Source organism: Colius striatus, chromosome 3 (assembly GCF_028858725.1).
Source record: "Colius striatus isolate bColStr4 chromosome 3, bColStr4.1.hap1, whole genome shotgun sequence".
Classification (NCBI taxonomy): domain Eukaryota; kingdom Metazoa; phylum Chordata; class Aves; order Coliiformes; family Coliidae; genus Colius; species Colius striatus.
In genome coordinates, this window is record NC_084761.1 from 85,794,072 (window position 1) to 85,855,739 (window position 61,668).

Below are 61,668 nucleotides of genomic sequence, written 5' to 3' on the forward strand. Positions count from 1 at the left end.
TTGAGGACAGCTGTTACAATGACCTTGATTTTTGCAACACAAGACAGTGGTTTAAGTGGAACAGGAGTCAAATACAAAGTTGTGAGAGGTTTCAAGAACCATAGGAATGCTATAATTCTGGGTACCGCAACTCGTAATTGAAAGTAGCGATATTTACAAGACAAACTAGGTAAAAGTTAAGCTAATAAAATGGTAAAATAGATGATTTCAGCTCTGTAGCTGAATCCTGCATAGCTAGACATGAAGGCACATCAGCGTGTTTCAGCAACAAAACTTTGAGATGTGTTAGATTAGATTTAGATTAGATTAGATTAGATTAGATTAGAAATGTATGTATTGTTTGTTCACATGGACAAACTCAAAACTACTGAATTATGTTGACAGATTAATCTTGCATCTGGTCATTATAAGAATGCTATGAGTACTGTATTTCTTTGTGAGTGTGTTCATTGAATAGGTAACAGTTTCTAAAATGGAAATTTGCTTGTAATAGTAATGATTTATTAGGCTAATTAGATTATATGTGTGGTGCATAAAAATCCTGTGCTTTCTTAGATAAAATTGTGTGGTTCTCACTAAGGCAAAAATCCCACTGACTGCAGAATGGAAGTGCTTATCTGATATAACACCTGTTATGGATAGCTTTTCTTTATGTATAATTAAATGTATGGATATTCAGTAAAATTCAGAGTTTCGTAAGGTAAATGGAAGGAGAAAATGCAGGTTTGACTTACCAAATCAAGTTTGTAGCCCTTCTAGCTGTATGTAGATTAAAGTTCAAAACACAAATGATTACATGATTATGCTTTTCCTTTTAGAGGGCAAACTGAGTGTTTTGCTTGAAAACAGTGATTATGAGAAATATGTCACATTTTCACTTCATGTCCATTCTTTACATATTGTATGTCATCTGTCTAGCAAAGTTTTGCAGATACTTTGTAGTTTCAGGAAGAGCAAAAAGAATGGAATGTAGGCTGTGGATAAAGAATTATGTATTTTATCAGTAAACCGTTAAAAATGTGGGCTCATCCTAAGGGTACAAACTAGCTGGTAGAAACTAATAAGGGTAAGGGCTGGACTTGTTCTGATGTGCAGTGTTTTTAAGCAGTTCTAAACCTGTTAGGTAACTAATGACCTTATCAGTGCCCTTTGAAATGGGTGGGAAAAAACTTGGAATAAGTATTAATAAAATAATAGCTATTTTGTGTATATAACCTAATTCATACAGTGTTATAGCATGTTTTACTCAGTAGATTTACATCAGTTTAACTGGTATAATGATGAACACTAAAAGTACATAATACTAAGGTTTTTCAACTTTCATTATCATAATTTTTTGTTATATTGGATTTTAATTTTAGGTATTGAAATATAATGGAGAATTTTACTTAATCTGTGCATTCTGCAAATAGAAGAAAAATAGCACTGGCTCTTTATTTGCCATGTAACTTGATATGTTGATACCCAGGGTTGTATGATCTACCTGGAGATGTTATCTTTTCAGTAAAGGAGCTGCTAATAGTCATTTATCAGGGGAAAAAAAAACCCCAAAACTATATTTTACTGAATATCCTATCGTCTGTTTTGTAGATGAGTGAGGTTCTAAGAACAAAGGAAGCAAGAGTTCTGGTTATTCATTTTACTATGCTTTGCATTTTGAGTAAATTCTGCCTGAAAGATACAGGAATTGAACAGTTTTTTAGTCTGTTGGGTATTTTTCTCTGCAGAATTTCATGAGCCATGTCATAGTGATTGTTTTCCCAGCCTTGGAACATATCTTATATAAGGGTCAACCATATCATAGTTCTTAGTGACTACAGTGATTATTTTGAAGTTAACAGCTCGTGGGAGCCTCTGAGCTCTGCTTTCTTAGTAATGAAATAGAGGTTTCTTTGTTTTATTTCCTTTGAGTGAAATGGTTACCTCAGCCTTCACTTTAATGCTAGTGATTCAAATAAGAAACAAAGGAAATCTTCACGCATTTTCTTTGCAAAAGCTATTCATAGGAAATATCATTGATTTAAATGTAGCAATTAAATAAACATATATGCTTGAAGAGGTTAAGATCTGTTGGTGGTGCTGAACTAAAGACTCTTGTTTACCTACAGAGTAGGTATTGTGCAAAGGGCTGAAATAAGAGCTTCCCTCCCTGAGTCACTATTGACCTTAACCTAGACCACTCATGTTCAGTGTTTGTAGAGCTGAGATGTTTTCTGTGATCTTTTCACAGAGCTACTCTGATTCAGAAATTATTAATCTGGTAAAGAGTAGATAGCAATCAGGAGCTGAACTGAGACTGTTACAAAATGAACTACATAACCAATAAAGCATCAAAGCAACGGGCCTGTTATGGGTAATTAATTCTTCAAGTAAAAATTTAAGAATCCCTGCAGAAATGTTCGGAAGTATGTTAAAATTTGTTACTTGATCTATGATAAGCTTAGGTAAGAGATTGTGAAATTAAGTTGTGAATTTGAAGATTCTGTGAAGGAAATGTACAAAAGGTAGAGTTTGCAGCAATGTTTTTATTAAATTGTGTTCCTTGACTTGCATAATGTGAATTCTTCCCATGTTTTCAGAAAGTGACTTCAACAACTTTGCAGTATTTTGTGTAGATAAGAGTGCTTTGTAATTTATTTGAATGTTTGTAAATATTCAGATTTTGCAGAGATAAATGAAAGCTGAATTTTGTAGTCTAGTGAGGTATTTTAAAAATAATTATCATGTTGCTTGCTGAGTATTTGCTATTTATTGAATATTTGTGTTTAAGTTGATTACAGGTAATTCTTAATGACACACACACAAATGGCAGCTTTTTATGTTCCTTGACTGGGTACATATAAATTTTAGAATTAGACTTCCCAGGTAAATTCTCACTTTTAGAAAGTCAAATTAGTTTTCTAGTATTCTAGCAAGTATTCACAACTTTTTCCCCAATACAGGAGTCACTAGCTAAATGAGCCCAAATGTTGTCTGCTCCCACAAGACCTGGTTGGAGTTTTCTTCATTGCTTATCTAAGCAGGGCTGGCTCCTCTCTCCCTATGTTCATTCTGAGCTGAAGGCAGCTGGCTACAGTGTATGGGTATTTCTTATTTTGAAGAATCTTGTGTAATATACTCTGTGCTTTCTGTTCATGAGCTAAGAAGTTGTAAAGTGAGTAGTAACCTGCTGCTCATCATCCTCTATCAAGAGTAAAACAATTGGATAAGTAGAGATTCTCAGTCCTTTCTGGCTGTTGTTCTTGAAGTAAAGCATTGCAAGTCCTCTCTTAAGACTGAGAAAGGAAATGCATTGTCTCAGTCATCTAGGTAAGAAAAAAGCCTTCAATTAATGCTACGATTCTCTTGCTTTCATCTAGCATTCTTTTAATTATTTTAAATTCAATACAATGGGAAAAAATCACCAAAGGACTTCAAAGCACTTGGTATGAATAACTTAATGCAGACCTGAAAAGCAACTGAAGGTTAAAACTCAATCGACTCTGAATGCGGTACATACACAAACTATTGAACTCAAGTTGAATTCTCATGCGAGTATTCAATTACAGTGCAGCCCCAAACTTACCCTTTAGGAAGGAAACAATACATATAATAGTGTGTTTGATACCAAGAATGCACTATATGTAAGCATGAAGCATTTGAGCTTCATGAAGGAAATGAAAGCCGAAAAGACAAAGGCAGTTAAAAAGGTGAAGAGGGCACCTAAGAAAGCAGAAGAAGAACATACCACATAATGTCATCTTATTTATCTAGGAATGTTATTCTTCACCTTGAAAGTTGTCTGCAAATTACAAAAAAAGGAAAAAAGTAGCTGGTCCAAAATATTAATCTGAAGTATCTTTTTCATGAAAGAACATTTCAACACCCTCAATTGTCCTGGTTAAAAATGTTAAGTTGCTTCAATGTTTGACTCTTGCCTTTTGCCATTATTGGCATTAAAAATGAGAAGACTGTTCATTCCAGCTTGGATCTTCAAACATGTAAACAAAAACCGTGAAATAAATTGGGATAAACAATTCCTATAGAAGTTGCTAAGTAAATCTTCCTACTCTCTCTCCTATATAATATCTTGAGTTTAGTTTCACTTGAGTACGTGTACTTTCTTCGGGAGTAAAATGGGTCTCAAAATGTTTTCCTAAGACTACAGTTTAATGATACAAAGCACTTGGCAGCAGCAGTCCAGCTGTAATTGTTTTTGACTACTCAATCCCCAGTAGTGGTATATAATACCTCCTAGTTTGAGGATTTGATCTAGTTTTAAAAGCCTGCAAAAATACAAGGGGGCATGGAGAGATGAAAACAAATGGCCAGATGCAGGAGAGTGGGAGACAGAACACTTGGGAATTACTGGAACTGTTTTCTTTATGGAGGAAAATGTCTGTGCAACCATTGGCATGTTCCAGTATGGCAGGAATGTAATACTGTGGGCATTTAGGAATATCTTAATGGGTGTTTGTGTGTGGTGAGTAATGAAGATCACAGATGTAATTCACACAGGAAAGACTGTGTATCAGTTGTGGGAATGGGCATTCAAGTTTATTATCCATCAAACATTTGTTCCACAAGGGTACTGGTCTCTTTAGGTGTGACACTTTATTTCTGTATTGATAGAGGTTAGCATTTTCTGAGGCTGTGTTAGTGTACTGTTGGTTTGGAGATGGTCTAGTGTCGCTATTGCCTGTGATTTGACTGTTGTAAGGAGGCAGGGACAAAGCTTCTTGGGCACGTTGAACATTACTGCTACAAGATTGGAAAGTACAGATAATTTTCATAATGTGTTCAGTGCGGGAACATCTCACTGATGATAATGTGGAGTTCAGGTCATGCTCTTTGCCTGGATAACTTTTCTGTGGAGTCTTGAAAAAAAAAAAAACCCCAACAAATCAAAGCTCTTACTTCATTCGGGTTTATAACATATTACCATCATCCTTCACAGTCCATTACCACTTATGTATCTTGTAGGGTCTGTTTTTTATATATTTTGATCTGGTATTGTAGTTGGACAACAGAGCTAGAGGGGATGCTGAGAGAGTGCCCTACTGTCAGAAAAGAAGACAGAAAGCTGATGGCTGGTATGAAAATAAAATTCAGCAATACCTGAGTTTGAAATTTTAGCTAGTGTTACTGTTTTGGCTAATCTGTTAATATGAAAAGGTCTTTAAGACATAGACTGAGTTCATATTTTTTTCTTCTCATAGAAAATTTATCTAATGCTAATCTCTGAAACCACTTCTGTTCTGAAAGTTCACCAAAAAGAGATGACTTTCCAAAGGTAGCTGAGACAGAATTGTACCACCAAGAAGAGAAGAGGAAACATATTTCATGGTGTGAGACAAGGAAATTGTAGGAACAAACAGTCCATAAAATATCTTAAAGTAAATGAATAATGGGGAAAAATTAAGAGGTAGCAACCACAGGTTTTGAGCCATCCGCAATGCAGGTGAAATGTTGATGTTATTTTTCAGTTTATCATTTAAATAAGATGTAGTGACCTGAATACTTTCAGATGGATTTCCTGCAGCCTGAGTGGAAGACCTCAGTATGTTTAAAAGTATGCTTTTTCTAATAAAACAAATGCATGTGAGAGTTGAGCTTGACTTTGTAATTAGGCCCCAGTTAGGATTTTGATGATAATTTATTAGTAACACATTCCAGCTAAAAGTTTGAGAAGAGTTGTTTGATGGTAGGCATAGAGAAATACAATTTCTGGTTTTCTGTTACTTTCAAGACATTTTGGGAACCACAAAACTACTTGTGTAGGAGGTCAGTTCTTTTCCTTCTGCTGTAACTCAGATATGGAATTGAGCAGCAAGGCCAGTTTCTGTACAGATGATCTCATGAGAAGGGCATAACACAGTTGCAGAAGACTGGACAATCTTAAGTCTGCTTGAATAGATATTTAAAGGAAAAATAAAAAAAGATATTTAAGATATTTTTGAGAAAGGACTAAGCTGTGTGATCTGCAGTCTTGCAGAAAAAACGTTCAATCTAAGTGAAAAGCTTGAAGGCTTTTCAGCCCTTACTCTGTGAGAGCATAAAAGCATGAGGATTCAGGTGCAGAAGGAATTATATCTCAACAAGTGCAAAGAAAAACACTAGGTTACAGGTGGAAAAGGAATTGTATCTTAACAAGTGCAAAGAAAAGTTACTACTAAAACTTCCTCCAATCCAAGTGAAATTTAGAATTCAATATAAAATAACATTTCCTGTAAAAGTACTAATGGGAAACATGATATACTGCTTTCCTTGGTTGACAGAGCAGAAAAGAAACTTAGAGAACTTATTCCTGTTTTTTTTCTTAAAAGCTAAATTGAGAGGAGAAAGGGATAATATATTGACTGAGATATCTTTTAACCTGTGAATACAGCTCGACATATAGAACAATATGCCTTCTTTTGCTTATCTCACACAAAAAGTTTAATATTTGCTCTCTTATTTCCTTCATAAGGGTGAGTGTTACAGCTTTGAAAGTTTCTGAATGAAATCATCTATTGGGTCTCTGTCTCCTGTGGTCATCAGCTATGAGCCACTGCTCATGTCGGGGTCTGGCTACATTGTACGGATGCAATCGGATTATAGCACCAGGTGGGAGGATCGGTTTTCCGTGGGAGAAAGAAGAATGAAGTCCTCTGATGCACTGGGACAGTGGAGGGCTGAGCACAACAAATGAGTAGCTGTCCTTTGAAGCTTTTTTCTTTCAGTGATTAACCTCCCTCCTTATGCTTTACTTCTCAAGAAAGCCACTATGTTTAAACAGTTTTCCAATTTACAATACTACTTCTTTCCCCCTCTGACCCTCAATTTCCAAGAGAGTATTTTAGAAAGGAAAACTTTAGCCTGAAGGCATATTTTGTTATGGAGATACGTTACGCTGTTTAGAAAATCAACAAAACAAACACATTCTGGAACATATTTTAGTGCTATGTTCCTACTATCTAATGGATTCTCATCAATTTATTGTGACTGCTTACATTAACAATGACTGTTAAACATATCATCATTTGTGGAAAAGAACCTTAAAAAAATAACTTCTGCACAATTTTGTGGATTTGTATTAAATGCTAAGTGAAGCTTTAGGGAAGCATTCTCTTGCATTATTTTTTCAGTGCCCTGACCCGTTTTACTGTAGTTGCAATACTGAGTGAATACAGGAAAAGTGTAAACTGTTAACAGTAATTTTATCCACTTCTTTATCTCAGTTTGAAACAGAACTAGTGTAAAATGTTTACACAGTATTGAATAGTATGGCTTTTTTCATACTGTAACACTTCAGTGCCCAGCTCTTGCTAGTAAAATCAGAGTATTTACATGCTCACTTATTGAGTTCTATCTGTACAAACCATATTAAAATATTAGCTTTAATGGTATAAATTCATGCAGCTAAACTGGGATATGCACAAAAATAGAGTTGACATTTGAGCTACCATATCTCCTTTTTTAAGTTAGGTGATTTTACTGTAGCTTTTCTGCCTCTGCAAGTTTGGAGGGGCTCCTTCTCTTCAGAAGCTAGAGTGGCAGCTGCAAGATAGTAAAGTCCTTTCTGAATATTACTGTTGCTTGATTACAAATGAGAAAAACACACCAAAAGGTGCATACCCATCAGCCATATGATTCTGCCACACTGCAGTATCAACATTAAGCAATGCCTGCTTTGTGCTGAAAGAATGGGGTGGTGGGCAGAGGTGGTGGGGGTGGAAATAATAGTAGGAAAGATGACAATTCTCTAAAAATAACCTTGTCTAAAGAACCTGAAGAGATGCTGATGGCCTTCGGGGTTTTGGGGTTGTTTTTCTGTTTGCTTGGTGTTCAAATACTTAATGCATGTCTCTCTTTAATGACCTGCAAAATACTAGTATTATCTGAACTGCACAGCAAGTTCCTGTACCAAAATGAAGGTTATCGGATTTGGAAAGATGTCAGAAGAAAAAGTAGAAATTATGTAATCCAGCGATTTTGAGGGTCTGCAATGGCTCACCGGTTTCTGGTTTGCTCTTGGGTTTGTGGGTTTTTCTTAATTATTATATGACTGCAATGTGAGATAAATTTTGCAGAATCTCCCAATGTATATAACTGAACTCATTACTCAGATGTGGTTTTGATGGCTTTGTGACCAAATGCTACAAGAAATGAACTCACTGGTTTGTTATATACTGACACAAACCCAGTTCATTGGGCATGCTGTTAAAAGAAAGTCATAGAATCATAGACTGGTAGGGTTGGAAGGGACCTTTAGAGATCATCTAGTCCAACCCCCCTGCAGAAGTCCAATCATAGAATACCACAACTCTTCTGTCAGAAAAATTATTAAAATAACCAGCTTCTTAGTACTGTCATGACATTCTTTTAAATATTTTGTACTTTACATATATTTTTGAAGAGGAGATCTGTAGTGTCTTTGGTAAATGCACCCACAACTTTCCTGTATGTGCATAACCCTAATCGATCTTACTGCTGAGAACATAGCTCAAGGGTGACAAACTTTCTGGTTCATCGTGTGCCAGTTGTCAAATGTATTTAAAATGTCAGTTGTGGATCTTGTCAGCTGAATTTCCATGGACACTAAACATGGCATCAATGGCAACAGCATGCAGAAGTTGATTTAGATGATCACAGATGGCAAAAGGGAAGGATGGCGGTCATGCTATCAGTATGTGCACAATACCCAAAACTATCACCATTTCTGTAGGCAGATCTTCCTTCTTTGAATACATGTATGGATAGAGGGAGGGATGGATGCCAATACTGTCATTTACTCTTGAATGTGACAGACCACAAAGTGACTCATATGACAGCTTCAGAGTTTTTCAATCAAATGAATCATCTCTTACCTGCTGGACAGCAGCTCTTTGGAGAGGGATGTGGGAGTTCTGGTTGACAGCAAATTAAATATGAACCAGCAATGTGCCATTGTGGCCAAGAAGGCCTGTGGCATTCTGTGGTGTATCAAGAAGAATGTGGCCAGCAGGTCAAGAGAGGTTCTCCTCCCCTTCTACTCTGCCCTGGTGAGGCCTCATCTGGAGTCCTGTGTCCAGTTCTGGGCTCCTCAGCTCAACAGGGACAGGGAACTTCTGGAGAGAGTCCAGTGCAGGGCCACCAAAGATGATCAGGGGACTGGAGCATCTTTCTTATGAGGAAAGCCTGTGGGAACTGGGGCTGTTTAGAGAAGAGGAGACTGAGGGGGGATCTCATTAATATTTACAAATATCTTAAGTGGTGGATGTCAAGAAGTTGGGGCATCCGTTTTCTCTGTTGTATCTAGTGACAGGGGTAATGGAAAGAAGCTGGAACACAAAAAGTTCCATTTAGAGATAAGGAAAAACAATTTCACTGTGATGGTGAAGGGAGGCCTAGCACAGACTGCCCAGGGAAGGTGTGGAGTCTCCTCTGGAGGATTTCAAGAGCCACCTTGGTAAGTTCCTGTGTGACCTGATCTAGGTGGACCTGCTTCTGCAGGGGGTTGGACTAGATGATTTGTAAAGGTCCCTTCTACTATTCTGTGATTCAGTGATCTGACCTGGACGCTGGGAACAGATAATAATGCTTAATGAGCATATTAATTAAACTACAAGCAGGTGTTCAGCAATTTTTCACATTATCACTGTGGGTTGTACTTTGCTGTTATACTGTCTGGAATAATAAGTTTTAAACATGATATGCTCTCTGAATGCAATCGGGTGAAATTATGCTGTTGTGCTCTTGCGTTTGGTAAATCAGATTGTACATCCTCCCCCTGAAAAACAAAAGGGCATGCAAGGTACATAACTTAATTACACAAGATCCATGGTATTTAAAAAAAGCCCATAGTGGTACGTATGTTGCTTAATCACTGAATAAAAATTAGGTAGGTCTTGCTGATTTTCTGTCTTCATGAAATACTATGAATGATCTGCAAGGGATTATGTCTCCCTCTGAAGTGATTACCACTAAATTTGTTAGTTTTAAAGGATAAGGTAACTTCGGTCTGATCAAGACATCATTAGTTGCAAGGAGTAAATTAAAGGTCAAATCTATTGTGAGTGGAAAAGCCAATTCAGCCCTCTGAGGAATCCATTGTCTAATGAAAAAGCACAGAGGTCATTTGGTTGTTGTGTTGGCTTTTTTTTTTACCAGAGCACTGCATGTCAGTGATGTGACTATGCAGGGACTTCAACAGCACTTAAGTCATCTGTAATTGAAGGCATAGACTCATCCACCATCCTGCACTACTTCCAGGAACATTCTACCTACGTAAGGGTGGGAGCATATTGCTTCCCTCACCCTTTCTTTCTGCCCACAGACTAGGAAAAGGTAATACTACAGTCATAATGTACAATGAGGTTAATCTGCTGTAATTGCAATAGGACTTCTTGGCAATAGATGCCACTAGTGACCGTCAATAAAGATTTGGTCCACGTCTGCCAAATCATTAGGGAAAAAAAAAAATGAATGGCAGCTGGTGCTGCTTTGCCCTTTACACAGAGAAGGGAAGAGTAACGTGAAAGAGTCACCTCGCATAGACACAACTGTGGCAATGCACAGGGGAAGTCAGGTGTTCCAACCATTAAGAATCACAACAGTTACTGCAGGAAAAATGCCAAGGTCTAATCCTACTCAGCCAGCTCATCTGCACATTGAGTTGATATAGTATTCCTTATTTTCAGCTTTAGACTGAAGTGTGGCATTTCTGAACATTTAGTCTGCTGCTTCACGTTATTCAGTTCATCAATGAAGTAAGCTTTCAGCATCAGACACCAGAAATGTACAATGACAGGAACCAAGTATCTGGTTATCTGTTGCACTGAGTAATACTGAATGCATTGAACTGTTGTACAACTATCACAAGAACTGAGAATATCAGCAGAAGTTCAGAAAATGTTTCCACACGTGTCAAACGTGCTGTGGTCAACAACAAGGCAAGATGAAAAGAGAATGGCATAATTTGGAATTAATTATAAACAACAAAAAAGAAAACCTCTAATAATTACTGTAAAAACCCTAATAAGGATCTTAATGTAACACTATTTGTTGTGAAAACTCACAGTGAGTAAATTGATTAACAGCATTGGATTAATTTCAATTTCACTAAGAAGGACTTATTCTTTTATGTGACCTTTCCTATATTAAAAAAAAAATTAAAAAAAGAAATCTAAGCTTTTGAACAGTTTTCAAACAACTTCTCAAAGTTTCTCCTTTCTATTTATCTCCAAAACCATTTTCATAAATTAACAACACTTATTAAAGAGATCTTAAATTTATTAGGTATTTTTATTGCAACTTTTATAATAAACAAGACAAATATGTACTTAGAAAAACAGGACCCAGTGTATCAGTTACTTTTTCATATTTTTATTTTTAATGTATACGATATTTATAAAAATTCAGATATTTTCATTATGGAGTTTTATAAAAGTGTATCTGCTTGAAATCATAATGCAATCTTCCAAAACACCAAACCATCCACTCCTAGAAATTTTCACTAGCTTTCTACCAGCTTACTTCATGGTAGGAAACTCCCTATCTAGAAGTATGTTGCAATTGATTAAAACCCTAGAAACCTCAAGTAGATTTCTCCAGGCAACTCTGCCTCTTACATAGAATCGTAAAACCACAGAATGGTAGAGGTTCAAAGGGACCTTGAGAGATCATCTAGTCCAACTCCCCTGCAGAAGCAGGTCCACCTAGATCAGGTCATACATGTAAGATTTCTAGCCTGCCTATGTTGTTTTCGGTGACTGCTTCTTCAATTTTTTTTGTAATTTGTGGATTTATTATACAATCATAAAGTGGCAAGATTTATTATCTTTAAGGTGGTGTTTTCAAGTAATTTATGTCACTAGTCAATTTTTGGTCCATGTGAGTGCTTACACTGAAGTCAGTTGCATAACTAATTAAAGCATTCAGTAGCTATGCATACACAGTCCTTAGACTTTCACCAAATGTGCAATATTACAGACAAACTCAACAAATACTTTAATATGCATTTTACAACACAGAATTAACAGGTTATTAAAGCCTGCATATACTAGCTACAGTACATAAAGGGACTATCAGTCATACCACTTTGAATTTTAGCGTAACAAAACATTTATTCCATAGTGTGTTGTTATGAAAATCCTATTTGCTTTTACAATAGTTTCTGAAAAAAGTCACACAACCCAAGTCCAATAAACATTCACTTCTATAAATTATACCCATTTCACAATTTCAATACAGTAGGCAGCAATTCTTTTCAATGCCTCTTAAACTTGTATCAAAAAATAGATATTTTCCATAAAATTGAAAAATAAAATATCTGAAAATGTTCTGTGATAAAAATAGAAAAAGAGGAATTCAGTCTTAAAAGTTAAATTCTGCTCTCACATCTGCAATTTAAATTGAGACCAACACATAATATTTGTGAGCTGACAGAAGAATTTGACTCAGTCCACATGAATTAAAAAAACAAAGTATGCAAACCTTATTTCAGGAGTTTAACTTTGTCCTTTAAAACTTTAAATTTGGGATTGTTATTCACTTTCTTATTAAATGTGACTAGAATATCCTCTTCTGATTTGTGATGTTCACCAGCTACCGCGTAATACTGAGCTATAACCTGCACAAAGACACAGGAATGGTTTTGAGTTAGTAAAGCTGATCCCACTTTAAGCAATAACATACTAATGTTACTGTATTAGAAGTAGCACATAATCTATTATGCTGTTATTCCTTGGCAGAATTAGCACTCTGAATTTCTTCTGTAGTCCAGAAAGCAATAAAGAACATGTCCTTCATGTGACATTGTCAACTGATACTCTGTTAATGTAATTTTTTTTTGCTTATGTGGGGCAGCAGTTTATGAATGTAAGCATTACAGAAAGAAATTCAGAAGAGTAAAGGAGATTAAAAAAAACCCATACATTGTACAGTACCTTTTTTCTTAGTTTCTTAATTGAGATTTCATTGTCTGGAGCCTGTTTCAGAACAGCTTTGATGGTTCCCTTCCAGTTGAATTTACCTAGAAAATAATAGGGTGTACCACATCATTACTAAAATTTACTATCTCCAGGTCATCTTCAATAGCAGGAACCAGTCTTCCATCTCCTGACTTAAGAACCAGTTTAGCTACTGTAGGAGTTGGTACTTACTGACCCTACAACAGCTAGGTGTCTTAAGCATAGTCAGGCTGTCTGTTTCAAAAGACCATAATAGGACAGATGTGAAGAACCAACGTCCTACTTGAAACAACTAGGGTCAGGATTGCTTTTACTTCTATGTTTCAGCTATTAAGCAGTAACTCCTACATGAGACAGGAAGAGCTGGCAAGCTCCTGCCTTCTCACCCTTGGAGCATAGGTACCCACTTCAGAGGCCATTAATTGGTACTTTCCAAATAAACAGTCCTATGTTCAAGTACAGATATTCCCCAACAGTGATAGTGTGTTGGATAATGGATATAACTAGGTTTATCTAAGCATAAACTAAAGTCCAACACAGCTAAAGTCCAATTTAGCATTCACTAAGCAAAAATGGGGATGTAAGAGATGCAAAGAGATGGACAAGAGTTGTTACTCTTTTTCCTCTGTGTAGGCTGAAGTACATGGCAGCAGGGAAGAGACCCACTGGGATGAAACAAACATGCCAAACTCCTCACTGCCCAGGGAAAACAAGTGTGGCCAAAGGTTGCCAGCTCAGAAGGAACAAATGAGAGAAGTAATGCAGTATCACATGTTAAGTGTAGCACAAGCTACTTATTCTGGAACAGATATCTATACTGAATGTACATACGTATCTGTATACTGAGGCACAATTTATTTCAAGGCTTGCTGCAAAAGCATCATATTTGTATTCCTCTTTAGGTCTTTGGCAGAATAGTTCTGTAACTATCTGAACTCTCCCTTTAAGAATACCTTTGTCTGTTTCCACATTTTCTTCATTGCCATCAGTGTGTTCTGTTTCGATGTCTTCTGAAATGCTTTCAGTTTTCATTCTCTTTGTTCTGATGTGAGGTTCCTCTAGAGATAGAATCAGATAAACATACACAAAAAAATTACAAAACTAGAATAGAGACGTTCTCACATAACCCAAAGCTTCTCTTCTTGTAACATGAGTTTATATTTGCTAAGACATTCAGAGTTTTTAAAAGGACTGTGCAACTGCAGCATTAAAAAACAACCTAATTTGCATATGGAACTGACTGCTTGAAGAATTCTGCTTAGGTATATTATTGAGCTTTAAGGCATTGAGAAAAAGCATCTTGAAAACAAAAAAGAATATAAGCCTTAGGATGGATACCTTCTGCGTGTTTATGTTTGCGTTTCTTTACATTTGTTTCCTCTTCAGTTCCACTCTGATGGCCATTTTCATCTATTTCAAATTCATTCTCCAAGCTCTCCTTTCCTTTTTTGGACTTTTTACTCTTTTTCACTTCTGGCTGGGTTTCTAATTTCAAGTCTTTTTTCTCCTTCTTTGTGTTCTTTTGTCTCTCTTCTTTTCTTTCTCTCTTATTCTTTTTCTTCTCGGTTTTATCATCTGTAATTCCATTTTCTTCTGCCACTGTTTTTTCTCCACTTTCTGCAGACTGCTTCTCTTCCTTCTGTTGTGGTTTGTCTTGTTCGTTTTCATTTGGCATCTTTTGTTGAAAGACAGATTATTACAATTTTCACATGCTTTTTTGACATCACAACTTTTCTCTATTAGATAATTCATGAAGAGCACTAATATCCTGAATTCAGCTAAATCGTTTAACATGTGGTGGCACCAGTTACTTGACAAAGAACACTAAACAGGGTGACTGATCCCTCTTTTAAATTAATAACCTAAGTGTTAATTGCCAGAATATCACAAAAGAAATGTTACCTTACAACAGATATAATTTCCATTTGAAATAATTGTCCATGTAGTGTTTCAACACATTTGCTAAATGTAATTGAGAGACAACTCTTTGATTTACATATACAAAACTACAGTAGGTTGCAGCAAGACATAGAACCTCTTCCCAAACTATAACTGCATGATGTCAACAAAGGCACTGATGATGGTTTCACTGTACTAGCCTCATCTGAAAATATGTTTTTCTTTTAATATATCTGGACTTACAATAATTTTCTTGTAGAAGAATTAATACATTAATGAACATTTTTATATTTAATTTAAACTGATTTTAAGAATTACAAGCGAAATACTTGCTGGGTGTCAGGAGGTTGGGACATCCCTTTTTTCTATAGTAGCTAGCAACAGGACAAGGGGTAATGGGATGAAGCTGGAACACAAAAAGTTCCACTTCAATATAATGAAAAAACTATTTCACTGTGAGGGTGAGGGAGCCCTGGCACAGGCTGCCCAGAGGGGTTGCGGGGTCTCCTTCCTTGGAGGTTTTCAAGACCCACCTGGACATGTTCCTATGCGACCTGATCTAGGTGAACCTGCTTCTGCAGGAGGATTGGACTAGATGATCTCTAAAGATCCCTTCTAACTCTACCATTCTATGATTCTATGATGAATGTATCTATCTATAAAGAGAATACATAGTTTTACAAACAACTTAATACCAACAAAAGAGCAATTTCGATTCAATTTGAATTCCACCTAAGAACTTGCTTTGAGTACACACTTCAAAGAATGTATACACACATACAAGCTGACAAAATAGGTAAACTAGGTGCTGTTTATGTCCCACTCCAATACACCTATATTTGAGGCCAATAAATTTCTGAAAAAAGGTGTTATTCTTTAGTGTGTGTGTGTGTTAAAAGACTGGAACTAAAGGTAGTGTTTTTCCCTCTCCCCATGTACTAATAGCGTAGAATAATAGAATGGTAAAGCATTCTGCTAAAGCAGGTCCACCTAGATCAGGTCATACACGCACGCATCCAGGTAGGTTCTGAAAACCTCCAGAGGAGACTACACACTCTCCCTGGGCAGCTTGTGCCAGGGCTCTCTAACCCTTACAGTAAAGCAGCTTTTCCTGATGTTTAAGTGGAACTTTTGTGCTCCAGCTTATGTCCATTACCCCTTGGTCTTGTCATTTGAGACAACATAAAAAGTGCTACCCCATCCTCTTAACATATCCCTGTATTTTCCAAATACTTCTCAGTTTTAATGAGATCCCCCCGCCAGTCTTCTCTTCTCAGGGCTAGAGTCCCAGATCCCACAGGCTTGCTTCATAAAGAAGATGCTCCAGTCCTCTGATCATCTTGGTGGCCCTCCGCTGGACTCTCTCCAGAAGTTCTCTGTCCCTCTTGAGCTGGGGAGCCCAGAACTGGACATAGGACCCCCCATGAGGCCTCACCAGAACAGAGTAGAGGGGGAACAGAACCTCCCTCAACCTGCTGGCCACACTCTTCTTGATGCTCCCAGAAAGCCATTGGCCTTCTTGGCCACATGGGCACATTGCTGGCTCATGGTTAGTTTGCTTTTCAGCAGAAGTCTCTCTGTAGAGCTAAGAATCAAGTTAAATTAGCTTTCCGGTTAGCGTGTCACTTTGTTTTAATCACAATCTGCCCAATATGGATAACTACTTCTGCAACAGGATGTTCCACAAATTAGCAATTTAGTCTAGGATAATTATAACACAATCCAGTGTAACAATAGGAGACAGTGTTTCTGCTAACATCCACAAAGTGAGTCTGAAATTTTTTCCTTCCAGCATCTCTGACTGCATTCCTTTTATACAATGTTGTACCTCTAACTGAAGTTACCTTTCTGGTTGCTTCAGAGAAAATATCCCACACCTGGTCTTGCAAAGTGCTGTCATTAATTTTCAAACTGTTCTTCATCCAATTCTGTGCAGGAAGAAAAAAAACCAAACCAACAACTGAAAAGGTGCATTTTTTTCTTGACTACCATATATTACAAAGCAGTAAATTTCTATATGCTCCCACTATCAGCAACTGATAAGTTTCAGACATGTAGAATTCTAAGTAAAACCTGATGTAAAGGTTTTTGCATTTCAGTGGAAATCCTAGGAAAGCTGCATTAGTAAATTGAGATGTTTTTGCAGTTCACTGTTTTATCTTCCACTGCAACATATCTCATCAAAAAGAAAGAGGCTTCTTGACAGTATCACTTTCCTTGCCTGCAACATTAATTTTGTATTAAAGTATTCTAACCTTCAGCTCACTAGAAGCAATTTCATTGCAGCTCTATTAGATTCTACTTGAGTACTTTGGAAGCAATCATGATCTCTTAGCCACATAATCTGAGACATAGAACAGAAGGGAAAAAAAAAAACAGCCCAGTTTATGAGTAATTCCTTACTGGTACCACATGAAGCATTTGGAATTTGCTTTTTGCTGTGGTGCAAAGTTTAGTGAAGCAGGCAGTGTGGGAGATTCTGTCAGAATACTAAGCACCAGAAAAACTCTCAAAACAGTATCTTGCCTTTATTAGGAAAAAAACAAAGCCACAGAAACAAAAGTCCTTTAAAAGTATGTCTAAGAATATAGAGACTCAACAGAAATTTCAAATTGAAAAATAGAAAGGTATTAAAAAATACTCACCCCAGGATTAAGCTCAAATGCTAAGTCTATTTTAATTAGTTTATTAAGCCAGAGAGTCCATTTAAACAATGAGAAGTATTTTACAAACACTGCCTATTTGTAACTCAGCTATTACACCATCTATTTACCAATACCCAAATAAGCATTTTGTCCCATCTTTATTAAAAGAGAGTGGCACTAGCTAAGAAAGCCTATTTTTAAGATCACTGCATAGATTTCTACAAATATCTATTAAAATGTACCTGAAACTTCACTTTCTTTCTTGGAATATTATCAAAAGCACGCATTTGCTCCAGAATGCTCCGCACTTTAGGGCTTATGTTTGGCTTCTTCATTATTTCATGAATTTTCTGAATTAAGAAGAACAGAATTAAATCAGCAAAGAAGCATCATGATCAAATGATACATGCAAGTCAGAAATACATTGGACACACATCATCCAGAGTCCACAGACTGTGTAGCCTACTCAATATGCATGGGGAAACCATGAACCTTTGGTTTTACCATAGATCACACGACACATCAGAGTTACCTATATAACTATATATATCTTTGGAGTCAGCAGAGGCAAGCAGGACTGCTCACCAATGCTTTCTGATGTACAAGTTACAACCCGTAATAAAAACACATAGAAGTAAAGTATCACATAGGGGATGCTTGCATGTAAAAAGGGCCTGAAATAAGAAAAGCAATTGTCAATTGATAGGTTTTTTTGTGAACTTTTGGAGTTAGTTGTGAAATTCAGGCTAACTTAGAGGCTGCAGTTTGACATACATTTCTTCTGGCCACAGTGCCAGCCTCAACAACCATTAATCCCTGTGCTCAGCCACATCCCTATGCTATGGGTACTAGTACCAGAGAACAGAGGAGGTCAGGCCAAGGCCTTATGGCAGTTACTTGAACAGCACTGCTGCTTGTGGGGAAAAAAAAGGCTCTGAGCTTCACATCATTTAAAGATGTGAAGAGCATTCCTTTACTTCCGAAAATCTGTTTACTGGAAGGTCTTGTGGATGCTTTACAACTTCCAGAAAAGGATGCCCTGTAACAAACCCTCACTCTTCTGTAGCATAGAAAGTACCTACTATTGACGATGGTTAAAAATTTTCCTAAATCACAGCATTCCCATCATATTGCCTTTGAACAATGTACACAATGTTTAATCTCAACAATGACATGCATCTGTTTACTTCAGTGGTATTATTCACGTGCCTTGAGTATGCATGTAGCTTAGTACTTCATCAGACTGTGTTCTATATAAGACAGAAATCAGCAAATCTGTGGGTAAAGGTCATCTAACTAATTATATCTAATGGAGTTTTAAAAACATGTTTGAGAGTTCCTTCCTAAAACCTTTAAACTACCTGAAGGGTAAGAAAGAAAGGGTAGGAGACATCTCCCTTTGCTCTGAGGCCTCTGCTGTTCGATGTTGTTACAAACTATCTGAAAAACAGGCAGAAAAATGTTCCCGATCATATGAAACTATTCAGGGTGAGGACTGTGAAGAATTCCAGAAATATCAAGAGAATGAAGGACTAGGTAATACAAAAGTGAATTAAATTCAACACAAATTCATGTAAAGCAGCATGCAGAGGACACACCTAAATGGCAAGCTTTAACATGATCGCTGGAGTTTAGACACAAGATCTTGGGGTTAAAATAGCCAATTCCATGGAAATGCCAGCATGATGATCAGCAGCAGTCAAAAAAGTAGATAAACTAACAAAAATCAGTAAGAAAGGAGGGAAGATTTCAGAAGACCAAAGATATAATTTACACAGGAAGAACAACTAAGCAGGGTAAGACATTTCAGCCTGGAACAGAGATGATGAGATGTGGAGGGCTGCCTGACAGAGGTGGCACAACAGAGCATGGACAATGATCAGTGCCTCTTTGTATGCAAGAACCTGGGAACATTACATCAAACTATTGGGGAACAAACTAGTTGAAAACAAATGAAAGGTGTGTTTTTTTACCAGGGTAAGCAATAGACCTACCAAGGAATTGCCAAAACAAAGCCATGTATATCAGGAAAAATAGATCTGTGGTTTGATCCAGTACAGGCTCTCTTGTGTCTTTAACAATTATAAACAAAAGTTATTTAGCGTATCTGTATATAGTACAAACCTTACCTGAATCCACTCCTGTTGCTTAGCATCTCCTTTGTTAGTTTTGGCTTCAAAATCTTTTCCACCATATTTCTGGTCTTCGCTTACACATTTTACGTGTTCCTTATAATCGTCACCCCTGAACACAGGACATATTTAAGTGTAGTTCACTGAAGTAACAGATGACAGCATCTACCAGTTAAAGCTTAACATTTTCAGTGCTTCTATGAGTGAAGTTTGACATGCTTCAAGTACATGCCTGTAAGACTGCTGACATTTCTGTCACTCTACATCCTTCAGTGAGAATTTCTGACTTGCAAAATCAGACCCGAGTTCTCAGCATAGTGCTGCTTTTCTTAATGACTCTAACATGCATATTTGTACATGTAAAGTGTGCACAGCTATTAATGCATATCTTGCACTGACACAACTTAAAATTAGAAAACCAGGTGGAAAATGGTTGCAAAAACCTGATTCCTAAATATGGATATATAAATGTGGTAGTGTAGTTCTGACCAATATGCAAGGGCCCATAAAAATGAATGAATAACATAGATCTTCATCTTTTGTCAGTGAAGTATTGAGAGATATAACCATTATTTGAACACAAACTTATTTTCTTATGCAAATTCATATATTTATGAGTTCAGAGAAGTGAAACCAAATTCAGAACTGTTATTTTACTGTCAATCTCCCTGTCTCTGCAGTAGCAGCATAAGTAACTGTTGATGATGATCAGAAGCTGAAAACACTGTCACTTATAGCTGTAAAAGAAGAAACTGCAACTCTGTATACCATTTGGTGTACTTGTCCGTGTGGTTCAAACTTGCATTATGAAGCTTGATTATGTAAAAATAGGTATAATTTTTCAATACAAACTTTAATTATTCAGAAATTGCTAAATTCAACTCTCAATATGCCACAGGAAAATCCCCTGCAGAGCAAGGCCATTTCCCATCCTTCACCTACCAGAAATCCTTGCCACAATCCATGCAAGAAAGGCACTGACAGTTTCTGCAGATGTTCACATGTTTTTCAACTTGTGCTTTCTTCACAGATTCTCCACAGGCGTTGCACGTGAAAACTACCATGTTGCTGAGTGGCCAGCAGCCTCTATGAAGTGGGTATAGTCTTTTTTCCTCCACACACAAATACGGCCCTAGAAATACATTTACAGCTTGAATATAGCACTTGGATGGCCACAGAGATACAAGGCAAGGTGCATCCACCAACAGAAAGCCCAAGCAGTTTGATTTTGCATTCGCTACAGTTGGGAAGGAAAAACCCATTTCGCCTGACACCTCCAGCACAAGGGCAATCAGAAACAGACCCCTTCACCATCCCACGCCGACACGCTTCGCAGGCAGCCACGACACCGCCCGCTCCTCTGGCCCGCTCCCCTCCGCTTCCCGCCACGACACGGCCCGCTCCCCTCCGCTTCTCGCCAGGACACCCCCCGCTCCTCTGTCGGACTCCTCACCACTTCCCGCCGGCAACCTCCCCACCCTCGCTCCTCCATCCCGTCCGTTCCCCTCCGCTTCCCGCCAGGACCCCGCCGCGGTTCCGTCCCGCTCCGTTCCCCGCAACAGACGTGTCTCGGCGGGCCCAAGCGAACGGCGCCGCTGTGTGGAGCTCGGCCAAGCCGCCTCGCTCCGCTCCTCGGCGCCACCCCTCCCAGGCCCCGCACCTCAGCCGCCGTCCCGTCCCTTCTTGTCCCGCGTGGCACGTGCCGCCCCGCCGCCCCGTCCCTCCCCGGCACCGCCGCTCTGCGCCTGCGCGCCCACCACCCCGCAGCGGAAGCGGAAGGAGCGGCGGCGGAAGCGCTGCCGGAGGCCGGTGGTGGGGCCTGGGCTGCCGCCGGGCGGCCGCGCGGGGATGGAGCTGGGACGCGGCTGGAGCCGGTAAGCTCTGAGCTGAGCGGGGACGGCTCCTTCCCCACAGCCGCTTTACCCGCCTCTGCCAGGCCGCGCAGCGTTTCCCCCGCCGAGGGCTGGGGCCGTGTCTTCCTCCGCCGCGGCGGGTGGGTGCTGGGCCCGCCCTCAGCGCCGTCCGCCTGCGGCGGTGGCTGCTCGCACTCCGCTCCCGCCCCGCTCCTGAGGCGCCCCGCGCCTTCCCGCCGTGCCCGCGCTCAGGGCACAGCCCACCTTCCCCCCTGTGCCCCGTCTGCTGTGGGAAACCCAGTCTCTGTCCCCCTTGCCTGTGCCACACCTGAAGCCTGGGCAAGCCCGAGGAGAACTTGAAGTGGTAGCTTAAGCGTAAATAGCGACTGCTGTTGTTGGAGTTTCTCTTCTTCCAGAGCAACTCAGTGGCACCTGATGGCTGAGACCCTGAATTCACAGGTTATTCAAGTACTTGCAGGGTCCTGTGGTGGGAGGCGTACGCCAAAAAAAGCGATGATCTGGTAAACAGATGTGGTTTCTTTATTTTAAAACTTGGTAAAAGACATCGTAAGAAAAATCGGGGAAAAAGTACAATATAACAGCCCACTCTAATACAGGAAAAGGCAGCGAATCGTAGAGTAACAGAATAGATTAAAATGTGGAGCCTTTAGTAGTCGCGAGAATTGAGAATGGGGGCAACCACTTCTTGTGTTTAACCAGAGGTGCGTTTTTTTGCTTCATTCTTTAGTTAGAAGACTAGAAGTTCTACTTATCCTAATGGTTGGGATTTTCCTTTCCTGTTTACAAGTGTGCAGGGGAGGAGTTTCATCTTTAGTCCATGAATGAAAGTATAGAATGGAGTGTAAATGTGCTGTATGAGAATGTTACTTGTCTCTCCTTCAACTTGTTCAAAGAAGTGGTTTTTAAAAGAGCCTTTACATTGTATTAAACAAAAAAATTGCTGTACTATGGGAAGTATGGGAAGTGTGCTTAGCTACAAGAGCAACAAATGTGACATAAATAATGCTGCTACAGTGTTCTCCTTTTTCAGTTTAAACGCTGAAAGAACAGTTTTTCCTCTACAATTGCTATTGATTTTGTAGGTGTGATATGTTTTTGCCTTAGAATCGAATTCTTGTCAAAGTTGTAGTTATGGAGTTTAATTTATTGGCATTGCCATTAGCACAGTTTTTTCAGCAGCTCTTTGTTATAAGCAGAACTTCATTAAAATCAGTATTTCCTACTTATATTGCTGTATTTCTGCTGGTGACCGATACTGTGCCTCATCTTCAATCAGCCAAATGTCATAGACCACATTGCAGATGTAAACTGAAGTCTGTTTCCTTGGGGAGCTAAAACAAAATGTAAACATGTTCTTAATATTCTAGATTCATTTTGCAATTTAAGATTTAAAATTGATCTGAGAATTTTATTTCGTTGTAGGTAATTTAAATGGTTCTCTAGCATGGACACTGTTGCTAGCCATAGTTGTCATCTTCTCCAGCAGCTACATGAACAGCGCATTCAGGGTCTTCTCTGTGACTGTATGCTGGTGGTAAAAGGTGTCTGCTTCAAAGCACACAAAAATGTATTAGCTGCTTTCAGTCAATATTTCAGGTATGTCCTAGAACTTTCTTCCCTTTTTAAAGTTAAATAAATGCTATTGGTGAGGTTTTTCTCTGAAGTTGGTATTTTTTTTCCTGATAGTTGCAGACTTAAGTAAGTATGGGGAGTGTAAGGAGAGAAGTTAAATTGTTTATCCAGATGGACATCCTTATTTGTTTTCCAGATATACATAGTTAACCACTACACTGTTTGAGTTTGCCATTTTTTTGATCCTCACTTGCATACAGTGCCTCATTTAATGGATTCTAACATGGACTTGCATTCAGTATTTCACTATAAAAGATGCTTACAATGGGCATAGTAGAGTACACGAACAGAGCCAGATAAGAGGTATAATTGATTAGTCAATTCACAGTATCCTTTTTCAGTTAATTAGAAATTAAATATGTTAATACATCTCTTTTTAGAACAGATTCTCAGAGACGCAACATCCGTGTTTTAAAGTGTACGGGTGGCCTATAAAGCCAACTGATTTCTTTCTTCTCTGTATAACCTTCATTGATCCCCCAAATTTTGTGGGATGATGGATCTTTCTTATGAGGAAAGGCTGTTGGGTCTGGGGCTGTTCAGCTTGGAGAAGAGAAGACTGAGGGGTGACCTCGTTACAAGAATTTGAAAGGTGCATGTCAAGAGGATGGGGCAAGACTTTTTTTCTGTAGTGTCCAGTGATAGGAGTCAGAGTAGCAGACAAAAGCTGGAACACAAAAGTTTCCACTTAAGGAAAAACTTCTTTGCTGTGAGGCTGAGGGAGCCCTGGCACAGGCTGCCCAGGGAGGATGTAGAGTCTCCTTCTCTGGAGATTTTCAAAACCAACCTGGACCTGTATGACCTGATCTAAGTGGACCTGCTTTAGCAGGGGAGTTGGACTGGGTGATCTTTAGAGGTCCCTTCCAACCCCTACCATTCTGTTATTCTGTGATCTCCCAACTTAGTGTTTTACATTAGATACAAGTAAGCTGTTCAATCTGGCAGTTTTCAGACCTTGCTTCTTTAAACATCTCTCAATCTTGGCTACCAGTTCCTATGCAAGAAAATAATTTTTAGATTATGAACAAGGAAAAAAGATGAGAAGTTGTTTTCCCTTTTTCTTTTCTACTATAGAAGTGAAATTACATTGAAAGATTGAATCTTTAATGTAGTTAAAAAGAACTAGGCACTCAACTCTTGTCAAAATTCAATAGGATGCAAGTGACAATTTAGACTCTCAACCCAGATCTGTTACTTATAGTTCTTGTTTTAATATAAATAGTCTGGGCTGGATTTATTAAATAATTCAGATGTGGGCACTGCCTCCAGAATAACCTCTGCACTTCCAAAGTTGAAGGCAAGACTCATTTGCTTGAGAGCTCATTGATACTATGCACACCTTTAAACAAAACGTAATTTGAGAGTCAAACTAAGGAAGAGGATTCATGAGGTTCATGAGATTTCCTACTGTAGGAGAAGAGCTACATAGGAGTGACCTGACATATCATCCTTTACTGTGAGAATATGAGGTTAGAGACTGGAAGTTTTAATGGAAGGATGTGAAATTCCTGACTGAGGCAAAGTATAAGCCCGCTTAATCCAGAACTGGTTATGCACATGAAGAGCTACAGCTCTGATGCTAAGGATATTTTACATCAAATATTAAGTCTTGTGAATTCAGACACTTTAAGGATTCAATGACAACTCAGAGGGTATTGGTTGGACTCCTGGTTTAGGCTTATGTACCTGTGCTGTTCATTATTCTTTTGCTTGGTTCTCATCCAATACCAGTAAAAAGTCTTCTGTTTGCATGTGATTAAAAGTAATGCCATCCTCTTCTTTACCATCTTGCCATCTGCTTATGGAGAAAGAACTAACACGAACGACTTTATTAAAGTTTACTGATAAAATTTTATGGATAGGCTCAGTTGTCAGAAGAGAATATTTTACATGACTTTGAGATCCTACTTTATCCTATCATAGAATCGCAGCATGGTAGGGGTTGGAAAGGACCTTTAGAGATCATCTAGTCCAACCCTCACTGCCAAAGCAGGTTCACCAAGATCAGGTCACACAGGAACACATCCAGGCAAACTATACTAGAAAATTTCTCATGTCCTGTTTTATTTGCTGTGACAGAAGGAGAGACACTGTTCTGAGTCAACCAACTTTTGCAAATGGTACATAAATACATAACTGCACATCACATAATGTTGGATGGAAAACCACAAGTATAGGCTATAATTTCTAAATATGAAAAAAATAGAAAGTTATATTTTAAGTGTAGTAATATAGGACCAATGTGCCAGACAAATAATTGAGCCGTTTTGAGGTGTTTATCTGCAAAAATAGCAATCTAAGGCAAGAACGTCCAGTGTAAGTTATTGTTTCATAGCAAGCAATCTGCTTGAGGTGTTTGTGTATTTTTTTATGAAAAGTGCTTGTGAATTATTTGTGTTTTGAGTATTTTCCTTATTTTATCAGGACCCTTTTCCAGAATTCTTCAGGCCAGAAGAATGACGTCTTTCATTTGGACATTAAAAATGTAGGTGGCATAGGCCAGATCTTGGACTTCATGTACACTTCTCACCTGGATCTTAGCCAGGACAATGTACAAGCTATGTTGGATATCGCACAGTGTCTCCAGGTGCAAAATGTGCTCAACATTTGCCACACCTTTTTAAAATCTTCTACAGCTGTAGAGCAAACAGCCAGCATGCCTTGCAATGGTGTCTTTTCGCTGCAGAATACCTTAACTGCAGATACTAGCTGCACTAATGACAGTTATGGAACAAACCTATTGCATGAATGCTCATCTGACACACAAGCTAGTAAAGTCCTGGCTGAGCACCATTCTCATGCATCGCAGTCTGTTAACCTGCACGCACCCTCGGGTGATGTACAGAAGCAACCACAAGACTCCTTAGATGGCAACTGCACAGAGCTTCCATTTAAACAACCAAATTACTATTATAAACTACGCAACTTTTACAGTAAACAGTTCTATAAGCAAAATATTTGCTCTAATCATGAGAGGGAAGCAGAACAATCCTTCTCTTACAACACACCTACAGAAATAAACACAGTAGAGAATAATCCTTGTACTGTCAATCCTTCCGAATGTATTCTGGAAACCTCTGATCACTTACCATCGAACTTTCTGGTTCAGTCTGTGAATGAAGCTGCTCCAGACCAAGATGCAGAAAGCACTCTTGTGCAGTCTACCAAACAGATGAGGCTGAAAAAGGCAATACACCTCAAAAAATTAAATTTTCTAAGATCTCAGAAATCTGCAGAGCAGCCAGCTGAGCCTAAAAGAGATGACAGCAGAGTCAGAGGAGTAATTGAGTCTGTAAATGAAAGCACCGTGGACATGACAAATGTTACAGTTACTGATGAAAAAGAAGCTGAAGATTTAGCAAATTCAGAGAAATTTGAACAAACTGTTGAAACTGAAAGATCTCAAGGTCCTTTGGAACAAGAAGGGCAATCACAGACCCTTCAGTCACAGAGGCAATATACTTGTGAATTATGTGGGAAGGCTTTCAAACATCCAAGCAATCTGGAGCTCCATAAAAGGTCTCATACAGGTACGGTTATCGATAACTTGGTCTGCAGATCAGTTATTTCAATGAAAGAGTATGTCCTGCAGTATCTCTGGATCCAGCAATGCTGGTAGAGTCTACTTCCAAAAAGTTGGGTTTTTAAAATGAATAATCATACAGGTCTTGGGTTGTTTCGGTTTTGTTTTTTTAAATGAGTAATCATATAGGGATAAAGGCTGAAAGACCGAGTTTAGCTGAGAGTTGTAGTAAAGATTTCAGGTTTTTTTTAGGGCTCGGACACCATTGTGTGGTTGTTCCATTGATAATTTTTTTTTTTTTTGTCTTACATTTAGAAGAGGCATTTATAGTCCATTTGTCAGATGGCCCGGAGTCTGAATCAGACAACAATGAAAAGTATAAATGGATATAAGAGGATACTACAAGTTCTAGATGACCTCAGTTGTTCTTGGTTAGATGTAAGGTAGACGTGATTAGGGATTGGTGGTCATTTATTCTTAACCTGTAGAAATATGTTCTATAATTAGTTTATACTTTTTTCTTAGTGTGAACAACTTTAATTGCATTTACCTAGAGAGCAGTGCTCTGCAGAGTAAATGAGAATTTTGAATTAATTTACTTTGCTTTAAAAACTCAGAGGTAATATTACTTTTAAACCCATTAATTAAACCTATTATTTATTTCTAAGTATCTTTTTATTCTAGTGAAAAGCAAGACCTAGTCTAACTTTGCATTAACTAATTGACCAGCTCAATTAAACAGCATGCTCTATTATATTTCTGCATCTTTGGATATAGGGTTTTTTTTAAGAATTACCAAGTAACACCATTGATTCCAAGCCCTTGAGATGGCATTATCACTGATTAAGCTGTTAAGTGTTTTTTTACCTTTCTTTTTCTCTGTGTTATATATCAGCCTTGTCAAAGGAATATGGCTTTGCAAATGAGCATGCATGTAGTGGTACTTTGACAGTAAACATGAATGCCTTTTAGCAGACATTAAGTTCTTTTGTTAATTAATCCTTAGTATTAACAATTTATTTTTTATGTCAGTAGTAGAAAAATCTTTCAAGAACTTGAAAATAAAACCATTTTGCATTAGCTTCCTGAAATTTTCACTTGGTATCTTTTTCTACTTCTGTACATTTATATTACCAATACTTTGTTTGAATTTGGTCTCGTGAGAGATTTGCCTAGATCCTCTCTTTGCTTTATATTGTTTTTAAATCTGTTACCTAGTTTGGGCTAACATCATCAAGTATATCTTTATATCTTAGAAATATCAGGAAAGTAGGGAATTAGACAGAAGACAGAGAAGGCCCAGCTGAGGCAGAGACAGAAATCAGTAACATGTGAGTTTGTGCTAAAGAACCTATGTGAAGGAGACCTCAACTATGAGAAACCTGTTACAATTTGCCATTGAGACATCTCAATCATTGGAAGAAATTTTTTTTAAGAGTGTGTTGCCTGAGTGATAGATTTGTTTTGTGTTTCTGAGTCTGCTCAGCCATTTAAAACATGAGGTTCAAAGTTCAGTTTACCTCTTCTAATGTATTTTAAAGACATTGTTTAGTGGTGTGAGGTTAGTGGTTGGACTCGATCTTAAAGGTCTTTTCCAACCTAAATGATTCTGTGATTTTGTGTTGTAACTGAAAGGTCAGGGAAGTGGATTAGGAATTAAGCTTTATGGAAGGAAGAGACTATAGCCCCCAATCCAAGTGTTTTACAAATTACTGTTTTTTTCATTAGACACAGCATGTCCAGAAGATGCTTGCACATAGGAAATGGAAAAAGCAAAAAAGGCTTGCAGTGGCTTTGCAGGGTTATTTATGTGTGTTGCAGTTCATTTATTCATATTTGGTATATGTGTATTTACACATGCTTCCACTCCACTTAAGCTCTGATAGATGTCATTTCACATTACACAACACTGCCTTATAGGATGTAGCTTTATACATTGTTTAAGAAAAGTGATCCTAGACTTGATTTTGTTCTTGTTGCTGTGCTCCTCTAGTAGTCTGAATATATATTGGATTTGGGAATTCCATGCTGCTTTTCATACACCGTTCTTCCAGTAGTTTTCAAAAAATTCTAGACTTATGTGCTACTTTTTGTGTCATTAATGTTCTTCTGTAGATATGCTCATCTGACAAAGTTCAAGAACGTAAGTTTAATAAATAATAAGCACATCAAAGAAGGATGGAAAAAAATAGGCAAGAATATGGCTAGATAGCCCTGTTTCCTTGCCTGGTATTTTTGGGTTGTATTAATTTGGTCTTAAATATTCAACTAGTGCAAAAAATGTATTTGGAAAATTGCAGTGGATAGTGATTTGGATATTAATACAGGAAGGATCTGTAGCTGAGAGTACAGGACACATCTTTATCATTAATATTAGATATATTGGTAGTTAAGTAATTAATGTGCAGCCATTTCCATTTATCTGCCACTTCAGAAAGCGTAGCAAATTGCTAGCTAATCAGTTTTATTTAAAAGCATTAATTTTCTAGATCTGGGCAAAAAGGTTAGCAGTATTACAGTGGTTACTGAAAGTCCTCCAAATCTGTCTGCTGAAGAGAGGAAGGAAGCAAGTTACTGATATGGAGCTTTCACACTGGCAAGCCAGTTTTTAATCTACAAATGACATCTCTTTCAACACAAGAGCTGTGGTGGCCTGCTTGTTAAGAAAAAGCACATGTGGAATTCTCTGTCCCTGAACACCAGGAGCTACTAAAGAATGTATTTACAGGTTAGTGTGGTTGCATTGGTGAGTTTTCTATGTGAAGGACAGGACAATGTGTTCAACATAAGTCATTTTATTGGGTTGTTTAGCTGTTTTAATGGTATTGCTAACAGATGTTTAAGTGAATCTCTAAACAGAGCTTGTTGGCTTGGCTGAATGCTGTAATTTGGGGTTCTTTTAGATTGGCCTGTCTGAAAAAAAGGAAGCAAGTATATCTCTGTTTACCATCTAGGAACATGCAGTGTTCTAGGTAATTGGTTGGTTGGTGGTTTTTTTAAAATATTTCAGGAAACACCTCAAAATAAACCCCAAACCAACAAACAAAAACCACAAAAAACCAAACCTGACCCTGTAGAAAGAACCCTTGACAGGATGGAATACAACAGGAGCAGAGTTACACTGTTGTGTAATACACTGCTAATCCTCAGCCTTTTCATTCAGAGCTTTGCTTGAACAAGTTGCCAGCATTCCGTGGCTTGATGAGTCCTGCTCACCACCTTTGATATATTCAGGAACACTGCTTCTGCCTTCATGCCTTTCTTTTCTGGAGCTGATACACCACTGCTTTGATCCCACTGTACTTTGTCTTCACCTTTTCTTGCAGTGTTGAACAAGAAGGATGCCACAGAAGATAAAAAGCACAAGGCAGCCCAAGGGTTCAAAAGTAAAATCCAAAAAGTAAAATTTTGCTTATGACCTTGTGTAGTCAAATTTTGGATATCTCTAAGGACAGAGATTCCACAACCTCTCCAGATAACCGTCTGCAGATGGAGTAAAAGATTATTTTCCTATATCTGACCAGATTTTCTCATGTTTCTACCTTGTCTGTCACCTCTTGCCCTATCATGATGTGCCTTCAAGAACAACCTGGTTGCGTCTGTCTTCTCATTGCATGTAGACAGCAGTAAGATTTCCTGTTTGTCTTCTCTGCTTAAATCTCCAGAAGTAGTCTCCCCAGTGATATGTAGAATAACTATAGCTTAGTAGCTGCACTTTTACTAATATGCCCTAGGAAGCAATTAGCCTCATTGTACCTGAGACATTCTGCAACACTGAGCAATTTAGTATTTCTACTAGAACACATTCTTAGAATAGGCTGCTTGATAGGCCTGGTGGTTTGGAGATTTATGCAGGTAGAGAGTTATTCTCCAAAAACTAATCAGATGTTTCTTTTCAGACAAAACTTTTTTTTGTTTTATCTCTATCTTGAGGAGGAAAAAACCTCCAACTTTTTGTACATCAGTACAGTTATTGTGAGACTTCATGCAGTCTACAATAACAGTTTTGAAAAATTTGAGCCTCCAATTCACTCCTTCCCTCTCACTTTAGTTATTTCAGGGTGGATTTTTGTTCAGATAATAGTCTTTGTGTCAACAGTACCTCTTTTTTTTTGGTGTAGGTAATTGTAGAAATTACTGCTAGGTTTTTTGTCCTCCATTTCAAATTACTTTCATGCATTTATGGTTGTCAGAAGCCTTCCCTGTTGCCACAGATCTGGCTCCCTGATGATTTCATTTATATTTGTGTTGTCAATATCAGAATTTTTAGTGTTTTTCAAATTTAGACCCATAATGAAATCAAGCCTCAATGCTCTTTATAGTTGAGTTATTGGTTTCTTAATTTTTATCTTTGGTTGAGTAAAAAGCTTTCTTGAAATTGCCATAAAATTTCCATTCTTCATTAAGTAGAAAAAGTAGATACAACCTCAAATTGTCAGACTAGCTGTAAGATTGCTGTCTGTGAGGTTACATAACTGTATATGTTTACTCTATGCTTTAACATTTAAGATAATTGGATTTAGTCTTTTATCTTGAAATACGCTGAGGGAATGTCACCTGTATTTGGCACCAGGAAAGGAAAATGGAACAACACCCGGACCTTATAGGTGTTGCTCGTAACACTTCCAAAAATGGCATAAAAATGCAAACTGGAAAGAAGGATACAAATAGTCAAGAGGTATTCTGTAAAACAAGGAAATTATAATTTAAAAAGTAAATAAATTAGACAGATTTTGAATCAACACCGTGATAAAATGCAATGTATGATCTCTTTCCTTCTGGAAATATCTGCATTCAGAATCACAAGAATTTACAGTAACTTTGTTTCCCTGTACGCCTGAGAGAAATTACAGAATGGTAGGGGTTGGAAGGGACCTCAAGATATCATCTAGTCCAACCCCCTACCAAAGCAGGTCGCCCTAGATCAGGTCACACAGGAACATGTCCAGGTCTGTTTGGAAATCCTCCAGAGAAGAAGACTCCACACCCTCCCTGGGCAGCCTGTGCCAGGGCTCCCTCACCTGAACAGTAAAGAAGTTTTTTCTTATGTTTAAATGGAACTTTTTGTGTTCCGGCTCCAGCCCATTACCTCTTGTCATGTCACTAGATACAATAGAAAAAAGGGATGTCCCAACCTCCTGACATCCACCCTTTAGAGATTTGTAAACATTAATGAGATCTCCCCTCAGTCTCCTCTAAACAGCCCCAGTTCCCTCAGCCTTTCCTCATATGAAAGATGTTCCAGTCCCTTGATCATCCTGGTGGCCCTGGGCTGGACTCTCTCCAGAAGTTCCCTGTCCCTCTTGAGCTAAGGAGCCCAGAACTGGACACAGGACTCCAGATGAGGCCTCACCAGGGCAGAGTGGAGGGGGTGAATTTCCCTCAGCCTGCTGACCACACTCTTCTTGATGCATCGCAGGATGCCACTGACCTTCTTGGCCACAAGGCCACATTGCTGGCTCATGTTTAGTTTATTATCAATCAGGACTCCCAGGTCTCTCTCTGCAGAGCTGCTCTCCAGCAGGTCAATCCCCAGCCTGTTCTGGTGCATGGGGTTCTTCCCAAATGCAGGACTCTGCACCTGTCCTTGTTGAACCTCAGGCGGTTCCTCTCTGCTGAGCTCTCAAGCTGGTCAAGATTATTTTGAATGGCAGCACAGCCTTCTGGGGAATCAGCCAGTCCTTTTAATATGCAGTTAGACTCATAAAAATATCATTAGACATCTGACTGTTATTGAATTCATTGGTATTTGAGCATTATCATTGTTTTAAATATCCTAGAAGATGCACAGAGGTTTTATTTTTTTCCCTAGAGTGTGAAAACTAGGGTTCCAAGAACTAAGCAAAAGAAAAAAGTACCTTTATGAAACACTGTAGCGAAGAGAAAGTGATTAGAAAAAGATACTTGTCTCGAGTTGACAGCTAGACAATTGAAATATTATACAGTGATGCTGTATATTGAGAGTCAAGTGATTTTGAAAAGCAAAAATGAGCGCTCTGGGTTTTTTACTAAAGCTGCTAATACTTTTGGAGATTCAACAATACCAGTTTTACATGGTCAAATTTTGGAGCAAAATGCTTGGGTTAATTGTCAGATACTCATATAGGATGAGAACTTGAAGGCAAATGTTTATTTGTTGGAAGTGAATGGCTACATACTGATCAGAGGTGTGCAGTATATATTTAACAGAGAAAACAGAGTCTTTCCAAATTAGCTTCTCTGCTAATAATTCTTCTTAATAATTCTCCTTATTCGAGAGTGGGCCTTTCTTTGTACAATGGAAAAACTGCTGCATTTCCTTTAGCTTTTGTTGTTATAGGACCCTGTTGTCTATTCTGTTTCTCCTGGAGGTGTGGTACCCCTTTCATTTGGGAATAAAAAAGAGTATTTTGAAAAAATTACAAAACACTTCCACTCATATAAAAACTCTTCTGCCTACTTAGTTTGAAAGAGAAATTTATTTCTAAGTCTGCCATACAAGTTTAATGGACTTTCCTTTTGAATTTCTCCTTAGATACACGGGTAAGTGTCCTTTTGTGGATATTTTTACTCTCACATTACATGTTTTATAAGGAAGTGTACCAATTTAAAACATTTGTGTTCTATTGCAACTTTTAGAAGCTCTATGTTCTGTTTCTTCTCCTTTTAGGTGAGAAACCTTTTGAATGTAACATTTGTGGGAAACACTTCTCACAGGTGGGAATATTTTATATTCTGGTACCTACACTTGAAAATGATATGCATCTATGTGTTGATTCTAAAACCCTTGGCTTTCAGTCTCTAGGTTAGATATTTTTTGTTCAAAGACAGACTTCACTTGAGGGCTAAAATATTAAAATGTCTTACCTGAAAATAACATGTTAAATATTTCAGATTTCTGTAATACATTTTGTACCTTTGATTCTCTCTGTTCTCAGTAGATCTGTTACATATTTTACCTTCAAATGAATGTTTAACAACTATGAAATACAGAGAATATTCACTCTCAGACTGTTCTTTTGCCTTATACTTAGATGTGTTGTGAATAGCATTTTTACAGTGTCTAAATAAAATACAGGTTAGAGTTTTACATAATGTTGTATTGACAGTAAAGTTTTGTTTTCCTAAATGGCATAAATTATTAAGCAGATTTTTTTCAGTAAGTAAACAATCCAGTGTATAGCTGTATAATTGGGCTCAGTTTTCTTCTGTGAAAGATGGCAGAGTCTGTCTGAATTGACAAAACTCAGCTATGATTAAAAGCAAAAACCACTTGTGAAGTTCCCTACTTACATATAGACCTAAGCTTTAGCTGTCTTAGTTTGCCTTCCAGTGCTTGCTACCTGTTCTGCATACAACAATGAATTTGTATGACTACAAATTTGGTGCCTAGTTGCTTCATGTTTCCAAAGTGTCTGTTTCTTTTCTGTTTTCTTGTTTGGAATATGTGCACCTAAGCACAGGAGACAATAGACAGGTGCATATTTTTATGTTAAGATTAAATAGTAATTATTGGTGAATAGCCTTGGCCTTTCATATGGATCCTGTTTTAAGGACTAGAATTACTTGGTCTTTATCTACCGACCCACCAGTGCTTGTGCTTCTCATGTTCCAGTTTTCTAGTCCACTAGTGGGACTTTGATCCATGAATCTGATACAGTTATATCCTCCACTTTGTTACTAGATATGAACATAACACCGTATCCAGTGAACAATACTGGTTTTTATACTTCTTGAACTGTTTTTGAGCAAAACTGAGTCTCCTTATTAGGCAAAAAAGGAGTGCATTTTCATTCATTTTGATAGCTGGAGTTATTAAACCAAAAAAGTCAATATTTCCAAAATCCATTAAAAGTACTTTTGGCAAATGGAGTGAGATTCTGTCTCATTACTGTGGGGGTAGAGGGAACAAAAAGCCTTCACACACTCTGGAGTATATGGCCAATATGACAGACTCCTCATGCGACATGTATTCCTCCTCTTAAAACCAACAAACAAAAGCTCCAAACAAAATTGGAAATTTCTGGCTTTTAAATAGTCTTAAGAAGCTTAGAATCACAGAATAATTATGGTTAGAAAAGACCTTTAAGATCAAGTCCAACCACTAACCTCACACTGCCACCTTCATCACTAAACTAAACCATATCCCTCAGCACCTCGTTGATGTGTCTGTTGAATCTCTCCAGGGACGGTGACTCCACGACCTCCTGGGGCAGCCCATTCCAATGCTTAATAACCCTCTTGGTAAAAACGTTCTTCCTGATGTCCAATATAATCCTCCCCTGGTGCAACTTGAGCCCATTTCCTCATGTTCTATCAGCCATTACTGGGGAGAAGAGATCAACACCCACTTCCCTAGAACCTTCTTTCAGGTAGTTGTAGAAAGTGATCATGTCTACCCCTCAGACTCCTCTGCTGAACATCCCCAGCTCCCTCAGCTGCTTCTCATCAGACTTGTTCTCCAGACCCTTCTCCTGCTTTGTTGCCCATCTCTGGACATGCTTCAGCACTTCAATGTCCTTCTTTTAGTGAGGGGCCCAGAACTGGACACGATATTCAAAGTGCAGCCTCACCGGTGCTGAGTATATGGGGATAATCACTTCCTTGGTCCTGCTGGTCACACTATTTTTGATACAGGCCAGGATGCCATTGGCCTTCTTGGCCACCTGGGCACACTGCTGGCTCATGTCCAGCTGGCTGTCAATTAACACCCTCAACTCCTTTTCTGCTGTTCAGCTCTCCAGCCATATATCTCCAAGCCTGTAGCATTGCCTGGAGTTGTTGTGGCCCAAGTGCAGGACCTGGTAGTTGTTATTGTTGAACCTCATACAATTCTCCTCAGCCCATCGATCCAGCTGTCCAGATCCCTCTGAAGAGTCTTCTCTCTATGCAGCCAGAACAGGAGCTGTAGCATTCAGCTTGGGTGCTGCAGTTCTTTCTCTGGTTGCGAGAGAGAACCTGCTCACTACTGAGGTACTTGCTTTGCAATAATGCAAAGAAGGATGTTTACATCTATCAGAAAGTAAGAAGAAAGGATATCTACTATCTACTGTTTACTTGAGAGACATCTCAGATCTTGATCTCCTCAGCCTGCAGGCACAGAAATAGTAATGCTTTTCTTATTAACCCTTCAAGTTCTGTACTTTTGAGAGTGCAGTTGTTGAGTCTGGTAGTTTGTCTGCTCCCACTGAATGTAACTGATGTGTGTGTTGGAATGTGAAACAGAAAAGTAGGTAAAACTGACATAGGAACTCATAGTCTGTAACAAATAGCCATAAATATCTTTGATTTTTTGAAAAAAAAGGTTCCTTTTGTACTTCCAAATCTGTATCTTCTTAAGGCATAATTATTTCTTAATCAAGGTTGTGTACCACCTTAAACGTCTAAGAAGAATGCAAGTTTATTGATGTTTTTACCTTTTTTCTTTTGTATCAGTGCAGTTAATAGCTTTTGCCCTCATTAGGAGGAAGTGACATAGGCTTGCAGTAAATAAATAGATCTACTTGCTACTCTCTGTAAGATGTTTTTATTCTCATTGAAAATACCTGTATGGGAACTATTTCTGAGTAATTGTTGCCTTTAAAATTTACCTTCTGTCTTTGTCCAGAATAACTTGCTAACGCCCACGGTAGGGTTTGTTTTATCACATGGGCAGAGGTTTAAGGTTCAGTCTTTTGTATGTTTCTCTCAAAGGCACCTACATAAAACCTGTTCTCTTTGCAAAGCACAAATGGTTCCATGAAGCAGTCAGTTTAGTCCACTCCGTCCTCAGAAATGGATGCCTAATGCCTCTCTTTGAATGGAATTCAGTATTATAAAGTTTGGCCTGAGAGAACAGTGGTTCAGTCATACTGTTGTCTGAAACACTGTACAGAGGTTAAAGAAAGCTTTCTCAGGGTTCAAATGATGAATATTGTCCATTGAATATTGTCCTCTGCATCAGTGTGTGTCTGCAGCACTTCAGATCTTGTGCATTATAATCTCTGTTTCCAGTGATTAATCACAGGTAATTTATTATCTATCACAACTAATTTATTATCCAAAGGAGGCAGAAGAAATTACTGATGGGTCTTATTTTTGTTGTCTTACTGCAGCTAAGGAGGACATATCTTTGTATTCCCAGTGTTCTTTTCCTGATTGAAAGGACTTAATGTTCCTTTAGTGTACTTAGATAAAATGAGGCAGTTATCCACCAAAGAGAACAGAAGGGTAAAAACCAACAATGGAAGTCTGCACAATTTATAGAACATCTGCAGCTCTTCTGTCCAGACTAGCTGTCATTTGTGCTTTGAGAACTGGGCTCTCAGTGGATTAGCCATTCAGAAGCACCAGTGGCTTCAAAAACATTAAAAAAAAAACCCCAAACAGCTGGAATGAGTAAGATGGTTTTGTCTAGTCATTATCTGGTTTGCCTGCTCAACTAATAAGATTTTTACAGGATTGGGAGAGGAAAAATATGTAATAAAAATTGCCAGTAATCCCTTTTGTTTATTTCTTCCTGTTCTGTTTTCTTTTTATATAAGTAAACATTTATAGGTTTGGAGCTCTTGGCCCTGAGTGTTTTAGGGATTAAAAAGTATTTACCTTACTCTTATTTTTAACCTCCTCATAGCTGAGTTCAGACATCCTGATGTAATGATATTTTATTTGTAGAACAGGGAAAATGAGACTAACATGAACCATATTACTAGTAAGTTTTCTCCTTCACCGCAGTCTAGATTATATTATTTTTATTTCTGATTGGATCCATTTTCAACTGTAGGTCTTTCTTTTTCCTCAGCATTTTATTCTAGGCTTTTCTTCTTTTCTGTTTATGTCAATGTGTAATCACATACAGAAGCAATTTGATCTTGAAGTACATGGTCATCTGTCTTTACTAGATAAGAATGCTGTAGTTCATACATGCCTTGTAGCCTTTGCTGCCTTAGAATTAGGAATAGAAGATAGTCTCATAAAGATTGTCTCTTTATCTGTATACAGTAACAGGCAAGATGAATTCAGATGTTTAAATCACTGTCCCTTCAGGCAGGTAATCTCCAGACACATTTACGTCGGCATTCTGGTGAAAAGCCATACATTTGTGAAATCTGTGGGAAAAGGTAAGTAGAATTGTTCATCTTAGTAAAGTTAGCATGATAAAACTTGTTCATGTTTTCTTTAATCTTCATAGTAAACTAAGGGCCAATAGCCAAGGTGCATTCTGCTCAATTTTGTTTAAAAGACATTGAGTTTAAAGGTGTACTAATGAGATTAAAATACATATATGTCTGCAAATGTCTTGTTGCAAGTCTCAATAACAAGATAAACGTCACCACATGTATAGTCTGTGGTCTTAATTATTTGTATATCGGTGTCTTTAGTTAAGGATATACTGTTGTCTGTATTTTGAACAGTATGAGTCACAATAAGTCATGTGGTTTTGTCCCTCCCATTTTTTTCATTATTTGGCCATACAATTTTTGTTATGTTTTATGAAAAGTATAAAGTGTGGGAAACTGAATGAACTTTAGCAAAGCATTTGATATTCCTCATTTTCTGCTGACAGGTGACATAATGCACTCATTTAGGAGTAGCATTTTTACTTAAAAGTGGAATAAATTAGTAATGTTAATGGTGAAAAGAATTTGGGGATTTTTTTGCTAATTAATTAATTTGACATTGCCAGCTTCAAAATGTTTTTCTTAAATACATCCATTCATCTGTGGTTTAGATTTTAACCTCTCTTCAGAGGATGACGCATTCATTATAGTTTATTTGATTCTGTGATTTCTAGGTGATACTCAGTTTTGGAGAATAAGGGTCTTATAAAGGCAGTAACTGGGTCTCCTTATTCTGTTACAGATTTGCTGCTTCTGGTGATGTTCAGCGTCATATCATCATTCATTCTGGAGAAAAGCCTCATCTGTGTGACATCTGTGGCAGAGGTATGCAAAAACCAAAGTGTCTGCCTCTGAGGTTTTTTGATTAAGGTGTGATTTTAATCTCAGTGTCTGTCACATTTTTCTAGGATTCAGTAACTTCAGTAATTTAAAGGAGCACAAAAAGACCCATACAGCAGATAAAGTGTTCACCTGTGATGAATGTGGCAAGTCGTTCAACATGCAACGAAAATTAGTAAAGCACAGAATTAGACATACTGGAGAGAGACCGTACAGCTGTTCAGCATGTGGTAAGATTTACTTGGATGGGGCTTTGCTTTTTAAATGATAAGTAAAAGTTCCTACATCAGCAGAATAACAAGTAACCAGTTCTGTCTTGCATACTTTGTAGTCTTTCATTTGGTGTGTCTAGCTGTTGTAAGTTCAAAAAGAAAAGAAATAAGAGGATTTAACATTACATGTGTACGTGTTTGCTAGAGAGGTACTAGTACTAGCTCCTTAGAAAATTGTTTTATTTTCAGCATAGTCCTTTCTGATGGAAAGCTAGGTTTGGCATCACTTGGCTATTGATGGAATCTGTCCTTTTCTTGGTTTTCCCACTCGAATACTGTTGAGATTTAACTACGTTCAACCACAGAGTTTGCTAATAACAGCCTTTTGCTACTTTGCTTCAAGCTCTGCAACAAACCCAAAACCAAAGCTTAACTGATGTTTCATACCAGGGAACAGTCATTTTCAAAGTCTGCTAGATAGGTCATACTTTCAGGTAGTCTGAAAACGAGTCACCCTTGTATAACAGTTTTCAGAAGTGGCCTTGTGTATCTCTTATGTTATTTAGCATCCTGCATACCACTTGCTTTTCTGCCCTTAAGTGCTCACTTTTGGGTGTAATTTCATTCATGTTCTGAGGAATCAGTTGGAGGAGGATATTTCCATATGATAATGTCCAAAAGCATTATGTTTCATTTGTAATGTCCTGAGGCACAAGAACTAATACTATCGGGAGGCCTTACACCAGAAGGAGGAAGTATAGACACACAGGATATGAAAGTATAAACAATCAGTTATATTGCTGTCATTAAAATGGATTTATTTTCATCTTGTCTTGTGGTGGACTTTTGATTATTTCTCATTTTAGCCAGGTCATCTCGTACAGAGAAGGCAAAAATTGTGCAAAGAGAATCTGATCAAGAATTAAGAAATCATTCACTTTATGCAAAAAATCCACATGTATTATTCCAGTAATGTGTAGTCTTGCTGACACTGTTTAGTGGCTTTTCTGAAGAGAATTCTGGGCAGTAGAATAAAGACATATGAATCTGAAAATTGAGACTGCAGTTTTGCTGAGGTTTCAGATATTACAGTTTTTTTTAGTTGGTCTATGTCTACACAAAATAAAATAATCTTTAACCTAGGTAAAATGAGAGAACATCACAAATAGCTTATTTCTACTATTCTAAAGAATGTGAGGAGTCTGAATCATGTAGCAATTCAGGAAATTAATGCTCCCTTATTCTGCTTGTTCTTCTACACTTTGCCTTGGTTCAGCCGCAGACACTTTTACTTTGTAGTATAGTAAGTGAATTCATTTGAGCCCATTATTCTGAAAATAGGCAAACAGTCAAATGTTCTCTTATATTCTAATATTTAGAGCAACAAAAAATTACAGTTTTGACACATTCTTTGGCTAGAATATAAAGAACAGACTTCTGCATTTCTTTACCTCAAAGTTAACAAAAAAGCTAACTTTATCAGCACTTTAAGAATAGTTCCTTGGTAATGAACAAGTCCTTACTTTCTATGATGCAGTTCTCACTGGAAGAATATATTTAGCAGCTTATCAGCATACGTTTTTTTCAGACATACAAATCAAATTGATTATTTTTTTTTTGCCCTCCACAAAGACTGATACAAAGTGAGAGCAGTCACAGCTTTCAAATATGAATGGAGGTTTCTGTCTCTGGAGACAAAAACTAAAGTCCTGGGAAACACAAACTAGAAAACCAAATCAAGAAGACAAAACAAGTCAATGAATCGTAAAACCAGATGGAACTTGTTGGAATCTGTTCTAGATAAAGAAAGCACCCAGATTGGGACATGCTATTGTCACTTGTTATTTTCTGTAATTAAATATGTTTATGCACTTGTGTTAAGTACAAAATATCAACCTGTTACTTCTGTCTTGTAGGGAAATGTTTTGCAGGCTCTGGTGACCTGCGTAGACATGTGAGGACTCATACAGGAGAAAAACCCTACACCTGTGAAACTTGTAACAAATGCTTCACTCGCTCTGCGGTTCTGCGGCGGCACAAGAAAATGCATTGTAAAGCCACTGATGAAGGTCCAAACACCTTGGATGAATTTACTCAAGGAATTGAAACTTCTGACCTTGACAAATCTCAGAGTTCTGACTCTTTTGGCCAAGAAATGTCTGTTAGATTGTTACCAGTGTCTGTTAAGTTTCCCATTCGTCCAGCTACAGATACAACTGATTTTGATAGTTCTGCGGATTCTTACTGTAAGTTGCGCTCAATGGTTCAACACCATGACTCAGCAAACCAGCAGAAGCTGAATGTGGACTCTGCTAAACTCCCAAAAGCTCAGACACAGCCAACTCCTCCACCACCACCATATGCTTATGCAGATGTAGATGTAGCTTCTGCTGAAGAACCTTTACAGTCTGATAATGTTCCCATGATACGTTCCGCCATGGTTAGCTTGGAGAGTCATTGTAATGATCCGCTGGACAGTCGAACATCATCTGCTGCATACAAAAATAATGAAGGACCATTCTTTTCCAGCATGACCCTCTGGGGTTTAGCTATGAAGACCTTGCAGAATGAAAGTGAATTGGAACAATGAGGGCTCAGGTGACTTTATTAAAACTTCTTAGAGGTATTTCACGCTGAAATGATTGCAGTTGCACTGCAGCATAGAGACATCAGAGCTAGTTTTTAAAATCCAACTAGCTCACATACTCGTAGAAATCGCAGAATCACAGAATGGTAGAGGTTGGAAGGGACCTTTAGAGATCATCTAGTCCAACCCTCCTACTAAAGCAGGTCCACCTAGATCAGGTTGCACAGAAACGTGTCCAGGTAGGTTTTGAAAACCTCCAGAGAAGGAGACTCCATAACCTCTTTGGACAGCCCGTACAAGGGCTCCATCACCCTTACAGTAAATAGCTTTTCCTTATGTTTAAGTGGAACCTTTTGTGTTCCAGCTTTTGTCCATTACCCCTTGTCCTGTCACTTGAGACAACAGAAAAAGTGCCACCCCATCCTCTTAACTTTTTGTTAATGAGTAAGTATTGCATCAAGATAGGCGTGCCTGAAACCCAGCATAGGCTGCCTTTACATTGCTTCTCAGCAAAGTTCAAATCTAGTTCTGAGGACCTATGTTGTTCTGTGACTGCTCAGATGTTTCCAGGATTTACTAAAACTTACCATTTACTAAATCTACCATTTAGATTGATAGTTCTTACCTGATAATGGAGAAGAAGATGGCCCGGTGTCTAATTTCACGATATGGGTGCAATTCAAGTATGAGTTGTGTAAGGGTGTAGATACGAAAAGAAGAAAATACTTAACAAATCCCGAGTGAACCTGAGTTTCAGTAGTGGCTTTCTTACCAGTAGGAGCATTGGTTTACATGACTGGAGTATTGTGATATTAAATTTAAATGTTAAATACTGAACAATATTTGTGATAGTGCAAAGTAACTGTATATCTAGAAACTTTATTTTTTTACAATAAAAAGATTTTTTCAGTATTTTCTAAACTATTTTGCACAGCAGATTATTTGCACAATGAAGACCAAGAACAGGAAATGTGAATAAATGGAAGTTGTTTTACATTGTATCTTAATTGCTCAATGTGTTTCATCTTTCTATGGAAGATTTTCAGTAAGATAATTCCATCTGTTCCAGATATCTTTGCAGTGCTAATGGGGATACCACTGCAAGAAGAGCTGCACTGTAAAATAATGCAATCAATATGCTAGTAGATTGATTTGCATTTCAGTGAATTAGTGTGAAACACTGGCTAATTGATGGGACAAATAGACAATTACAGAGTAGAAACTTTGCTTAGATTCCTTTTTCTGCTTTAGTGCTTGTGTAATGGTTACATTACTTTCCAATATAGATCTGTTGCTGCATTTCAAACTGCCTGCTACAGTCACATGAGTTTTACTCGCTTAACTTTTTCCAACCCGTCAGAAAGTTTTAGCAGTGTCTTTTCAAGCTTTATACTTAAGCATTCCTTAGTTACTGTGGTTTCTGAAATGAAAATATCCTTGTATTAACCTTTTTTTTCCGAAGTTCATTCTCAGGCTGGAAAATCTTTGAAGTACATAATTCTTATTTCCTATAAGGAGTCTCAGTGTTCACCACTAGCAAAACGGTTGTGAGTACTGGTATGTCTAGTATTAATTGTTCAGACTGCAAGACTTAAGAGTTAACGCTTGCAGAAAACATAGTCCAATGATAATTTGGGACTACAAAACCACATAAAACCCCAAAACATCTACTAATATGAAAATTTTGGTTATGAAAAGCAGTAATTTGTAGGCTGAGAAATAGATTTCAGTGTTTTGCAACAGCTAATGAGATCTGGTATTGCTGCTATTTTAATAACTGCACTGCCTCTGCTGAAAAAATTGTGTTGGTGTAAAACTGATAGCTGTAAGTGTCTCGTGATTTACATGTAATGTTACATTTTCCTGATATTAGAAAATACATTGTCACTTGTTTCCCCCTAAAGCACAAAAATTAAAATCTATGACAATCTTGGTAGAACCAGTACTTTTACTAGACCAGGAATGTAGAATGCAGGTGATTTGCATTCTGTGGAAGTCCAAAGCCTGGAAATTTACTATTTTTCATATTTTTAAACTACTCACCATTTTTCTTCCTCCTAGACGTTCAAAACTAGCTGTTCATTTCATACTGTGTTAACATCCTGCATTGCCATTTGTGGCTTCCTTTACTTCCCTGTTTTTAACTGCTTTCAACCTGAGTTGAAAAGATAAAAATAATACTGCTGGCTAGAGCATAGCACTCCTTATAACAAAAGAGGCAGAACATTACACTATGTAGGTAAGTCTTGAAAGAGACAAATTTCTCTCAATTGTCATTTAATGTTGTGAGAAACTTTTTTTTTTCACTGAAATTAACAGACCAGTTAAAAAAAGAAAATGCAGATGCACTGGAGAACAAATCAGGATTTTTTTTCACTTTTCTTGTAGTGCACATGTGGTAGGAAACTCTAAAACATCTATACTTTTCTAGCCAGTGAGATCAAAACAAAGAAGCTTTTGCAGTGCCTAATTTTAAAAATAGCATTTAGGCTAGGAAAACATAGTCCCACATAGGATTAAGTAGGGAACAGTTTGTGTATTTGAACACTTGGCTCTTCTGTCATTCATTCATTTGCTTTTGAGTTACTTGCTGGTGAACACTACAGATCTTTGTTGAAGTCGTCCACATGCTGTCCAGCAACCCTGATCTTATGGTTCTGTCCCTGACCACACGTGCTCACACTCGCTCTCACTCTCCTTTCACTAGTGCCTAAGGCAAAATGTGGGTATCTGCCACTCAGTAGTTCTGTAGCTTTCTTCTTGTTGGGAACTATTTTTAAATGTAGAAATCTGATTCTCTTCCCACATGGATTCTATTGCTTGGAAAGTACAAATCTACAGTTTGTGATCCCCCTAACTTTTTAATTGCCTCTGGTCTGCAATGATTTTGCTTCCTCTGTTGTATTTTGGTGGAGTTGATACAAGATTGGTTTAAACCATGTTGCAAATTTGTGCTCTTCTAATGGAGATCTGTATACTTTGTTTTGGTGGAATGTGCTGAAGACTGTCCTAAAGTGAAAATGGAACAAGAGGACACAAGGAAATGGGCTCAGGTTGCGCCAGGGGAAGTTTAGATAGGAAATGAGGAATAATTTTTTCATTGATAGCGTTGTTAAGCATTGGAGTAGGCTGTTCAGGGAGGTGGTGGAGTCACCATCCCTGGAGATATTTAAATGATGAGATGCTGAGGCACATGGTTTAGGGGTGGGCTTAGCAGTGTGAGGTTAGTAGTTGGATATGATGATCTTAAAGATCTTTTCCAACTGAAATGATTCTATGATTCTATGAATCTTGAGATGCTTCGAAGCACTAATCTAATCTAAGATTAGATTGCTGAGTATCAAGTGCTTTGTGCTGAGAGGACAGCCAGCTTGCACTAAGAATAATTTCTTTTGCTTGTCAGTATTTTATTCTGTGAGAGTGTTTCACACCAAAAGCATGGAGGTTCACAAACCTGCTACCAGATCATGGATACTGTCTGTAGTTTGACATATTTGATAGAACACCATGTTGCAATGTGGCATCTTTGAGAAGGGAGTAGAGAAACCACTGGTAGGAGAAAGCAGACCATCTGAGTTTGCTCAGATGGAACCAGAAAAAAAGGAGTTGCATCACTGGGCTGGAGCACTAAGCTGTTATTTCTGGCTGGTTTACAAAAAAAGCTGAGCAAGAGAGTACAAAAGATGAGTAGATGGAGGGAGTCAGATGGAAGATAAGGAATTTTAGTATACAGAGTTAGAACATCTGGATTAAGAAGCTTCATCTCTGCAGACACTTTGCAGTGACAACATCACTGCCTGACTGCAAGAAAATGTATCTTGCTTTTGTGTTTCCAAAATCAAATATAATATGTTGTGTCAATTTAATATTGTCTGAGTTTTTCTCAGTGAGACGTCTGTAGAAGATTACCTTGAAGGAAAATCTTTTTCTATATCCTAGGAGCTTCCTATGCCAGCCTGCAGGTCTGTAGTGAAGAGGATGCTTGAGTGAGAATAGCAAAAATGATCTGACATTCTTAATGCTGCCATATAGCTGGAACAGTTGGAAAACAACAGCTACCCCATGAATTTGAAGTACAGGTGGAAATTGTGACATAATTATTGAGCCAATAGAATTTCAGAGGTAGCAGATGCCCGGCCATAGCCATTGCTCACCTATAGCTGTAGCCAGCATGTGAGGGGTATGAATAAGCATTGGTCAGCGAGCTAGTGGCAGGCACTGCTGAGGTGCCATTGGGTGGCAACTGAAATAAATGGCTTCCTTTTTTAAAAATAAAAAAACAAGTTAACCAATCCAACATAGTAAAATTGGATTTATTAGAATTAATGTCCTGCAGTTCGGAGCTACTAGTCAGTTTATCTTGCAAACTTGAATTATTCTTGTTTCCAGAAGGTGCAGGTAACTGCTCTGGGCTTAGTTTGGATTTGGTCAGTGCAGAGATATCTCTGTCATTTGACTCCTGCACAATCTAAACCAACTAAATGATAGCAGTGTTCAAACTCTTGAAGGCATTAATGTGATTTTGGATGATTTATGTGCATTAAACCTACACTAAATTTAACCTGCCAATTTTATGTTGTTATGTTTTCTGTGTATACATAGGAAAATGATTTCTTATATAATTAGTAATATAATCATATTAATCATATTATATGATTAATCATATCATTAAGTCTTCAAAAAAATCCTTTGCTTATCTTGAGCTTTATGGGCAAGTTTGGTTAGAACTGAAAAGAAAAAGATGTGTAATGGAAGAACTTCACTAGAAAGGACTTCACACTTATTGTCTGTTGCCATCAAGCATGTGTGGTGGTTTTTTTTGTCTGAGACTTTATCTGCATTTGCTCACACTCTTTTTAAACCTGGCCTATGGAGTGTCTTGCAGTGTCTCAAATTCAGAGTTTGGGCTTTAGATGAGAGCACTTGCACTTTGTTTCCGTGGCTTCTTCAGCAAGTTCAAATAGGCTTAAGCTCCTGTTGATAATTTTATAGGGAAGTAATTGCTACACATGAAGTCTTCCCAAGACATCTAAGTAGCATATACAAGAGCAAGCCAGATTTAAGACAAAGTCAGTGTGAAGCAAATGGAACTGGCCCCATAGGCCATTTGCTTCTGGAATCCATGGGTTTTTTTCCTTTCCATTCATTGTCTTCCCCACTGTGGGTAGCTCCATTCATACATGGACAGCTGCATTCAACTCTTGCAGCTCACTTCATGCCACTTACCCACCCCTCATAATCCAGACCAGAGGTTAACATATTCAAGCTCAGTGAAGAAAACTAGAGGCATATAGGTAAACAGTCCCACATAGCTGTAAAACTCTAGAACTCTAATCTCCATGTTTTGAGGTGTGTGCTGAGACTTTGGCTATTTAGCTTCCTTGCTAAAGAGCTTGTTTAGGAAGTGATTTATAAAACAGACTTGACAAGAAATGTAGATAGTCCTGCCTGTGCAGAAGACTTAAGCTCATGTTTGCTTGCTTTCTATTTACAGGCAGATTTGAAGGCAGAAAATGTGACAGCTTGGGAAATGTGTTCTAATGACAAGTGGAGGGCCTTAGATGCAGCTATTTGGCAATTCAGTATGCTAACGACTTCAAAGTGACCTGTGCTCCACTGTGCTGCAAATAGATTTCTTTGTATTGGTACACACAGGCTTGTGCTTTCTGGTCCATAGCCTTATTCATTAATCCTTACTGACATCTATTATTGAATTTGCCTTCTCTAAACAGTTGGTTTCCATCTCTGTTATTAAATCTCCATCCTAGCAAGTAGATGAAAATTACCTTTAAAACACAGGCTAGTGAAGACACAAGCTAGTGACTCAGACATTCTTTTTTCCTCCTGAAGACAGTACCCCTACTGTTTAAATAAATTTTTTTTTAGTAGTTGATATTCACATGTGTGTTCAGATCTGACAACAGTTTTGTTCTCTTGGTGAGGGAGTTTTTCCTGGAAGGTTACAAAAGCCCATTAATAGAAGCACACAATGCAGTGCTGAGGAGCGTGCATGCATGAACTACAAGTCTGCCAGTGTTTTGTGAAGCTCTGCAGGGGACAGTATACTGAAATAAAGCCTTTCAGGCCCTTTTCATGTAGTTCTGACCTTCCACTCTATATTAAACAGATGACTGGAACCAGAAAGATAGGTCATTGTGATTGTAGTTAATATTTGTAAGGACCAAAGCAGCTCTCAGCCTTTGAGGTAGAAGGGAATCATCTTAAGTGTGAAAATGTATCATCACAAGAATGGAGAGGATCAAAGGAAGGCCAGCTGGTGCTCGGACATCTTTTCATAACCTTTATTACAATGCTAGAATACACTAACCTCAATGGGAAGTCCATTCAGTTTGTGTATTTCAAATAGATAATCTGTATTCTGGTGAAACAAAGAAAGCTAAAAAAGTCCCTTCTAAAAAGGGAGTGGTCGACACAAATTTGCCTATGATTTAATCATACTGGTTTTCTAAAATCGGCTTAGCTTTCTCAATGCAAATATGTGAGTGTGTGACATGCTTATTTTAGAAATGGCTGAAAACTTGTAAATTTAGGTACTGGAAGTTCTAGCTGATTTTGCTGTGTTTTACTTTCTCTCCAGAATAAAGGCCCTCTGCATTTTCACTTGCTGTGCACAAAAAAAAAAAAATAAGTCCCAGTATTTCAAGGAAAAAACACAGAGACGAACTATAAGCATTAAATCATCCAGGAGGCACGTATCTGTGGGGTCATGGAAAGGCCAAGATTAAGGCTGACTAATTTTGACAGACACCAGAATTGAAGCCTGGGCTTCCAGGGAGCATCATACCACTGTAAGTATATATGTAATTTGCAATATCAAAGGAGAAGAGCAGTGAAGATTGCTGTTTAGAGGTAGGCTGTTACAGTAAAGCCCTGTGTCCACAGGCTGATGGCTGTGCTAGCAGATCCATGCAAATGGCTAGGGAAAAACAGTGGGATTGTATGTGTAGAGCTCTTCTGCAATGGTATTTGTCAGATGAGGAATGCTGTGGATCACTAGAATATCCAAGCTCAAACTTGGATGTTAAACAGTTTCAAGCTTTCTGAATTAATCCCACGGATCCAGTACAGGGAAAGCATCCTTTCTACTTGTTGAACAGCAGCTTACTTCCAAGCAACTTTACTAAATGCCTTGTCTAAGATGGACACCTATGTAAGAATTACATTATTTATGAAGTTAGGCTGTGACAGGAAATTCAGCAATCAGTTAATATTGCTAAACTCCAAATGGACAAAAGAATATTGCCTTTTCCTGCCCAGAAAGCAACGGCAGGCAGTCAGCACGTCAACTGAGGAACAACTGCAGCCTGTGAAACAGGTCTGAGAGGCACTGAAGTTCTGACAGCTTCAAAAGATGCAACAACTTTGTTTCAATTCAAAAGTCATTAAAATCATTTCTCAAATCTAAAGCTCAGAAGAAAAGGTATTTAATTTCTTTTTCTCCAAGTAATTTGCATGTCAAATCTCTCTCCCTCTCTCACACACTCTCTCCCTCTCTCCTGTCAGTGATGTCTCTCTCAGCAGCTGTCTAGTCATGAATCACTCTTGTCATCTGAAGCATATTTTTAACATTTCTGGACGTGCTCTAAAAGCAAATGCCGTTAACCAAACAATCTGCACTGTTTTTCCATACATTCACTTCACTTCCCCAGACCTTTTATAATCGTGATAGTAAAAGCTGGGTCACAGGTGAATCAGGTACTGGAAAATACAACCTTTTGTATTTAGGAGAGTATCATAATGTTACATCAGGTTCTCATGTAATACACATCTTGTGTGACTTGCAAAAGGCTTGAAGTTGCCTGAAGCTTGAGAATTTCACTTCATTAAGATTCATGTGAATGTTGCCTTTGGTTTCACTCATTGTAGTCTGCGCCCTCTCAAACTTCAAACTTCAGCTCGAGTTTAGGAATCGTGCATACAAAAAGAAAATCACTGTCAAAGCTCAGTTCAGCTGCCGTTACGGTGAAGTAGATTAGATTAGGCCATGATTGCTACAGAGCAGTTATTTCACAGCTTGAAATGGAAAACTTAATCATGGAGCCTGATAAATTATTTGTCTTATAACCATGAGTTTCAGAGCTACCAGAAAAAAGAAAAACATTGATCAAAATCGTTTTCATCTTAAAAGCTTTTCGGCTTTTCTCATCTCTCCTTTGGCAGAAGGATGCCTGCTGGGGCCTTAGGGCAGGAAGGATCCTCACTATGTGCCTAGAAGGCCTTTGGAATCATCCACTAACAGGTCAAACAGGAAGAAAAGTGTGTTTTGTTCTTCTCCCACTGGCTAGTTGATGACTCTTCTGGTAATTCTAAAATTTTGTCAGCAATACAAAGTTTTGAGCTCTGGATTCCAATTATTATATTGGCACATGGGGAAAACAAGAATTGTGGCTGTGTCCACCTGGAAAGAACTTTATTTTTCCAAATAAAATGTGGCTTTTAAATACCTAGGACCAAGTTAGTTCTGACTGTTTCCAAAGCTTAGAAGTAATAACCCTAAAGGATGTTTTTGATTGAAGTCTTAGTGCAAGTGTGACACACACACTGTATGAGCCACGTACTTGCACTTTATGTTTGCATCTGAAGTTCTGGTTTTCTTTCTTATTACTCTGATGTCACATCCCTTTATGGTTTTTAAGTGCTCAGAAGATCCCTACTGTGTCAAAATACTACACATGAGTCGAAGTCCAGGACATAAAATGATACTATCTGTGATAAGGAGTGCTCTCATATGTGGACTGCAATACAGATGAGCATCTTGAAGGCTCCAGCTGTCCTGCATATTACAGTTGTCTTTGTTAATGACCTAGCTATACTGGAATTTTCAAAGAGTGACCACTTCTGAAACTTTTTAACTCAGAAGTTTTGCCAATCACCATTAACATCACTACCGTTCAGCAGCTTAACTGTAGGATTTGGGATATTTGCTGTTCTCAAAAGTTCTTCCCTCTGAAGATGTGATTAGGTAAAACCTGCTGTTTAAAGGTGTTAGCCCTTGGTAGTGCAAAAAAATCCTGACATATTAAGTGCCTAGAAATCACCAGACAAAAAGCATTTCAAAATATTTGTAGCCATTGTTTGTAAGTCACGTTTGTGATGCTTTAGGATATACCCGCATGATTTTTGAATGTGGGGGTTGTACCAAGGAATAGGATCCTTTATCTCTCTCATATTCCTCCTCTCAGTCCCCAGTGCCCGGCGCCCCTCGGTTGCCCCGTCCCTCTCAGGCGGTGCACGGCCTGTTGCCCACCGGGTGGCAGTGGCAGCCCGTGGTACGGCCCTGGAGCAGCCGCGCCGTCTCACTGCACACTCAGGGACTCGGAGGCTTTACCGACGCTGAGAAATCTCCTTCCTTTACTTTAGGAAGCGGTAAAGTGTTAACTGGTTTGCTGTCTACATCGTTAACCAACTGTAAGGAAGTCGTTTCTTCCCCATCCGTAGGTGTCCCCTCCGAACAGAGCCGCAGAGGTTGTTGCCAACAGCTGCTGGGGTGCTTCAGGCTTGTGAATGTTGTGATGTGGGATCTAAATGTCATTAGTTTTTTTTTAATGGGCTTTATCGCTGTGCATTTTGCAAACAAGTGCTCTTGCCTTATGCCTTCACACTTTACAACAGCTTGTTATGCAAACCTCTTTCTGCAGGTTCTTATGCAAAGTAAGCCAGCACCCTGGCACTCCTTCAGTGGTCCCTTGGGGAATACTCTGAGCCCATGGCAGAGCTCTGTGGGCTCTGGGGACATCTTATCATTCTCTCCTACTATTTCCTAAAGAAACCCTCAATGACTTCTTTCACTTAACCTGAAAATATGCATAGCACACCATAAGTAGTTTGAACACTACTCATTTTGAACTCACTGGTAACCACCTTTTGCCATCCTTCAATTGTATGATGCCCACTGCCAACTCACCTATTGACTCAGGAAGTCATTCCTCACTAATTCTCTCTGCAGAGCAAATATCTTGGCTTCTACTTCTGGCAAGGATCTGAAAGCCTTGCACAGCTGCATGTATTCAGAGTGAACAGGCAGAGATCAGAGAAAGCAATCACAGCACAAACAATGAGAAGTTGTCTGTGTTCAGAAAAATTAAAGTATGAGTGTTTGGAAATTGCCAGATTGAAATTGCTTAGCTGTACCCTCCTCGGAATGGGAGGAGAATAAGTCAAAAAACAAGAAAAAAGAACCTGAAAGTGGTTCCTTTCAGAGTAAGCAAATATCCTCTCTTAAAAATGTACAAACACTAAAATCTAACAGTAAAGTGAAGCATATGAATTTGGTCCTTACATGTGATTTCCAAGGATGTGTTGATATGGAGTTGTGATGTTTAGCTTTGAGGTTTTGGCTGCACAGCTTAGTAATGCAGAGCAAATACTGCCATTGGTTTTAAACCTGCTTACAGGTCTAGCAGCAATAAAGGATCTATAAAGTGTTAGGAGTCCAATAATATCAACCTGTCAGTACTTCAGCTTTACAACCTGACTATGTTTCATTGCTTTATTGTTTGTAGTGAGGGCTGGTATCACCCTAACTGGTAATTCCATGTTGTGCTACCTGTGCCACTGCTAGAAAAACTGTAGATTGCATGAACTGGAACAGGATGCATTCCTCCCTCTTGCTTCAACAACGATTTTACTGATACAGCAATTTCAAGTCTGTTCAGTAGTACTATCCAAGTGAATCTTAACTAAATATACATGTGTTTATGTGTCAGTTACTCTTTGCAAGCATATTGATTTCTGTGTTTCCTGAGTGCACAGCAGCTGATAACCACATCTGCTTATCAGGAGTATTTTAAGAACTCAGCTCTACCAGAACTATCAATTGCTTTACTAACAGGCATTTTTGTAACAGAGATCTGTTAAAAGTCTGCTCATTCTAAACCAACTTCAATCAGTTATTTTGCAGAAAACAATACTTCTCCAAATATTTTAAATATTTTTGTACTAGCAGTGTCTTGGTAACTGGGTTTGGGTTTTCTTTAAGTAATCTAAACGAGTTATGTAGATTGGACTAGGATGTTAAGGATAGTCAGGCTCTTTGTTAGAGTTGTAAAAGCATTTAGGTGCCTCAAAGAGACACTCTCCTGTGCCTACCTAAATGCAGGTATCTGTAGACATATGCAGAAATGACTTAAAAAGTTGGACTTCGGTTTCCAGCAAAGCTGAAGACTGGTGTTCTTCAAAGATTGTGTATACAATGTATGTTGGATTGGTTGGACTACTGAAGGAACACATGAACCACATTTGTTATCCATTTGTAGTCAGCATCATTATTTATGCTTGACAGAAGTGTCATTTCTCCCAAATGAGAGCAAGAATAAGCTTGATCGGGATGAGCTATCTGTATACAAATGGAACTGCCCCTGCACTGTAGTGATCTCTGGGCACAATGATACTGGGTTTTTTAAAAAAGAATCACATCCCAAACTGATGCAGTTGTAGCCTGAGAAAAATGGTGTTTGGAACAGGCTTAAACTTTCCCTGAAATTCCATATGCTAAAATGCTCATCCTGTAGAAAGGAATCTTGAGTAAGAAATTAATTCAAAGCCTCTGCAAACTAAGATACCAACTTTTCCTGAAAAGCAAATATTAAACACTGAAGCTCAATATGATCTAGTTTAAGAAAAAAAAATCTAATAGAGTAAAAGTTCTTTCCCTGCAGTGGGAAGAAAGCAAGCAGTCCCTGCTGCTGCTACTTCTAGAATGTTTAAAATGGTCATAGCTGCACAGTAGGAGTAGATGGGCAGGACAGGCAGGAGAGCTCTTGAAGGGCTAATGTCCTCCTTCAGGAGAAGTGATGGATACTTCCTCGTCTTTGACGAGTATTTCCTTATGCAGGTATCCTTTTTGACTGTCTTGTAGTCAACATCTATGTAGGATAATTTGAGATAGACAAAACCAAGAATGGAATCCCGTGAAATGACAAAATTATCCATCTGCTCCTCTCTGTGTCCAGTGAGCTGTTGCTTTATGATCTTGTGACTCTCTGCAAATTCTTTTTTTTGTTAAGAGCCTGTTGGATCGAGTTCAGCTGAGCAAAATGCAGTTAGGCAGTTGGGAAGGTATTAAAACACACCACTTTGGACTTCTTTGTAGGGATTATAACCTGGAGATTGTCACTCAACTACTACTGTGAATTAGCTTGGCCATCTGTCGTGGTTTAACCCCAGCCAACAACTAAGCACTGTGCAGCCGCTCCCTCACTCCCCTGGTGTTGGGATGGTGGAGAGAACTGGAAGAGTAAAAATGAGAAAACTCTTGGATTCAGATGAAGATAATTTAATAGGTAAAGTAGAAGTTGCACATGGAAGCAAAGCAAGCCTAGAAATTAATTTCCCACTTCCCACGGGCAGGCAGGTGTTTAATCATCCCCAGGAATGCAGGGCTCCAGCAGATGTAATAGTTACTTGGGAAGACCGACACCATCACGCTGAATGTCCCCCTCCTTCTTCCTCCACCTTTATATGCTTAGCACAATGTCTTATGGTCTGGGATATCTCTGTGATCAGTTGGGGTCAGCTGTCCTGGCTCTGTCTCCTCTCAAATCCTTGTGCCCCCCTAGCCCAACAACTGGTGAGGTGGTGTGAGAGGCAGAAAGGCCTCAGCTCTGTGTAAGCACTGCTCAGCAGTAATGAAAACATCCCTGAATTATCAACACTGTTTTCAGCACAAATTGAAAACATAGGCACATAGTAGCTACTGTGAAGAAAATTGCTTTGCTAGTGGATGTTTCTCATGCCAAAATCAACACACCATCCCAACACTCTTGAAAAACTGTCCTTTTGTGCCTCTTAAGCCTCAGGCCTGATTTGCTTTGCTTTTGGGATTTATCTTTGTCTATAATGAGAAATGGAGCAGGGAATTGTTAGTTCATCTTTGTCCAGCTTTGAAGATGTAAAGTAATTTTGGAAGCTGCTCGGTACAGTTACCCATATTCTCCTCAGACAAAGGAATTGAACATTTGCTGTCCACAGCCTGCCTGTAGCTGAGCATTCAAGCAGCTCTCCCTCCCCTTCTGTTCCCACAAGGCAATTGGATGTCTTTACTGCCAGTTCTGATTGAAAACACTGATTCAAGAACCCGATTTATGGAGAGTCCTGAATGTGCCTGGCAGATTTCCTCAGCTGCTGTACTTCAAGGCTCAGTGGGAATTGTTTCTGGAATTGTTTCTCACTTGTCATTTTTATTTCCTATTTTTCACAGTGTTTTCATTTTGACTAATTCTTTTTCAAACATGTGCCACGTTTAGAGGTTTGATTGACTTAAAATTCAAAAGTACTTGGTTTAGATTTCTTAGCATCTCAGGTGTTTAATGTCCTCAGTGGTATTTTCCTACAGTAACTTAAGTTTTCAGCACACAGTGGTTGCAATGCTGCGCATTTTACAGGATAGAAACAGGGGTTTTTAACATTCTTAGACCTCTTGCTGTGAAGTACCAGTAATCCTGTGCTAGTCAACACCTGTGCTGTCTGGATGTAGCTGGTCTTGGTTCTCATTTTGTCAGCTAGCAGAGAAGGAATTACTCCTGTGGTGAGCAGATCCTGAAGGGTTAATAGTATTTCTTTGAAGTTACTACTGATATTGCTCGCTACATCTTTTTGTCATCATTTTTCAAAGTATCTTCTCTTGCATGGCTTGTCAGTTTAAAGGAATGCAAAGTGGGTTACCAGGAGAGGAAAAACTCTGCTGTTTTAAAGCCATCATAAAGCTCTAATCTTACAAATAAGTGTGATATGCAGTGCATGTAAGCTGTGAATGAGGTTTTGCTTTTACCATTCTCAAACACAGGCAACACTTGTGTGTGTAAACCCCTTTCCATCCAGAATATAAAACTAATAACATTCTATGTTAATAGCAATATATATTTTTAGTCAAGAGAACCCTTCTGATATTACCTAACTAGTTACAAATCTTTACTTCATTCACTGAGTTACTCTATTTTGTACAAAAATAGCTAAAAGCTGTGCCAGGGGAGGTTCAGATTGGACACTAGGAAGGATTTCTTTACTGAGAGAGTGGTCACACACTGGGATAGGCTTCCCAGAGAGGTGGTCAACGGAATAGTTCATCTTTTCAGTAAAAGTAGCTGGCTCTCTCATGAATTACTTTGCAGGCTCCTTCTTATTTTTCAGTTGCTAGTCATCTGGAATGAACAGATGTTTTGTACACCCCCCCTCTCTTTGTCTTTCGACATTTAGGCATCTTTGTAAATAAGAAGCATATTTAGGAGACACAAAACAATCTATATGAAAACAGATATATTCAATAAATGAAATCCCTACAGATTTAGGCTCCTCTTTCATTGGCTGGTTTGGCAATTTTTCCCATTATGCTGCATCACTTTCCATTCATTTCAGCATTTCTTCTCATCGTAGATTGAAATATTAACCAACTTTTTAAAGTGCCAACCTAAATTATCAAAAGTGATCATTAATTTCCTATGCCTCAGATTTAAGTGCTTAGTTTAAAACTGGATCTTGACTAGCTGGCTCCCTTCCATTCGCTTTCTTGAAGACTTTCAGTTTCCCTGCTAAAAGCTGAGATACCCCCAAATCATTTGGTACTTTTGAAGTGAAAGTGAAATCTTCTTAGAATTCTGTCACGAGTTCAAAATAAATAAATGAAAAAGCACAGATACAAAGGTAGAGAGGTTTGAATTTACACATACAATGGGAAATGCCCGATCGCTTCCCTCCCCCACCCTCTGGACAAGTCCTATTTGCAAACTGAAATACAGTAAGATCAATGCCATGTGCAAAAACTTAAATGGCAGCATTTGAAAAATTGCCCCATTAACCTGATGAGTTTCTAATTACAGTAAGATGTAAAAGCTTTTTCCCCCCATGCTATGTAGGATTTTGTCCTAACAATTGTTTTAAAACTACCCTGCTGTTAAAATAATTTAACTGCAGTGTTTGAGTATAATTTGTCCTATATTTCTTTTGCTTCCTCTGAGGAGTTACATAACTTTTCCCATTACTAATGAGATTTCCGAAATAGAAATTGTGATGTTATATTATGCACCTCCTTTGGCTCCAAACCAATGAATCTGAAGTGGTTCAAGGCCAAAGGGAAGTCTAGGATCACATCCTAGCATTCCTGCAGAAAGGTTTGTTTATGCACCCTTTGTTTTAAATAAATGATTTAGTGGTTAATTCAATTTCTGTTGAAATTGATCTTATCCTGTAAATTCATGTAATACTCTAAATTAATAGAGGATCGTTTGTGTATCTGCGTGACCTTGTGTTACTGAGATGCTGTTGAAAATCCATTTCTATAATAGCCAAAACACTATTGTGCTTTCCTCAGTCGGATAACTTGAGCCATTTAAATGACTGGTTAAATCATAAGCAGGATTAACCTGGGAAGAGATCAGTAAAAGATCAACCTCACTTTACCCCTAAAGCAGTGCTTCCTTGCTTTTAAGTACATCCCATCACTGCTGTCTCCCCAAATACCTCTGCAGAGGTCTGCCTCCTCATCATCAGTGCTGTCACCTTTCCATCCCAGTATAGCAAAGTGCTGGGCCTGGTGGCTGGTACTAGCAAGAGGCCTGGAGAACAACTTCTTTGTCAGTGCGGCCTCTCTCTTTCTCCCTCAGACCCAGAGCTCTCCTCCTCCCTGCTGCATTTTGGCACCTTCTTTTCACTACAAGAGGAACCTGCAGGTGGTGAGAAGGGTACAGGCTTTTCCTGTGCTCTATTTTATGTGAATGTATCAGTGATGTTTCCTTCACCATTTGAGAAATGCTAGGATCTGAGTGCTTAGAACTTCCTCTATCTCAGTGTTAATCCAATGTGTGGACTACTTTCCTTCTGGAAAATCTTTCTTAGGTGCCTCCATATGAATTCAGGATGATCAATATTTAGGAAGCCAAGCTTGAAGAATTCTTTGATGTTTTAAAGAATTTCACAGCTTTCCAGTGACCATTTCTCAACTGTCCTCAAAGAAGAATTTGATCTCCCCCTTCTCAGTGATTTTGGAAATAAGAGCTATGCATTCCTCAGTATCAGCATCTTTATTTCCATGTGGCAATTCTACAAATGTGACAGTAACTGAAAATCAGGCTGTTTTTGTATTGCTGTTTTCTGTCATCAACAAAGTATCACTTCTGTTCATGCACAGATTCACCACCCATTTATCCATGATCCATTTCAGCATGAATGTAACCATTTACACCCAAACCTCTCACATACACAACACCATAGAAGAAAACCCTGAAGAGAAAGTTCTGGATTAATTTCATTGCTGTCTCAGCAGAGATTTAATGGGCAGAGAGGAGGACCAAAGTGGGTACATAAACCTCAAGCAGTATCTGGTAAGCTGAACTCCTGGTTGTGCCATGTGCTAGAAGCTGTGCAGCTGGCTCTACCTGGCTGACATTGCCATACATTTCCTGCATCTTCCTTTGGTACATCACTTAATCTGTGTTTCCCTATTGCTGACTAAGAGTTTAATATGATTTCTGCAGATAATTGGCTGGTGATTTGTGAGCATTATATGAGAATGCTCTTCCTCCTTTGGTATTTGCAAGTAACTTCAGATACCGACAGGACAGACCACTCATTGCTTTAGGGTAAATAAACTGCTGGGATACCTGACAAACAATAGGTAGTGCAGCTTTACTTCAGCAGAGTTTGTCCCTTTTCATGAATGCTTATGGTGCACAAGCAATTGCTGCATTGCACTGCATCAGCACTGTTCCTAATCCTGATTTGGAAACATCAACTGTGAACTTGACAAAGCGTGACACATGGTATGTTGAAGTGTTTTCAGCTGCACCAACACAACAAATTGTAATGGCTCCAAAAGAGCCATTTCAGTTGATTGTGTTAATAAACTACAACACACAAAGAAAAAGACATGTGGCCAACCTGAATAAAGCATCATCAAATCACAAATAATAGGCTAATGGCCACAATTTGTGTCCTCATTTTTAGGAAGAGTACTCTGCAGGAGAAAAACCTGTCATTTCTAGAGCCTTTGCCTGTGATGAAGCTGAAGTCCAGCACTAAGGCACTTACCCTTCATTATCTCTTTCACTTCCATACGTAGAGAGTGTGTGACTTCATTTTTTGTAGTTCTGCTACAAAATGGGGACTTGGCACGTGGTTTCAGTTTAGGTCAAAACACAGGCTAGCCTGTGTGATCGGTCTTTCTGCAGCTTTTGTGAGACACGGGCATACTGTTATTTAAGGAAGACTTCTGTATCATTTCCTGGACCATGCCAGCAGACATAAGCTTGGCTTTACTGCCTTTTTTTTTTTTTCTCCATTAGTTAGTCCTTTAGGAAGAACTACATCTGCTTGATGGTAGTGCAAATTTTCTGCTTTCATAGTTAGGCTGATGGTATACACAGTGAATTCTAACCTCACTGAGACCATTAAGGTTTCAGAGTAAGTAAATCAGAGTACAATCTGACTTAATGAGCCGAGCCACTAGGTCATCAATTCTGTGCATTGGCTCTTTTTTCTGTTGCCTACATAGCAGTCAAAACCCATGAGGAGCTATCATGTCTCCTCAGAGATCGCTAACATTAGATAAAGATTGCTGGCCATGACACTTAAGTGCCTCAGCAAGGATGTGCAGTATTTGTTAAGCACCTGGAAATGGCTGAGTTACTTTGTAGAAGGAAAGTACAGAGGAGGACAGTCCTTTCTCAAAACTTACAACCCCCTGAACAACTATAGCAAAATTACCTACAACAAGAGCCCTGGAGGAGGGAAGTGTGCTAGTTTTGGACACACATCTCTTCTCAAATATTCTTTACATTAATATATACTCTTTTGCATCCCTAAGGCAGCAACTTCTGACTAGGAAGCATGCCAGTTTTCATAGTAGGTTACCTCACTGTTTCTCCTAAAACCAGCATTAGCAAACTGTAGTTGACTATTTGATATCGGAAATTAAATCCCCTTAGCTGTTCATTTCACATACCTGGCAAATAAAGACACTTACCAGTCACAGCTGCTTGTGTGTGTGTATGTATATGCACACACAAAGACATATCTTTTTTCTGTTACACCATAACATAAAAGCTGAAGTGCACTTAAAATAGAAAACAATGACCCAGGTGTTTGTAGTAGTACCGAGTAGCAACAGTGCAGCATCTAGTTGCTCAACAAAATGCTATGTAAGGAGTTTTCTGTAAAACTAGAGAACTGGATAAGACTATGCCTAGTTAGCACGAGTTCATAAAGGCAGATTACTGTGAAACAAATGCAGAGTGTCAATTTACACTGTAGCTAGGGTATCCAAAATGCTCCTTTTCTCTACAAGGGACACTAAAACAGAGTAGCCCAGGAATATACCTCACCAGTCAACTGGGGAATCTACTTCCATTCATCCGTTATTTTGGCTCCATGTAGTATCCTGTCAAAAATACCTCTGATCATCACTTGGACTTTTGATGTGTTTGGATTCTGAATGACTTTGGCTTCACACACAACTGGATGGATTACACCCACCCATCCGTGAGTTATTCACCTGTTTTGCTCAAGAACACTTGCTTATAAGACAGGGGTATTGCCAAAGTTAAATAATTAAAGTGCTTCTTGTTTTTTAAGAAACCCCTTCATTTCCACTTACAGGTCCGATTTTCTATATAAAATGAATAGCACATTTTTCTGCTTTACACACCCAAGTATGATTTATGAAATGTTACTAAAGTAAGACAAGCTTATTTTACACTTTATTTACTCAGAACAGAACACTGATGGGAGAAAAAAATGAGAGAGACAAGATGATCCCTAGTCAGAGGCATGACTTGCTGTATGCCACAGCCAGGAAGGGAACCTCAGCCTCTCGAATTACAGACCACTGACCTCTGAGAAAGAGCAATGGAATGCATTTTGGGTTGGACTACTGGAACAAATCACACAAGAAACCCTATGCATTGAGAGCTAGTAGCTGAATGCCAGTCATATCTACTAGACATGGGGTCAAGATGCTCTGAGCATGTAAGTCTGCAAAAATAAGGCATTGAGAGGTACATAAATGCTGCTGCTCATATAGTGCTCATAAGAAAATTCACTATTTCAGAGCCCTCCACTTCATGATCTGATACGATCTTCAACAAGAGAAAATCACAACTGCTTGCTCAGTAATTGAGAGACACAACAATCAATCATAGAATCATAGAATGGCAGGGGTTGGAAGGGACCTTTAGAGATCATCTAGTCCAACCCCCTGCAGAAGCAGGGTCACCTAGATCAGGTCGCATAGGAACATGTCCAGGCGCGTTTTGAAGACCTCCAAGGAAGGAGACTCCACAGCCTGTGCCACATCATCCTCATAGTAAAATAGTTTTTCCTTATCTCTAAATGGAACTTTTTGTTTTCCAGCTTAATCCCATTACACCTTGTCCTGTTGCTAGATACAACAGAAAAAAGGGATGTCCCAACCTCCTGACACCCACCCTTTAGATATTTGTAAATGTTAATGAGATCCCCCCCGCAGTCTCCTCTTCTCCAGACTAAACAGCCCCAGTTCCCGCAGCCTTTCCTCATGTGAAAAATGTTCCAGTCCCCTGATCATCTTGGTGGCCCTGCGCTGGACTCTCTCCAGAAGTTCTCTGTCCCTCTTGAGCTGGGGAGCCCAGCACTGGACACAGGACTCCAGATGAGGCCTCACCAGGGCAGAGTAGAGGGGAAGCAGAACCTCCTTCAATCTACTGGCCACACTTCTCAATTTCGACCTTGAAAACGTTTTGTGTTGGTTTGGGAGTATTCTGTTCTGTATTTGAAGTAACCTATTCCACTGAGAACATTTTAAAAATAAGTATTAGCCCACTGATTATTCTCATCTTCCAGTATGCTGCTTTGGCTGCTGCAAAGGATAACTATCCAGTCAGCAGTTTAACTAATTAAGTTGTGATGCCCAGAACTGTGCTGACGACACTAACATTATCAATGATGTTAATGACAAATAAACAATGCCAATGAAGGAAAATCCATTGTTCCCTCTGAGAAAGTAAGGAGAAAAATTCAATTATTTGCCAAAGAGAAAAAAGGAAAAGAGATGACAGGAACCAGAGCATCTTTCCTTAGGAGACCAACAACAACAACAAAAAAATCATGTTATCATTTTAAACTGTGAGTTCGAGATTTATTTTTATAGCAATAGAATGTTAAACACTCTTGACTACATTTTTTTTCATTAACTCTGCACCAGGGTCGTTGAGAGTCTCCTATGTAAGGTGTGAAAGTGAGTAAAATCAAGACTCCAATGAATTCAACAAGATTTTCTCCAGCGACTGGAGAATAATGCTGTAAAGCTGGGGTTTCATTTGCACTCTTAACACCCATTTAAGAGCTTACA

General features: G+C 38.6%; 2 protein-coding genes across 5 annotated transcripts; one reads left to right on the forward strand and one right to left on the reverse strand.

Annotated features, from left to right (window-relative positions):
- Positions 1 to 11,925: 11,925 nt before the first annotated feature.
- Positions 11,926 to 21,328, reverse strand: LYAR (Ly1 antibody reactive). 2 transcript variants are annotated; one of them, XM_061992687.1, is made up of 9 exons: positions 21,248 to 21,328; positions 20,530 to 20,719; positions 19,585 to 19,699; positions 17,698 to 17,805; positions 16,655 to 16,738; positions 14,250 to 14,586; positions 13,865 to 13,969; positions 12,888 to 12,973; positions 11,926 to 12,571 (listed from the first exon to the last, which is right to left on the reverse strand). In XM_061992687.1, exons 2-9 carry the CDS (start codon positions 20,649 to 20,651, stop codon positions 12,437 to 12,439), a joined length of 1,092 nt encoding a protein of 363 aa, XP_061848671.1. In that variant the 5' UTR covers positions 20,652 to 20,719; positions 21,248 to 21,328; the 3' UTR covers positions 11,926 to 12,436. The 2 variants fall into 2 exon arrangements, with proteins under 2 accessions (XP_061848671.1, XP_061848672.1); XM_061992688.1 differs by lacking the exon at positions 21,248 to 21,328 and adding an exon at positions 21,041 to 21,077.
- A 49-nt stretch (positions 21,329 to 21,377) lies between these two features.
- ZBTB49 (zinc finger and BTB domain containing 49) lies at positions 21,378 to 42,279 on the forward strand. 3 transcript variants are annotated; one of them, XM_061993257.1, is made up of 8 exons: positions 21,378 to 21,461; positions 22,884 to 23,057; positions 25,518 to 26,623; positions 33,266 to 33,312; positions 37,621 to 37,694; positions 38,437 to 38,519; positions 38,603 to 38,764; positions 40,663 to 42,279. In XM_061993257.1, the coding sequence occupies exons 2-8, from the start codon at positions 22,906 to 22,908 to the stop codon at positions 41,334 to 41,336; spliced, it is 2,298 nt and encodes a 765-aa protein (XP_061849241.1). In that variant the 5' UTR covers positions 21,378 to 21,461; positions 22,884 to 22,905; the 3' UTR covers positions 41,337 to 42,279. The 3 variants fall into 3 exon arrangements, with proteins under 3 accessions (XP_061849241.1, XP_061849240.1, XP_061849242.1); XM_061993256.1 differs by lacking the exon at positions 21,378 to 21,461 and adding an exon at positions 21,475 to 21,961; XM_061993258.1 differs by lacking the exon at positions 21,378 to 21,461 and adding an exon at positions 21,475 to 21,899.
- The last annotated feature ends 19,389 nt before the right edge of the window (positions 42,280 to 61,668 follow it).

Bases quoted from the DNA above. Each gene is read 5' to 3' on its own strand.
- LYAR (XM_061992687.1), bottom strand. From the start codon at position 20,651: ATGGTAGTTTTCACGTGCAACGCCTGTGGAGAATCTGTGAAGAAAGCA. The intron at 19,700-20,529 runs GTAGGTGAAGGA...TCCTGTGTTCAG, and splicing joins GATTGTGGCAAGGATTTCTG to GGGTGACGATTATAAGGAAC. The intron at 16,739-17,697 runs GTACATTTTAAT...CTTCCTGCACAG, and splicing joins GAAAGAAAGTGAAGTTTCAG to AATTGGATGAAGAACAGTTT.
- ZBTB49 (XM_061993257.1), top strand. From the start codon at position 22,906: ATGGACACTGTTGCTAGCCATAGTTGTCATCTTCTCCAGCAGCTACAT. The intron at 33,313-37,620 runs GTGGGAATATTT...CTGTCCCTTCAG, and splicing joins GTGGGAAACACTTCTCACAG to GCAGGTAATCTCCAGACACA. The intron at 38,520-38,602 runs GTATGCAAAAAC...ACATTTTTCTAG, and splicing joins GTGTGACATCTGTGGCAGAG to GATTCAGTAACTTCAGTAAT.